This window comes from Rattus norvegicus, chromosome 9, assembly GCF_036323735.1.
Source record: "Rattus norvegicus strain BN/NHsdMcwi chromosome 9, GRCr8, whole genome shotgun sequence".
Lineage (NCBI taxonomy): Eukaryota > Metazoa > Chordata > Mammalia > Rodentia > Muridae > Rattus > Rattus norvegicus.
The window spans coordinates 44,162,698-44,233,129 of NC_086027.1; the positions used below are offsets into that span (position 1 = coordinate 44,162,698).

Consider the following 70,432-nt stretch of genomic DNA (forward strand, 5'->3'; position numbering starts at 1 on the left):
CCCAGTTGGTGGACTGCTTAGGAAGTGTTAGATGGCGTGACCTTGTTGGAGGAGATGTATCACTCGATGGGCTTTGAGGTCTCACAAGCCCATGCCAAGCCCAGTCTTACCTTCTCTAGTTGCTGCTTGAGGATACATAAGCTCTCGGCTGCTGCTCCAGCACTCTGCCCATCTGCCTGCTGCCAGACCCCATGCTATAATGGTAATAGACTCAGTCCCTGAAACGGTAAGCAACCCCTGAATTAAACGCTTTCCCATAGAAACCACCTCTGTTCTGGTGTCTCTTCCCAGCTACAGCAATAACTAAGACACAGCCCTACATCTCTGCCTGTGGCATCTGCAGCTTACACAGCTTGTCTAGTAAATTCAGGCTGGCTTCTCTGTTGCAGCCCTTGGTCCATGATGCTACGTAGCCTCCAACATCCTGGGGTCTCCACAGCAAGTAAGAAGGCCGTCCGCATGGACTCAGACCCTTTCCCATGGTGCCATGCGTCAGCTTCTCTCCACGACCCTCTCAATCCTCACGATTCCATGGAAAGCGAGATTTCACCTTTACCAGTTCACTGGCCTTTCTGCAGAGAGACTGCCACCCTACCACAGTGCCAAGTCTCAGCTGCTCTTCATGACCACTTCAGGCCTAAAAACAGGATTCCATATGGGAGGCTTTTACACATTACCAAATCCAGCTACCAGCTCGAAATGCAGCCTTGCCTCTGGCTCGGGCCACAGCTTCCTTATGCTGACACAGAGGAAAGAATTTCCAGTGATTCTAGCCTCTTACTAATTGCAGCTGCTATTTCAGCATCCGTTATCCCAGTAGAACAAACTTCCAGATTCTTAATTCTAATTTACCACACAAATGGAACTGAGAAAGTCACTCAACTGACCAGTCTCTATCACCTTACTTTCCAAGGTGCTACGGAACAGTTCATTAACACTCAAGGGCTTTTCTGATCCAAGGATCCCAAATTCTCCATGGTTTTTCTGCAGAATCAACACTGTCAGGTCCATCACAGCAAAACCCCATTCCTACCAATTTCTGATCTAGTTCGTTTTCCAATACTAGTTTTCAAACATCACAACCAGAAGTTGCTTGGGGGATGTATCAGCTAGTTTTCTATCAGCTTGACACAAACCAGAGTCATTTGGTAATCGAAAACCTCCATTGATAAAATTCTCCCACCAGATTTTTTTTTTTGACTGATGATTAATGTGGAAGAACCCAAGCTCACTGTGGGCGGGACCACCATGGGCTGGTGGTCCTGAGGGCTATATGAAAGCAGGTTGAGCACCCCAGTAAGCAGCAAGCACTCCATGGTCTCTGGCCCAGTTCCCGCCTTGAGTTCCTGGTGAGACTTCCTTTGATGATAGACTATGATTTTGGAAGTATATGTGAAATAAATCTTTTCCTCCCCAAGGTGCTTTTGGTCATGATGATCACAGCAGTAGGAACCATAACTAAAGAGAAGAAAGAGTTTATTTGGCTTTCCGGTCACAATTGGTCACTGAGAGAAGCCACCTAAGGAATTCAAGTCAGAACCTGGAGGCAGGGACTAAAGCAGAGCCCTCTGAGGAATGCTGCATTACTGCCTTGAGCACAGACAGCTTTCTTTGAGTGATATTTTTCCAGACAATCTTGCTTGTACAGACAGATCAGTGGTCCTAGAGAAATACAACCACCCCTTCCTTGCTGACTAAGGTTAATCTCAGACAACTGAAGACAGACCGTCTCCACCAAGTAAATTACCCCAGTGGAGAACCACCTCACCCTCCCCTCCCACTCAGTCTTCAGATGGACAGAGTTACTTATTACCCAAACTTAAGCCTGTGAGAAAAATCCCTTTAGTACGATTCCACCTTTTGGAGAAATAGACTCCCCTGGATCTGCAGCAGCTGGGTTTTCGTCCTTGGTTTAGACAGATCTCCAGCTACCAAAGTAGAGATGCCTCAGGCACTGGTCAGCTCCCTTGCCTCCTGCTTATTACCATAGCTGGTCCCTTGATCTCTCCAAGCTGCCACTGCTCCTGGGTACTGAAGGGGTCTCCAATGACTGCTGCCTGCCACTGCCATCTACTGATGCTCCATGAGGGCCTTTCACGATCCCTTGGTGACATCCCTTATCTGCTCTGGAGGCTCCTGGCTTAGAATGACTGCTATGAGTCGTCTCAAGAGATTCAGCTTCTGCGATTCCCGTTTTCACACAGTACACGGGCCTTCTGTGTACCACCTCCCTGAGTCACCAGCAGCCCGTCCCTGCCCCTCCACCAGCCATTTGCAATCCTCCTGGCATTTATTCAGGGCCACCTTCTGCTTCTTTGGAAACCAATACTCCAAGTTCCTGCAGCCACTCATGACTTCATTGTCCTTCACCCTGCTCCAGAGGACACCAACTCCCCAACTGTGGTTAGCAACGTTCACTGACCTCCAGTGAACCCAGCAATGACTGTCCATCCTGCTGACCCCCTTAGAACATGCAGGTGTGAACAGTGACTATCCAATAACTTATAATAGTTTAGATTTCCCCACTTTTGAAGGTCCGAAACAATTTATTTCTTCATATATATATATATATGTATATATATATATATATATACACACACACACCTAATGTATTTTGATGATATCCCTCTCATTCTCTAATCTCATTTCTCTTCCTGCAGATGCCCCTTCTTCACAAACCCCCTCTCCTACTTTCTTTTTTTGTTCTTTTTTTTGGAGCTGGGGACCGAACCCAGGGCCTTGCACTTCCTAGGCAAGCGCTGTACCACTGAGCTAAATCCCCAACCCCCCCTCTCCTACTTTCATGTCTTCTGTGTGTCTGCATTTAATTGGGGTTGCCTGAGTAGAAATGGGTACAGGGGGGTCGCTTATTTGTGTGAGGGAAACCTAGCAGTAGATGCATCACTGAGAAATATGACTCCCTTCTCTAACTATTAAGTGCCTGTAGCTTCTCAGGGAGGCATGAGTCCTCCCATGCCCTACTCACTCACCACGGAACTTGGGCGGGCCCAATGCTATGAGCCCATGCATGCAACTGCTATGTCACATCCAGGAGGCAATGTTTAATGGCACACCTACCCCTCTGCAACACTCCCTGAGCTTCGGAGAGTGGACACAGATGTCCCCTTTAGGGCTGAACACTTAGCAACCACTCATCCTCAGTGCTTGAACCAGTTTGATATTATTCCCAATGTTTAACGTAGGTCCAGCAAGCCACACATTTTAAAAGTTGCCACAAAGTCCAAGGATTGGTGTCAACGAGGTTTCTAAAACTTTTTAAAATTTTATTTGGCTGGGAGGTGGTGGCACTAGCCTTTAATACCAGCACCCCCAATGCAGAGGCAGGTGGATTTCTGTGCCTTCGGAGCCAGCCTTCAGAGCTAGTTCCAGGACAGCCGAGGCTACACATAGAAACCCTGTCTCAGAAAAAAAAAATATTTTTATGTATCTGAGTACTTTACTTTCCTGTACATCTGCACCATGTGCATGCCTGCTGCTTGTGGAGGCCAGAAGAGGGCATTGGGTCCCCCTGGAACTCAAGTTTCTGATGTTGCAAAGCTACCTACCATGTGAGTGCTGGGAATCAAAACCCAGTCATCTGGAAGAGCAGCCAGAGCTCTTAACTGATGAGCCATCACCCCAGTCCTTCTAACGGTTTTTATTACATTTATTTAAGTGTTTACGAACAAGGCTGTTCATAAGGAGGTCAGAGGACAACTTGGATTTTTTTTTTTTTTTTTTTTTTTTTTTTTTTTTTTTTTTTTGCTTTCTACCTTGTGTGTCAGCGGATGGAGCGAATCTTGATAGGTGTGGCAGCAAGGCTTTTACCTGCTGAGCCATCTTACTGCCATCTTCCCCCTTTCAGTGAAAAGTTTTTTTGGATACAACCCCTACCCTCATACTATCTAGCTGTTATGTTGCCCTGGGCGGTGACGTAAGTAGGACGGAGATCTAGTGATAAAGGCCAAACCAGGTCTTGTCTGACTTTTTTTTTTTAATATTTTATTTATTTATTATATATGAGTACATTGTAGCTGTCTTCAGACACACCAGAAGAGGGCATCAGATCTCATTACAGATGGTTGTGAGCCACCATGTGGTTGCTGGGATTTGAACTCAGGACCTCTGGAAGAGCAGTCAGTGCTCTTAACCGCTGAGCCACCTCTCCAGCCCCTTGTCTGACTTTTAAAGCTGCTATCCATTTCTTCATTTAAACACTGATGACCACTTGACAGCCTTTTACCAATGACCCCACTGGTCTTCCAATGACTTAAAGAACGTTCAATCCTTTTTAGCCCTACCTTTCCACACAACCCCAAATAGATTTCCTTTGAGCCCTCCCTCAACAGAGAGTTGTTAATCCTAGAAATTCTTTAGTTCCCCTGAGGGTGGTGCTACCCAATCTGCTGAAGCCTGTGTTTTGGAAGCCCCCCCTCCCCTTATTTTATTTTGTGTGTAGGGGGATACACCCTCACCATAGAACCTGTGTAGTTGTCAAAGGACAACTCTCTAGTGGATTTTCTCCTCTTTCTACTATGTGGGTCCTAGGTATCAAATTCAGGTCGTCATGCTTGGTAACAAGTGCATTTTTCCACTGAACCATTCCACCATCATTAAAACATCTTCCCTTTCTTTCTTTCCTTCTTTCTTCCTTCCTCTCTTTCTTTCTTTCTTTCTTTCTTTCTTTCTTTCTTCCTTCCTTCCTTCCTTCCTTCCTTCCTCCTCTTCCTTCCTTCTCTCTCTCTCTCTCTCTCTCTCTCTCTCTCTCTCTCTCTCTCTTTCTTTCTTTCTTTCTTTCTTTCTTTCTTTCATTGAGGCAGGGTTTCATATATCACAAGCTAACTTGGAATTCACAGTGTGAGCGAGGGTGACCTTCTGATTCTCTTGTCTCCACCTTCTGAATTCTGGGACAGACACTATAATACAGCTACAACCTTAGTGCAGCCTCTTCTCCAGTCTGGTCTCCAGGAGGACCCCAGGAGCTTGAGCATCAGATGTTCTGAAGGGGGCGCGGGACGGGTAGGGGGTGGCGTTGAGACCTATTTGCCTCATTCTCTTCCTCCCAGAGGGGTGTGGGTTAAGATCCTCAAGTTAGGACTGAATCCTGGTGTCCCCGCTTTTCCAGCAGGTCTCAGAAAGTAGGCCTTTTCCCAGAGCACAGTGGCAGGGTAGTATTTTCTTCGAAGCTTGCCTTTCACTCGACCTCGCTCATATTCCGCTGTCGCGGGGCTGTAGAATGTCGGAGCGGGCAGGCCGATCGGGAGTCCGGAGCAACCTTGGGAACCTGGCCTGCGAGATAGAGAGCGCGGCCATCCCCCTGGAAAGGCAAATGAGACCGAGCGCTCTGTGAGGACTTCACTAGTTGCACAGCAGCCGAAGTACTCGAGGCGGCAGCCGGGAATTGCTGGACCCGCAGCCACAGGAACGGACAGATCGGCTGCAGCAGCGGTCCGCGCCTGTAGGCGGGGCGCAAGGAGTGAACTCCTAATGCCATTGGCCGAGGGGCGCGCCATTACCGGCCTTCATTGGCTGCTAGGATAGAGGCCCCGCCCCGCAGCATCTAAACTCTCTGGGTCGGAGCGCTCCCTGCGGAGACCTCGCGAGCGGGTTGCAGTATGAGTCGCCAATCGGACCTAGTGAGGAGCTTCTTGGAGCAGCAGGAGGCCCGGGACCACCGGGAGGGGGCAATCCTCGCCCGTGAGTTCAGCGTGAGTGACACTCCAGCCATCAAGCTTCTCAGCCAGGCGCTCCCCACGGCTGTCCAACTGTGCAATGTGAAAGCCCTGCCTTTTCCTCTCAGCTCCCGGGGCGTCTTCTGCCACCAGCTCTCCGGTTTCCTCTCCCCGCACTTCTCTCACCCTGACTCTCTCCCAGCCTTTCGCACTCTGCCCGCAGGTGTCCAAAGGGTGAAGTCGGTCGCTGTCTGGGAGTAGCCAGACACTATAGGTGTCGTTGTCGAGCTCCCGGAGCAAACCTTATCCCAAGCGGGGCGGTGGTTTCCGCCGGGGAGGGAGGCAGCACACCTGCGCAGGACTCCAGTCCCCCACTCCTGGGTCACCTTGCAATCCCTGGGAGGAAGTGGCTTGGGGCAACAGAAAGAGGAACAAGGAAACTTGTCGCCTAGCCTTTGGGCTCCAAGTTTCCAGGCTAAACTAGGGCTTTTCAGCGCTGTGGCCCTGGGAGCTCTGACCTCAGTTTCACCTGTTTTGAATTGTGATTGTTAAAAGCCAAGCCGGTCTGAAAATGAGGTGATTTGGGTAGATGCACCTAGCACGTATTGGACATTCACTGGCTAGACAGGTACGTTTAACGGGGCTTACAGAAGTTGGTAAACGTTACATCAGACCAATCAAGTTTGTAAGAGGGAATTCCACTCAGCCACGGCACACAACGTGTATTGAAGTATTTTAAATATAGTTGACGTGATCCAAATACGTAATACTCTGTTATCAAACTCAGAAATATAAACTATAAAGATATAGAAATAGATGTGACGTTAAGTGATCATTTACAGCGTGGCATGATGGTATATGCCTGTAGTTCCAGCAGATGACAGCCTAAAACAGGAGGATAACAACGAGTTCAATTCCAACCTGAGTTAAATAATTTGTGACCACTCTGGAGATTGTCTCAAGAAAATGAAAAAGATAGTTTACACAAAGACCAATATGTAAACCAATAACAGTACAGCACTGTGGTGGTACAGGTCTTTAATCCTAGCACTTAGGGCAGGGGCAGAAGATCTCTGTAAATCTAAAGTCAGTCTGGTCTACACAGAGAACTCCAGGACATCCAGGGCTATGTAGGGAGACCTTGTCTCAAAAACAAACAAACAAACAAACAAACAAACAAAACCCAACTAACTAAGCAAGCAAAACAAACGACACAAAATAGCAACAAACCAACCACAATACCACAACAGATACAACAAACACTAATAAGTACCAAATTTATAGCAGGGTGAGGGTAGCACACAGATTTAATTTCAGCACTTGGCAAAGCAGAGGCAGGTGAATCTCCGAGTTCAAGTCCAGCATGGTCTGCAGAGTGAGTTCCAGGACTTCCAGGGCTACACGGGTCTGGGGGGGGGGGGAAGCAAAAAGAAAAGCAAAAAACAACAACAAAAGCCAAAAACCAAAACCAAAAAGCAAACAAAAAAAATCAAACCAAATTTATTAAGTCCATAAGTAAATACACAACAGGCATATGGGCAGATTAAATATGAATCCAAATAGTTTGCACATGCAGAATGCTGTAACATAAGAAATTTATCAGCATAAAATATAAACGTCGCAAGCAGGAAGCTGTGCCCACACATGCATGTGGTGTGTCTTTCGGGTTGAGGAGAGCAGTTCTGAGGGCTGCATGCAGAGTCTTGCACTCACTCACTCCAGAACTTTGACTTTCCTACCGCTGTGATTGAAACACCCACTGTAGGAAGAAGGTGTCTCTGGGGGCTGGAATAACCTGATTGGCATAAGTAAACCACTTTGGAATGGCGGCCCAGACACAACGGCAATCATCACAAATATGAACACCCAATAGGAGTGATACCTCTCGCTAGTTATTATAATGTACCAGCTATTAAGTACCTATAGCAATTTCTTACGTGTTATATATTATACCTCATATCTATTATACCTCATATCTATGGCATATCATGCTGCATCTTGTATAAGTATTTATTTTTAATTTTTTAAAAAAGTTCATTTTATGTATGTGAGTCCACTGTCACTGTCTTCAGACACACCAGAAGAGGTCATCGGATCCCATCATAGGTGGTTGGGAGCCACCATGTGGTTGCTGGGAATTGAACTCAGGACCTCTGGAAGAGCAGTCAGTGCTTTTAACCACTCAACCGTTTCTCCAGCCCACTATTATGTTTTTACGACAGGGTTTCATGTAGTTCAGGCAGGTCTTGAATTCAATATGCAGCCAAGGATGACTTTGAACTTTGGTTTTTGTTTTTTAATTATGTATGTGCGCACACTTATTTTTTTGGGGGGGAGACTGTGGACAACCGTGAGAGTTAATTTTACACTACTACCTTACCTTGTGGTGAAAGTCAGGTCATCAGGCTTAGTGGCAAGTACCTGCACCAACTGAGGCATCTCCCTTGCTCCAGTGTCCTTTGTTTGGGAGTGTGGGTTTTGTGTAGGCCACAGTACCTATGTACAGGTCAGAGGACAACTTTCTGGTGTGGCTTCTCTCTCCTTATGGTGTGGGATGTGGGGAATGAGTACAAAATCTTCAGACCTGTGCAGAAAGTGCTTATCGTATGCACTGAACAATCTTTTGGGTGCAAAGAATGCATATGTTATTATCGCTATTTATAGTACACTGTAACACGGTTGAGTGTACAGGTCTGAGAGGTGGAGTGTGCAGGTTCAACCCTTTTTGGGGTACCTCCTCGTGGGACCTTTGGCAAGTTACTCAACCACTTCCTACAACAACGTTCTTCTGCGCAATGAGGAGAGTGGATAGTTGCCACTTGGGATGCCGGAATCCCCTAGCACTGAGTCTGGCTTTCACCTGCTGTCCTAGATATTATCACACCCATCCGACTACGGATGGGTCTTGCTCTGTTCCTTCTGCTCACGGTGCCTCCCACTAGGACATTAAGGCCCGCTCAGTGGCCTGGAAGACTGAAGGTGTGTGCTCCACTAAAGCCGGCAGTCAGCAGGGAAACTCAAAGAAGAACCGCTACAAAGACGTGGTACCGTGTAAGTCAGATGGTGTCTTGAGGGAGTCAGTGCCACTTGCACAAATGCTGAGTGGCAGTGCCCATCTGGCTACACCCACCCACAGCCAACCCCTCCCACCCGTCCCATCCCTACCTCTTCCATAACCATCACCCAGGCTTGAGGTGGCTGCATTACTCCCTGAAGCCACAAGGGGGCAGAAACCCACTAGTGTGCTGTCACCCTGCTTGCTTTTGCCTGGGAGGGTGTCAGAGACTTGACACCAGACCCCTCCACATGTCTCACCCTCTGGCAGATGATGAGACGAGAGTCATCCTTTCCCTGCTCCAGGAGGAAGGACACGGAGATTACATTAATGCCAACTTCATCCGGGTCAGGCTAGTGATCAGGGAACAGGTGGCTTTGGGAGGGTTGGGACGGGCTTCAGAATCTCGTTAATGAGTGGGACTTTCCCAGGGCACAGATGGAAGCCAGGCCTACATTGCGACGCAAGGACCCCTGCCTCACACTCTGTTGGACTTCTGGCGCCTGGTTTGGGAGTTTGGAGTCAAGGTCAGCTTTTTGGGGCAGAGAGAGGGGCATGGCTCTGAGTCCCTGTCCTTCCGTTGTCTCCTTATTCAGTGGCCTCCCTCTTCCTTGCCGTTTGTCTAGGTGATCTTGATGGCCTGTCAGGAGACAGAAAATGGACGGGTATGTATCCTCGGGCTCCTAGAGTGCAAAGAAGAATGCAGGGAGGAGGGGAGGCTTGGGGGGGGGGGTCTCCTTCTTGTCCCTATAACCAGAAGTGCAGCCCTTGGCTGACTCCACTGCAGCTCTGCAAAAGCCACTGGTCCTCATTTTGCCTTGATCTTTTTCCTTTTGACTATGAGGTTGTCCCCTCAGTACCGGCTTCCTACCAGCTCACAACATGGCTAAGGACTGTACTGAAGAGTTTCCACCCTGGTCTTTCTATACCCTTTCCTGCCCCTTATACTCCCCTCTACCTTGGCTATTCTCAGATGAGCCAGAGAAGGATCTGCCTTGGTGCCGTCCTCAGCCGTGGACTTTGCCAGAGCCCATTATGTTACCTGGACCTCCACATGCCCCCCTCTAACTCCTTCCTGTGTTTTCCCATGTTCCTTCCTAGTTCTCATCTACCTCAGCACATGGGATAGTTCGAAATGTGAAATGCATGTCACCATAGGATGACAACCCTCCCACAAGCTATTATTTTTATCTTCGACTGCCTTCTTACTGGGATATGATTCGTCCGTTTAGCCAGGCCTGGCAGCTCCCTACCGTATGTTCTTCAGGTTCTTGGGAGGCCAAAGTGAGCGGATCAAAAGTTTGAGGCCAGCCTGGGTGACTCGGGGGAGACCATCGACACTTTCACCACTCCATCCACCTGTGTTTAGAGTCACAGGCAACGCCAGTAGATTTGCCGACTCTGTGTGTGTAACACGAAATAGAACTGTGTGGCAGGTGGCTTTGCGAATGGCTTCTTTCTCTTTGTGTTCTTGGCTCTTGCTAGTGTTCTTTGGATGGCTGAATAGCACCCCTCCCCCCATTGAATGGACCTATATTTCACTCCCCACTCTAAGCAGTTTGTAGATGCTGGATTGTTTCTCTGAATCACGCCGCCATGAATATTCATATGCAAGCCTTTGTGCGGACACGAACTTTCGTTTCTCGAACATACGTTGGGTGGAATTGCTGGTTCATAGAGGAACTCTAGTTTTAACTCTAGTTTAAGGAAGTGACAGGCTGTTTTCCATAGTAGCTGTATCAGGTTACATTTCCATCCACAGTGCACAAGTCCAGTTTCCTTATATCCTTGCCAACAGTTCTGGTTCCTTCTCATTTTGAAAACCTTTTACTTATTGTGTGCAGGGGTATGTGCATGTGTACACAAGCGTGTCGTGGAATATGGGGTGGAGGTCAGAGACAACTTTGGGAATTGGCTGTCTCTTTCAACCATGTGGGTCCCTGGGATTGTCTTGGCAACAAGTGTTTTTATCCAGTGAGCCATCTTGCCTGTTCCCTGCCCCACCCCTCTCTCTCTCATTATAGCCATTGTTGGAAATAGGAAGGAATCTCTAACTGGTTCTTTTAAACCATGTAGTAAAATATATGTAAACATAAATTGTCATTTAAGGGGCTGAAAGACGTCTGGAGGTTAAGAGCACTTGTTACTCTTGTAGAGGACCTGAAGTCCTAGGCCCCCATACCCACATCAAACAGCTTACAATTGCCTGTAAGTCCAGCCCCAAAGGGATCTGATGCCTACTTCTAGCCTCCTTGGGCACCCAAACACATTTAACTTTTCATTCAAACACACACACACACACACACACACACACACACACACACACACACACACAGACAACCACACAAAAAACCACACACACAAATAAAAAGCATAAACTCCTGCTCCCCTGGTCCTGGCCACCTGTCTTCTGTCTCCATTGAACTAACTGCCTGTCCTAGTTGGCACCATGTAAATAGGATTATAAAATAAGTGTCCCTCTCTGTTTCTGGTTTCTTTCCCTCGATAGTTTTAAGGTCTGTCCATGTCGTCATGGGTACCGTAATGTCATTCGTCTTACGACTGACTATGCCGTGGCTTTGTGTCAAGTCTTCTGTACCCATTCATCTGTTGATACACAGTCGGGCTGCTCTCCTTTCAGACCACTGTGGCTGATACTGTTGGCACACACTGGTAAACAGTTATGTGTTTGCTTCTGACTTTTGTTTTCATTTGTGTGAGTCAGTGTATGTACGGGTGTGGTTGTGGGTGTAGGCCTCTGTCTCAGACATCTCACTCTGTCCCCCTGGCTGGCCTGGAACTCACTATGTAGGCGAGGCTGGTCACGAACTCACAGAGACCCACCTGTCCCTGCACCCCCTGCTCCTGCTACATTGCTGGCTTTAAAGGCTTGAGAGACTCTGCTGGCTCTTTTGTTCCTCCTGGGGGTCCTCCCTGAACTCAGTGCTTGAATTTTCTCAGCTCAGCTGGAAGCCGGCAAGCCCCAGAGATCTTCTTCCTGCCTCTGCCCACCGCTGAGCTGGGGCACAAACATACAAAGGTGCCTGGCTTGTTATATGGGCGCTGGGGTCTGAGCTCCAGTGTTCATGGTCGTGCAGCCCCCCCCCTTTTTTTTTTTTTTTTTTCGTGCAGCCCTCTTAACTGCTGAGCTATCACTCTAGGACTCTCTGTTTTTTCAATTATTTGAGTATAAATCCGCAGTCGGATTGTTTAACTTTTTTTTTTCCACAGTGGCTATACCTTTTACTCTTCTACCAGATAGGGGTTTTAGCTTCTCTGCAGGTTCAGCAACACTTGGTGCTTTGCATGCATTCGTGTGTGTGTGTGTGTGTGTGTGTGTGTGTGTGTGTGTGTGTGTGTGTGTGATGTGTGAAATGCACACATTTAGAGGCCAAAAAAGGATGTCAGGTGTTCTGTTCTATCCACGTTCTGCCTTTCCCCCTGACACGGGTGTTTCACTTAGCCTGGAGCTAGGCTGGTAACAATGCTTCAGAGATCCTCCTGCCTCTGCCTCTGCCATGCTGGGGTTACAGGGGCATACGAGTCATTTCCTGTGGGTGCTGGGTATTTGAATTCAGAGCCTCATTCTTGTTCAGCAACTGTTATCCATGAGCCATCTCTCCAGTAGTTATTTACTTCCCACTCATGGGGATGGAGAGATGGCTCACTGGTTAAGAGTATATTCTACCATTGTCAAGAAACCACATTTGGTTCATAATATCAACATCAAGTGGCTTGTAAGGACTTGTAATTTCAGCTCCAGTCACCTGCATTCACAGTCATGTAACCTCCCCAATTAAAGAGAAGTCTTTGTTCGTTTGTAGACAGGGTTTCTCTGTGTAGCCCTGTCTGAATTCACTCTGTAGACCAAGCTGTCCTCACACTCAGAGATCTGCCTACCTGCACCTCTTCAGTGCTGGGATTCAAGGTGTGCCCCGCTACTGCCTGACAAAAATTAAATCTTAAAAAGAGAGAGAAAAAAAACCCACTCATTTTTTTGTTTTGTTTTTCATGTGTTTTTGTCTATTTGTGGGTTTTCTCTGGAGAGACATATATCCAGGTTCCATTTTAAAATTGGGTTATTGTCTTTGGTACTGAGTTGAAAGAGTTCTAGATAAAAGTACTTAGTTGGGCAGTGCCGGTGCATGCGTTTGATCTTAGCACTCGAGAGACAAGAGGATCTCTGTGAGTTCAAGGTCCCACCCTCTTCTATAGATGGAGTTCCAGGATAGCCAAGGCTACACTGAGAAATATGTCTCAAAAAACAGGAAAAGAAAAAGAAAGGAAGGAAGGAAAGAAGGAAAGGAGGAAGGAAGGAAGGACAAAAGAAAAAGGGAAAGAAAGAGAGAGAAAAGAAAAGAAAAAAGAATGAACTTGTCTGGCATGGTATGTGTGCCTTTGGTGGGCAGAGGCAGGTGCATCTCTGTAAGTTTTACACTAGCCTGGTCAACACAGCACGTTCCAGGTCAGCCAAGACTAAAATTTACAACTTTGAAAATTTATGTCATATATTTTATATTTTATGTCATATACTTTATATTTTAATTTAGGACACACCAAATAGCTTATACTCAGTAACGATGCAAAATCGACAGTCCTGCACTGATCTGTTCCAGCGACCTTACTGAGTTTATTAGCCCGGCGTGTGAAGTGTGCATTCTTTAGTAGCTTCCCCCAAAGATGGAGTCACGTCATATACAGATCAAAGCTTTGCTTCTTCCTTTCCCAGCATTCGTGCCGACTCCTCCCCCACGCTCCCTACGCTACGCCCTCTCCTCTGTCTCCTTCACGTCACTTCCTCTTCTCCTTCACGTCACTTCCTCTTCTCTGTCCCTCCCCATCCACCCTCAAGGCCCCCTTTCCCCTGTTGTGCTTCTGTAGGCTTGGATGAGGTTAGAACTGGTGTGCTCCTGACTCCATCCTGTGCTTCCTAGAATCATCACTGGCATCTCTTGTGGAGTTTTTGGGTGCTCTTGGCCTTGATGAAGAATTCCTTTCTACTCCCAATTCTTTTTACTTTTTTTTTTTTTTAATCTGTGAAGCTAGGTTGGTTCGTCAAGTGCCCCCCCATGGGTTCTTTGTTTGTTTTGTTTCAAGATCTATTTATTTTATGTGTATGAGTACATTGTAGTTGTCTTCAGACACACTACAAGAGGGCATCGGATCCATTACAGATGGCTGTGAGCCATGTGGTTGCTGGGATTTGAACTCAGGACCACTTGAAGAGCAGCCAGTGCTCTTAACTGCTGAGCCATCTCTCCAGTCCCTGATCTTGTGTTTTTGCTTTGTGGTCTATTAACATGATATCTGACGCCAGTGGGTTTTAGTTTTTAATTGTGCATAGATTTCCTCTCTCTCTCTCTCTCTCTCTCTCTCTCTCTCTCTCTCTCTCTCTCTGTGTGTGTGTGTGTGTGTGTGTGTGTGTGTGTGTGTGCCATAGCATGAGTGTGGAGGTCACAAGACAAGCTCTAGTGTTGGTCTTTACCCTCCTTGTTTGAAACAGGGTCTCTTGTTTTGCTGCTGAGGTACAAGATTCCAGGGATTCTGCCTCCTCTCTTGAAAGGATGCTAGAATGATAAATGCACGCAACTGTGTGCAAGCATTATGTAGGCTCTGGGGATGCAGCTCAGATACTCACACTTATACAGCACCTGATAAATTACCCAGCAAGGCTCTGACACGGATGCGTTTTCATTGTCAAAAGCCTTGCATTCCTAAAATTAAACCTACTCGGCTATGGTGCATAATACTTGGCTAGTAATTGAGCTCTAAGTTCATGAGATCCTGGTAGGTACTTTGCTTTCCTTGTGATGCCTGATTTCCATAGGAGGGCCCTACACAGCCTCCGTGTGCTGGGTCATGTTCATGATCCTTCAGGTTTTTTCAAGGGTGTGTGAAAGGTTGGTATTAATTCTGCTTCTTTAATAAATGTCACTAATTTGCTTTTTTTCTTACAGGAGGCAAAAGTGTGAGGAATGTTTCAATGTAACCGCGTGATCTGTGTCTTTTCTGTTTTCTATAGTTTCAAGTTTCCATCGGGTGTCCGTTCCATTTATATGAGGAGCTTCTTCTTATGTATTTGCTTGCAATGAATTTGCCTCCTTTTTGACTGATGAGGTTTCCATCGAGTTAGTTTATTTATGGGATGTTAGCATTCTAAGTTCCACCCACAGTTACCTGGCAACAGCCAGGCATGCTCCACCCCACAATTTCCTGGCAACAGCCTGGTATGCCTGACACTGTAAGAGGCTGCTTGCCCCTCCTCCCTCTTTTGCTCTCTTGCTCCCCTCTTGCTCTTGCCTTCCTGCCCCCACTCTCTCCCCATTCTCTTTCTCTCCACGTGCTCATGGCCAGTCCCCCCCCTTCCCCTCCTTCCCCCTCTCCCCTTTTTTCTGCCTCTCCTACACTCTTAACTCCCCTCTGCATGCCCTGAATAAACTCTATTCTATACTATACCATCGGGTGGCTGGTCCCTCAGGGGGAAGGGATGTCTCAGCATGGGCCCGCTGAGGCACCCCCTTTACCCCATAGGTCACCACACCTCCATCGAACACAACCCCTCCTCTCTTTATCCTTTTATAAACACATCATGGGGTGGGGGACAAGTGTGCTAAGGCACGTGTATGGAGGGCAGAGAACAACTAAGACTCACTTCTCTCCCTTGCATGTGGGACCTTGCACGTGGGACAATTTAGACTGTCAGGTTTGGAGGCAAATACCTTTACCCACTGAGCCAAATATCTAGCCCAAGGTTTCTTTTCAGTTCCAGCATGTTTAGGATATAAAGATATCCTAATTTATGAATGAAATTATCATCCTACATTTTTCTCTTTAGTATTGTTCTGGTTTTAGTCAGTTGGGTCCTGGGGTGCTTCAACATTGCTTCCTTTATGTGTTTTCCCCACTCAGTACAGATTACTGACTTTTTTAGTCTCAACAGTTTTGGGGGAATGTACTGTTTTTCTTTCCTTTTAAAAGAAACATTTTGTATTTATTTTATGTATGTGAATACTCTGTCGTCGTCTTCAGATGCACCAGGAGAGGGCATTGAATCCCTTTATAGATGGTTGTGAGCCACCTTACAGTTGCTGGGAATTGAACTCATAACCTCTAGTCAGTGCTCTTAACCACTGAGGCATCTCTCCAGCACCAGCTTCTCTCTCTCTCTCTCTCTCTCTCTCTCTCTCTCTCTTAGAGATTTATTTTATGTATATAAGCACAGTGTAGCTGTCCTCAGACAGACCAGAAGAGGGCATCAGATCTCATTACAGGTGGTTGTGAGCCGCCGTGTGTTTGCTGGGATTTGAACTCAGGACCTCTGGAAGAGCAGTCAGGGCTCTTAACCCTTGAGCCATCTCTCCAGCCCAGCTTTTATCTCTTAAAGTATAATTTCTGTTTTCTCTGGGACTGGAGAGATGGCTCAGGGGCTAAGAGCCCTGGCTGTTCTTCCAGAGGTTGCAAGTTCAATTCTCAGAACTCACATGGGGGCTCACAACCATTTACAACTCCAGGTCCAAGAGACTGAGTGCTCACTTCTGGCCTCAGGCACCAGCATACACATAGTACCCAGACATACATGTAGACAAAACACTCATGCACATACTGCAAATTAAACATTTTTTTCCTGTTCTTAGATCATCTCTCCAAGACTCTGGGGACGGTGGGTCCCACAAAGGACTGATTCTCTTGCTGATTTCAGGCTTCTCTTCTTTGTCTCTGTGCAGTCTTCCTCCGGGGCTTTACCCTGCTCTTAGTGAATTGTGCTTGGGACTTCCATCGATGGCTGATTCTTGCATTTAATTATATTCCTTGTTATGTTCCTTTTCCATTGCTATGTTAAGGTCTTCGCCTCTTTTTCCTCTTTCACTTCTGATCTTTTATATACTCTCTGATTAGCCGACATTTTGCTACATTTTTGGTTGTCAAGGACAGCGGATGCTGGATTTTAAGCGTAGCACAGTTCAGTGTTAGACTGCATCGACTCTGGTTAAAGAATGTCTCGAGTGTTTTACTTTTCTAGGAAGACAGGTTTTATCTTCTGGCGCTGCTTCCTGTTTCCCTGGCTTCTGTTTGCTTGGCTCTCTCTTCCCTGCAAATTCTTTGTCGCCGTCCTCTCTGAGCCGCGATCTGTGCTTCTGAGGCATGGTGGAATCCCAGAGCTCTTGGTTCCTACAGCTCAGTGAAGTCAAGGCGGTAGGCCAGGTAGTCGACTTAGTGAGCACCACCCTCGCTTAGTGACAGCCCGGTAGGAGGATATCCTGACCTGTCTTCCCGCTGCGAGATCAGAAGCTTGCTCCTATGCTGTGCGTTTATGTCATACTCAGCAGCTGCCCTCACAGCTGAAGCTGCTGGCCCTCCCACAAGCAGCTCTCAGGGCGTCCTGCCACTCTGAACGGGACCTGCCCATTCACTCCTTGCCTTCCCCGCCTTACTTTGCAGAGGAAGTGTGAACGCTACTGGGCCCAGGAGCGGGAGCCTCTACAGGCCGGGCCTTTCTGCATCACCCTGGTAAGCTGGCACAAGGGTGGGAACAGGTGGTTTCCGCAGGCCTTGGATAGAGTGAGAGATCTCATGGAAGTCATAGAGAGTGAGAAGCCTTGGGCTAGGCTTGGAAAGATGAACCATTTTCCTCACAGCTCCCTTACACTGAGAAAAACTCCGAATACACCACTCTAATTATGATCACAGGTACCTCTGTAACCAAAATGGACTTGCTCAGGTTTCTACAATTCTTGTTTTATAGTGTTCTTTACTGGAGGAAATCCCTCCACATACAGGTAGTTAGCCATTAACAAACGCAAGGAGACCATTGTATTGTAGAACAATAGGACTCTCTTATGCTCACTGTAAAAGGATTAGTTTGGTTTCTGTGCACATTCCTCTTTTGTCCCTGTTCTGACAAAAGTTTCCTTGAACACTTTGGGAGAAGTTTGGGCCGAAAGAAAAATTAAACATATCGTCAGCATAGAAATTTATTTGAGGGGCTGCAGAGATGGCTCAGTGGTTAAGAGCACTGAATGCTCTTCCAGAGGTCCTGAGTTCAAATCCCGGCAACCACATGGTAGCTCACAACCATCTGTAATGGGATCTGATGCCCTCTTCCGGTGTGTCTGAAGACAGCCATAAGTGTACTTATATGGAATGAATAAGTAAATAAATCTTAGAAATTTATTTGAATCCAAAATATATGACTATATTTACAATAACATAACACCCAAAGGGCATATCATCATTGGCTGTGAAACAATTTAAAAAATTTTTTTTTTTTTTTTGGAGCTGGGGACCGAACCCAGGGCCTTGCACTTGCTAGGCAAGCGCTCTACCACTGAGCTAAATCCCCAACCCAAAAATATTCTTTTGAAGCAAAAACAAAACAAAAACAAAAACAAAAAAAACCCCCATGTAATAAGAATGCAAAAGGAAGCAAAAAATATAAATCTCCCAAGGATTTGGAATTAGACACAATAAGTCAGCTAGTCTGCCAGAGTCGGAACTATAAGACAGGCCCATCAAGCTCTCTCTCAACCACCTGGCTAAGCCAGCAATCCCAGGCATGCAAAACAGCACTGCAGGCCTAAGAGTTTAAGAAATGTTTTTAGTATTTGATTTTCAATCAAGAATGCTTTACTTATATGAGGTGGTACACACTTGCCATCCTAGCACATGGTGGGTTGAGACAGAGGGATCTCTGGTTTGAGGCCAGTCTAGGCTCTACACAAGGCTTGTCTCAAATGTAAAAACAAACCCCAAACCTTGGCTCTCTAGAAATATGAAATGTGGGGCTGGGGATCCCTATTTCTCCTCTGTTTTCTCTGTCCTCTTCTCACGTGCTCAGACAAAGGAGACAGCACTGACTGCGGACATCACTCTCAGGACCCTCCAGGTTACATTCCAGAAGGTACCAAAAGGTCAAAAGGTGAAGGGGCTCAGGCATGGGATAAGCTATCTCCTCTCCTGTAAATGGACACTCATGATACCAATCTGTTTCCGACACCCCCAGTTAGTACATGGTGGACCTGTTTGTCTTTGTGACGCAGAGGGTGGAGCCCACGGCCTTGTGCAGGCTATGCAAATCTTAATCTTTTCCCACTGTACCTTATCTGGTGGATTTAAATGCAATGTGCTTAGAACTCTAGTAGGTGATCAATAAATATGTTTTTTTTTCTTTCCATTTTTTCCATTCTCTGTCCCCCTGCCTCAGGAATCCCGTCCTGTGCACCAGCTACAGTACATGTCTTGGCCGGACCACGGGGTTCCCAGCAGTTCCGATCACATTCTCACCATGGTGGAGGAGGCCCGTTGCCTCCAAGGACTTGGACCTGGACCCCTCTGTGTCCACTGCAGGTTTAGGAAATTAGCTTTATGAGGAGCTGGTGAGGCAGAAGGGAGAGGATGAGACAGCAAGGCAAGGGAGAGCGGTTGTGGCTTGAAGCTTTCAGTTGCATATCTTTTTTTTTTTTTTTTTAAGATTTATTTTATTGGGGTTGGGGATTTAGCTCAGTGGTAGAGCGCTTGCCTAGGAAGCGCAAGGCCCTGGGTTCAGTCCTCAGCTCCGGAAAAAAAAAGAACCACAAAAAAAAAAAAGATTTATTTTATTTATATGAGTAAGTACACTGTTGCTGTCTTCAGACACACCAGATCCCATTACAGATGGTTGTGAGCCACCATGTGGTTGCTGGAATTGAACTCAGGACCTTTGGAAGAGCAGTCAGTGCTCTCAACCACTGAGCCATCTCCCCAGCCCCTCAGCTGCATCTCTTGTGAGACTTCTGGATGTGTGTTCATGATGCAATGAGCTGAAATCGTTAGCCGGAATAGACTGCCCGCTGGAGAGTAAACATATAGCTGACCGTTCACACGTCTAAGTGAATAGAAAAAGTTTTCCGACGCTGAAGAAATACCTCAGTGGGCAAAGCACTTGCTGAGTTCAGGTCTTCATTTACCCAGTCAAAGCCAGGACGGGTGGCTTGGCCCCCTGTGTAACCCCAGTGCTGGGAGATGAGAGACAGGTGAATCCATTCAGGTGGTTGCTACTCAGGTGGTCAAGCAAATTTGTGAGCATCCTATTTAAATAAGAGACCCTGTCTCAAATTTAATATTGACCTTCTGTCTCCACACTGTCACCACACACACACATACACACACACACACACACACAAAATGGGTGCACACTAATGTACACATAAAATCAAAAGGTTTTATTTAAGATTATAGTCTAGGGACCCTGCAATTTACTAAGTACTGATCTCCCTCAGCTCATCTCAGAAGGGGTTGTGGTATCTGCAGGGTTAGGCAGTCCTGACATCCCAGCACTTAGGAACCTGAAGTCAGAGGCCAGCCTGGGTAACACAGCAAGATCTGTGGGAAAGGGAGGAGGGAGAGAATGGAAAAACGGGGAAAGGGGCATTGTGGGTAGGCTATGATGGTGTCTGTTCTGATTCTCGATTGTCAGTGCTGGCTGTGGACGAACAGGTGTCTTGTGTGCTGTTGATTACGTGAGGCAGTTGCTTCTGACTCAGGTATGACGACGACGACGACCTCTTCTCTGAGGGCAGTGCGTCCCATGCCTGCCTACCAGGGCCTATTCACACTTCCCCTCTGTATCGCAGACAATCCCGCCCAATTTCAGCCTCTTTGAAGTGGTCCTGGAGATGCGGAAACAGCGACCTGCAGCGGTGCAGACAGAGGTATATGTGCTTGCTCTGTCTTTTCCCAAGGACACAGGGAGGCTTCCCTATCTTCCCAATCCCCTCTTCTCAAATAACCACTCACCCCAACAGGAGCAGTACAGGTTCCTGTACCACACAGTGGCTCAGCTATTCTCCCGCACTCTCCAGAACAACAGTCCCCTCTACCAGAACCTCAAGGAGGTACAGGAGTGCCCAATTCCACTCTTTCTGCCTCTTGGGAACAGTAACGGCCTCACTGTGAAAGGCACCTTTATCTCCTCAGAACTCCCTCCTTCCTCAGGCTGTCCCCTCCTAGGCACCCACAGTGACCTGCGTCAGAGTCATGGCCTCATGACCCTCCCTGCCTTCCTGCTTCCCTGCAGAACCGCGCTCCAATCTGCAAGGACTCCTCGTCCCTCAGGACCTCCTCAGCCCTGCCTGCCACATCCCGCCCACTGGGTGGGGTTCTCAGGTACTGGCTCCGTCTGCTCACTGTTCACTCTGCCCCTGGAACACCAACCCCTGTATCCTGGGTTAGCCTGGGTTAACCTTTCTTGGTCTTCCAGAAGGCAATTAATTAAGTAGGTAAATGTATTTTTAGAATCTCTCTCTCTCTCTCTCTCTCTCTCTCTCTCTCTCTCTCTCTCTCTCGTGTGTGTGTGTGTGTGTGTGTGTGTGTGTGTGTGTGTGTGTGTGTGTGTATGTGCGCGCGCGCGTATACATTGCTGGACCGTTAGAGGCCAACCCTGGGTCCTCACCTTCCACGTGTTTTGAGACCATCTCACTATGTACATCAACAGTTTCTGGGCATTCACCTGTCTCTGTCTCATTGTAGGAGGGCTGGAGTCCCAGACACATGACCAAATACAGCTTTACAGGGGTCCTCCCTAGTCCCACTTGCCAATGTGGCCCTGTTCTTCCTGCTGTAGGGTTACTAGGGACACGGAACCCCTGCTTTCTACCCTCAGGTGGCCCGCCCCTTCCCTCCTTTCCTGCTCTGGGGACTGGGGCAGGCAGGAAGGAAGCTGGTTGCCTGGGCCGAGCTTGCTCCCTTCCCCCTCTCTCCCCGTGCTCAGCGCTTTCACTTCCTCTGCTTACGGTCCGCTACAGGAGCATCTCGGTGCCTGGGCCACCGACCCTTCCCATGGCTGACACTTACGCTGTGGTGCAGAAGCGTGGCGCTCCGGCAGGCACAGGGCCGGGGACGCGGGCGCCCAACAGCACGGACACCCCGATCTACAGCCAGGTGGCTCCACGTATCCAGCGGCCCGTGTCACACACCGAAAACGCGCAGGGGACAACGGCACTGGGCCGAGGTGAGTTGAGGCCCTACCGGGATGAGGAGCTGAGGGCGAGCACCTGTTCGTCCGTTCCCCGCTCTCATAAGGTTCGGGAACGTCTAAGCGCCACGCGGAGCTCAGGCCGGGACCCAGCATGGCCACGCCCCCAGGCTCCTAATTGTCGGGGTTCAAGCCCCCAAATGAGCTCCAGGTCAAGACTGAGTTGGGAGACTGGGTTGTCTAAGCCGGGCGGCAAAGTCGGACCTCGGTATTTGGCCCCGCCCATGGCCCCGCCTCCAATCCATACCTCGGGAGGGGAATCTGTAGCTGCGCTCTGTTAAGAGTCCCTGGTACTCTTAAAAGCAGCTTGAGCTGACTAGTAGGGGTTCTCCTACCCTCAGTTCCTGCGGATGAAAACCCTTCCGGGCCTGATGCCTATGAGGAAGTAACAGATGGAGCGCAGACTGGTGGGCTAGGTAAGTCAGAGCATAGGATGCAGCTTTGGAGAGCCCCAGGATTTGGGGAGTTCGAGGGCACCGGATTCAGGTTTCTCCTTCACATACCTTCATCTGGAGCGGGGCGGGTTTGGAGGAGGTTACCCGTTGACACCTCAGCCTCCGCATGGAACCCTTCCTCCGCATGGAACCCTTCTCCCCTTAGGCTTCAACTTGCGCATTGGAAGACCTAAAGGGCCACGGGATCCTCCAGCAGAGTGGACACGGGTGTAATGAGTGCTGTACCAGTTCCAGCCTATCACTCAGTGGTGGCTGGGCGACTGCAACCCCCATGCTGCTGTGTGCTGTCTTATGTATGAGTGGGACTCATGGGCCTGAATCAAAATAAAAGTTTCTCAGGGTAGAAAAAAACAAATAGGGACTTTGGCCAGTGGTTATAGCAGTCAAAGCCAGGGGCTAGGAGGGGTAAGTGGGGGAGGTGGTGGATCTACTCTGAGAAAGTTTAGGAAAGCACATCAAGAGTGAGCATCGCCACTCTTCTCCCCATACACCTACTGGAAAGTGCACCCCAGACAGAGTCCTAACTTGACAGTGCACCTCAGACAGGTGCCTACCTGGATGGACATGCTGGCCCTACAGCTAGAGACATGTCTAATTAGATCCTCATGTAAACTTGCAATGAGCTAGAAAGATCTCCGTCTGGTCAGGGAAATGGATCACCTAGTCAGGTAAATAGTGTGCCATCCAGAAGACAGAACTGCAAGATACCGTCTTTCTCAAAATGGAAGAAAATAGATCCTCAAGAATAAATGTATGTACAATGCTCTACGCCCTGATCCTGCCCTGCCTCACTGCCATAATGTCACAAACAAGTCAGGGTCTATATGACAGTTGTTCATCTAGTCAGTCCTGACTGTGGCCTCTGCAGGCTCAGATAGTGCCTTCTGCAGACTCTTGGAATGCCCGTCTTGAACTTGATGAAAGCTTCTACCGGGAACTTGCAAACATCATTAAAATTATTAATGTAGAATTCAATAAAGAGTGGGTCAAAAACTCAGCTCAAGAGCCTTATACTGCTTCGTGAGTGTTAGACCACAGGTGGCTGCAGGCTCCCAGGTTCATGGTGGTCCTGGGAGGTCTTTTGCCTTTTGAGTGTTGGGGGCAGAAGGGGCTGGTGTATGAAACTTGCCTTATTTGGCCACAGTATCTACTCTCATTGTCAAGTTCTAGAAAATCTGGGCCATGAACAGCTCAGCCAACAGGAATGGCGGATGACAGGGAAACCTTGGGAATCTCCTGCACCTCAGTGAATCCAAACTAAACTCCAAGACGAAAGTTGGGGGAGGGGGGCTGATCAGACCGAGAGGCAGCTGGGAGCAGAGAAGGGTCAGGATGCTGTTATATTCAGAGCCTGGGCTAAGGCTGACCATCCTGGAGTAACGAAAGGAAGGGAAGAGGAGGGATAGGGTGACATTTGGCACATAGGTTAATCTCAAAGCCAGAACCATTGAATTCCTTGCAGCCAGGAAAGCAGTAAGTTCCTGGAAATGGGGAGCTGTTGCAGAAAAGGAAGAATCCTTCATCCTGAAGGAAGAGAAACCAACCAATGTTAACCATGGCTATGTTGATGGGATTTAATTCTGAGCTCAGCACTATTCGGGTCTTAGCTGCCCTGTCTGAATACAGGGAGGAGCTGTGTTGAAGCCTAAGGGAGCCAGTCTCTGGGATCAACAGACAGAAGACTCCGAGGCTATCTGTAGCTGTAGGCAGGTCCTGTCAGTTTCTGCCTGTCAGAGGGCTACTCACTTCCGAGTAGTTTTCCCAACCTTCCTCCTTTTCCCCTTCTGCTCAGAGCAACCGCCAGCCTGTTACTTTTATTGTTAACACTGAATGGCAACTTGACAGAATCTAGAACTAGGTAGGAGGCAAACATCTTTGTGAGAGGGTCTGTGGAATGTTCAGAGAAGTGAGAGGACTCACTGTCAGGATGGACAGCACCCCTGGGGGTGGGGGTGGGGGCTGGGGTCCTGGGCTGAATAATAAGAAAGCGGGTTGGGCACTGGATTCCCTGGCTGCAGATTTAATGTGACCAGCCGCCTCCTGCTCCTGCAGTGACTTCTTCGCCATGGTGGACTGTACCCCGGACCTGTGGCCTCTAATAAAACCTTCCTCCCTTAAGTTGTATGTGTCAGTCATTTTGTCCCTATAATAGCAAAGTAACTAATACAGGAAGTACATGTTTGGTTGAGGGAAAGTCGTAGGCAGTCATTGATCTCCTTCCAAAGAAATGAGACTTTGTTATGTTGCTTTGGTGTTTGCTTGTTATACTTAAGACTAAACCTCGGGCCTCCTGCATGGCAGCCTGGAGCTTTACTTCCCAGCTAGAGCCCCAGCCTTCTTGTAGCTATTTATCTTTAAAGTTTAAAACCAACTATTTCCATGGGTGTTGTGCCTGCTTGCATGTCTGTACACCGTATGCAGAAGCCAGAGAAGCCATCGGATGCCCTAGAACTGGAGTTACAAGTGATTGTTAGCCACCAGCTGGGTGCTGGGATTCAAACCCAGGCTCTGGAGAAAGGCATCAGGCGCTTTTACCAACTAAGCCACCTTTCCAGCCCCCGTTTACTCACCTAGCTAGTTAGTTGTTTTGAAACAGGGTTTTGAGTCGGGTAGCTTCGATTGACCTTGAAACCACGCTATGAACCAAGGCTGGCCTTCGACTCCTAATTCTCCTGCCTCCACCTCCCAAATTCTGAGATTACTTGCTGTAGTCATGTCTGATTTACCAAGATACTTTTTATTTTTATTCGAGACGTGGTCTCTGTGGATTTTTTTCAAGACAGCCTTGAACTCACTCTTTAGCTCGAGGGATTTTGTCTGGTTGGTTGGTTGGTTGGTTGAGTGGTTGACTTACAAGATGGGGTTTCTCTGTGTAGTCCTGGTTGTCCCAGAATTCTCTTTGAACTCAGAGACCCACCTGCCTCTGCCTCCTGGATTCTGGGATTAAAGGCTTTGCCACCACACCTGGCTATCTTCAGTTTATAATCCTTCTGCCTCAACCTCCCAAGGAGTTAATAGTAAGACTGCTACCCAACCCAGCTGCTGTTTCTTCTTCTTTTTCTCCTCCTCCTTCCCCTCCTCCTCCCCTCCTCCCCCTCCCCCTTCCTAATAAATAAATCTTAAAAAAAAAAAAAAGAAAGTAATATAGGGATACTGGGGAAGAAAAGGAAACAGCATTTGGATAAAATTCGTGGCACACATGAGCTGTAGCCCTCCAGTGTGTCCATGCATCCAGAGATGCAGCACTAAGGACGCAGAGGCTGGCATTTCCTTCCTTGCCTCATTCCCGTACCCTGGTGAGGTGACAAGCCTGAGTGACATTTATTACAAGAGACTGATGCTAAGAGCTTTTCTCTGATCATCCTCACTGACCTGAGATCCCTGGCTGGAAGCCTTCTAAAGGAACAGCCATGTGAGTGGACACTGCTGAAGTGGACCCAGCCATCAAGCCATTACCCTGAGGCTGATCCTGATGCTGCAGTGAGCAGTTCCTGCTCTGCTGCCATCCAGGGGCCCACAGCAAGGATCCTATGTTCAGAGTGATGGCTTCTTATGGGTCCTGATCCTCTTGGAACGTGACCATCCTATCCTGGGCCTCAGTTTCTCATTCATCACCACATGTGTATGTGAGTGTTTGGTTTTGAGACAGGGTCTTACTAGGTAATCCTGGCTGGCCAGGAACCCACTTTGTAGAACAGCCTGACCTTGACCTACACACCTGTGCCTCCCCAGTGAGAGTTTAAGGGCATGTGTCACCGCCCCTGGCACACTTACCAGTTTTTAAAACTTGAAAAACACCATGTTTTGTAGATACCGAGAACAGGAAGAGGAAGCAATAACTGGTCACTGAAGAGTTCAAGTGCAGAGGCATCAGTGCAAAAGGGTACAAAGAAAACAGGGCTGGCTTAGGACTGACCAGATGAAGGCGAGACATAGTAGTGGGGTTTATACTGAAATGGAGCATTACTCAAGAATGCCTGCTCCTCCGGGCCACAGAACCAGAGCTGATGGTGTTAGACCCGAGGGATAAAACATTCCCACAACTGTCTGAGTTAGCAAGCTTTATTTAGATTGGCCAGACATCTCCCTAAGTCAGGATTTCAGAGAGCAGTCCCTCACTGGCTGCTCTATGGGAAAGGGTTACGGGCGACAGAGAACAGCTGTCGAGAAAATTGGCTGTTAGCACCTGGACAGAAAGATCAGGAGGTCGGAGGACTTAAGGCTGTTTGTGGGGTAGACAAGAATGCGTCATGTGGAAGGGTAGACAAGAATGTATCACAGGTGTTCAGGAGCTTGGCAGGGCAAAGGGGTGGATATCCATCATGGGGTTATGAATTCAGCATAGGCTGAAAACGGTTTGCAGGATACGTTAGGTTTAGGAGAATAGAAACTTAGTCTTGTGGTTCCTTAACAATCTGGCTCCTGTTTTGTGTCAGTGGGTCTAGGCAGATGGGCTAGCAGATCTTTCTGGTTGTGATGGTCAATTTGCTGTCGAGGAGCAATTTAAGGGAATAAGGGTATTGGGCTCATGTGTTCAGGGCCCATAGTCTGCCCTGGTGGGAAAGGCATGTTCGCAGGAGCTCAGAGGCAGCTGGTCTCACTATGTCCATAGTCAAGAAACCGGGAGAGACAAACACTGGTACTCAGCTCGCTTTCTTTTTCCTTTAAGTCTAGGACTCCAGCTCATGAGGTTGGCTGCCCACTTTCAGTATGAATCTTTCCTCCTCTCGTATGCATGCACACACCACATAAACATACAAGAGGCATATATCCACAGGGCATGGGGGTGCACAATTATAATTGAACCCTCAGGATGCTGAGGCAGGAGGATCTAGATTGAAGCCCATCTGTCCAGGATACATAGAAACATTTCTGAGTCCAGAAACAAAGAAGTGTAACTTTTCCCCCCCACTAAGGTTTCTCTGTGTAGTCCTGGCGGTCTTGGAACTGTAAACCAGGGCTGGCATTGAACTCAGAGATCTGTCTACCTCTGTCTTTGAATTAAAGGCATGCACCACCACCCGGCTGCATGCAACTTCTTTTAAAGTAGGGACTTAACTCAGGGTCTCCCACATGATACACGAATGCTCTACCAACTAACAATGTTCTCCAAACACATGACAAGCAAGCACTGTTTATGTCTTCAGTTTCTAAGTTACCTTCTTCTAACTCTCAAAATCCCACTTCAAAGAGTATGGGAGGGGGCTATTTCTCCACCCTTGACTTACTGTAAGGCATGTGGCCAAACTTGGGATCCTTGACTTTAAGATTGGTTCTTTATGTGCTGGGATCTCCAAGTCTCTAATTCTAAGTGAAGTTGAACAGGTTTTAGTGTTTACGGTGACATTCAGATCCCTTGTTAATTTTTCCACTGTTTTTTTTTTTTATCGTTTTCTTTGCATATTAAGAACAAAGGTTACCACCATCTTTATGGGTAGGGAGTGTCTTAGATATGGTGGGAGATGGGCAGATGGCAAGGTGAACATCTGTAGGCTTTGATCCATTTAGGCCACTAGCAAGAGTTTACTCTCTGAAAAAAGCTAACCTTCAGCAGAAGGGGAGAGCTATATACCCAGTAATATTTGTTGTGTTTTAAAAGGATAAGGAGAGGGGAGACTATGTTCTATGGAGGTTCGGGAAACAGCGGGCCCATGCTGAGACATCCTTTCCCCCTGAGAGACCAGCCATAGCATGGTATAGTATAGAATAGAGTTTATTCAGGGCATGGGGAGGGGAGTTACGAGGGTAGTAGGGAAGAGAAAGAGAGAAGTAGAGAAGAGTAGAGAAGAGGAGGAGAGGAGGAAAGCTCGGCCATGAACACATGGAGAGAAGGGGGGAGGGGAATGGGGAGAGAAGGGACAAAGGGGGAAGAAAGAACAAGAAGGAGTAAGGAAGCAAGAGAAAGAGAGTGAGGAGGGGGCAAGCAGCCCCTTTTATAGTGTCAGGCATACCTAGCTGTTGCCTGGTAACTGTGAGGTGGAGCATAGCTGGCTGTTGCCAGGTAACTGTGGGGGTGGAGCTTAGGCAGAATGCTAACAATATTCTTTTTTTTTTTTCCTTCAAAATGGAGAAATCAGCGTTGAAAGTGGAACTGTCTTGACACTGTGCAACATGGAGTGCTTCTGAGTGCAGGAAGCCACAGGCAAAGCAGAACCATAATAACAATGGCTGAAGAGGAATATGCCAATGGCCTCATGAACAGGACCCATTCCTGGAAGGGAATGTGGAAAATTGAAAACAGAAAAGGGGGAGAGGTCCGACCATCAGCAGAAGGTGAGAGGCCAAATCTTTTCAGTTCGCACTCCATTTAAGAGGACCTGACCTAAGTTTGAACTCAAGTAAACTAACCAGCTGGTACCTAGCATTAGTTTCCAAATTGTCCCCCCTCCCCCCAATAACACCCAAGCCTTGCTACAGTCTCTAGGCTAATCCCCAACAAGACCAGGGTCTCCAGGTTATTCCCCTCAACAAACCTGCACCCCAGTTTACAAGCCCATCCCTCTGCCTAAGGACCACCAATGCAGAGGGGGGCAGAATTGAAGTTTATGATTCCCAGCATCAGCCAATTATGTTAAAGGCCACAGTAGATGGCCAATTAGATGCTTGCACACCTACCCCCGTCCCCATTGTTGCTTACTATAAAGCCTTGCCCTGATAGATATTCCGGGGTGCTCACCACCAAAACTGTCCTATGTGACGGGCGAGGGGGCGGGGAGGAACTATCTCAAATAAAGTTACTGCTGTGATGCTGTGAATTGCATCAGATCGGCTCCTGTCTTTTTTGGGGGTCAGTGGGTTTCAACCCTCTGCTGGCACTACAAGGGCATCTGATTCCATTGCTGATGGTTGTGAGCCACCATGTGGTTGCTGGGAACTGAACTCAGGACCTCTGGAAGAGCAGTCAGTGCTCTTAACCGCTGAGCCATCTCTGCCCCCAAGAAACATTTCTAATGGTAAACAATAAACCAGTCAGGAGATGGAGAGGTGTGCAGGCAAGAGAAGAAAACTATGGGTGACTGGGTGTGGCTAAAACTATGCTGTCCTGGGCAACGCATCAAGCAGCAAAAGTTTCCTCACACCCGCAGCTTTCCGGTCTCAGCCACAGTAGAGCAGCTTCCTGCTATTTGTCCCGATTCTCCTCTGTTTTCTGTTACCATCCCTGAATGCCATTAGACTAAATAAACCTGGGAAACCCGTGTCAGACTCCCTCCTATGTGGAAACTTTGTATCTCCTTCCGCCTCGCTGCCATTACCTAACCCAGTTGCCCACTATCACCTGCATTATGATAGCCTGGGGCAAGGCAGTGTTTAACGGAGAAAACAGGCTGGTCTGGGCAAACGACTCCCGGAAGGAGAAAGTGCTGGCTCTCAGTCCCTGCAGCTGAGTTTAACTCCCCATTCCCCCCACCCCAAAACCTCTTCTACTAACCCCTACACTCCCTTCCTCTTTGGCAGGTACCGCTTTCCTCCGGTGTCTGCCTTCCACTTTTTGAAACAAACAGCTCTGTCTGCTGAGGTCAGATTGGTCTCTTTTCTGCTTCTTTAAGCAGCCTCAGAAATCTAATAAATTCCGCAGCTGGTAGTTTATAGAGAATAAAGGTTTATTTGGGTTGCTAAGTTTTTGGAGGTAGAAAAGGTCAAGCTCCATGGGGTGCGTTTGGTAATGCCTTTTTCTGCAGAGCCTTAAAGTGGAGCAAGCCGTGGCCCTGGTGAAAGGGACACAAACAAGAAACCAGGGCCAAACTGTTTCCTTCAAGAACCATTAACCCACCAATCAATGAATGAGTAATCTCCTGAGTTACCCTGAGGGTCTGGGAGAGGGCTCAACTGTTAGGAGCTCTTGCTGTTCTCACAGAGGACATTGGTTTCCAGCACCAGCATGGTGATTCACAAAAATCTATAGCTCCAGTTCCAGGGGACCTGACATCTTCTTCTGACCTCCAAAGGCACCAGGCACTCATGTGGTGTACAGTCAAAACACTTATCCACATAAAACAAGCAATAAATAGAAACGATTCTTTTAAAAGTCCCGCCTGGTCCCACCCCTTACTACCTCATCACCACACCAGTATTGTATTTCTTTTCTTTTTTTTTTTAAAGATTTATTCATTTATTATATATAAGTACACTGTAGCTGTCTTCAGATACATCAGAAGAGGGCATCAGATCTCTTTACAGATGGTTATGAGCCACCATGTGGTTGCTGGGAATTGAACTCAGGACCTCTGGAAGAGTAGTCGGGTGCTCTTAACCACTGAGCCATCTCTCCAGCCCCAGTATTGTATTTCAATGGGAATTTTATTGTCAGGGAACATAAAATCATAATACTCCCAATACTTTGATTCAGCTAGAGGTCAATTTGTGAGTGCGTGCGCTCATGTGTGTGTGTGTGTGTGTGTGTGTGTGTGTGTGTGTTTTCATGAGCATGGCTCATGTGTATATATGCCAGAGGGTCTTGTGACAGGAGCTGTTCACTTTGTGTTTTGAAACAGAGAGTCTCTCTCACTGGGATCTGGTGTTCACCGAGTCATCTAGGCTGGCTGACCAGTGAAGCCCAGGAATCTGCCGGTCTCTTTCTTTCTTTCTTTTTTAAAAAAAGATTTATTTATTATATATAAGTACACTGTAGCTGTCTTCAGACACACCAGAAAAGGGCATCAGATCTTATCACAGATGGTTGTGAGCTACCATGTGGTTGTTGGGATCAGGACTTCTAGAAGAACAGTCAGTGCTCTAAACCACTGAGCCATCTCTCCAGCCCTGTCTCTTCCTTTCTAATTCAATAATATAAGAAAATGTCAGGGTTGGGGATTTAGCTCAGCGGTAGAACGCTTGCCTAGCAAGCACAAGGCCCTGGGTTCGGTCCCCAGCTCCAAAAAAAAAAAAAGAAAATGTCACCATGGTCAAACTTTTGTGTGGGAGCTGGGGGCAAACTCAAGTCCTCACATTTGTGCAACACTTTACTGACTGAGCCATCTCCAGATAAGCATAACCGGTGGTTTTGCTCTGGTTTTTGTTTTTTGTTTTTTGTTTGTTTGTTTTTTGTTGTTGTTGTTGTTTTTTCTTTTTTGTTTTTTTTGTTGTTGTTTTTTTTTTGGTTTGAGTGCTGAAGACCAACCTCATACAGCCTTGACAAGTTCCCTATCTTAGAGTTCTATATCCTTACCTCCTACTTTTCATATTGTTTGCCTTTGAGCTGGTTTTACATCTGATAATTCTTTTTATATGGTATTAATTTAAATAACAGTAAGATAACTTTATAATAATTATAAAAAAATAAAAGTTTCCACTAGCATCCTCTGGAATTGCCCCATCATCCTGAGGGAGCCCAGTCTGTGTATGGGTGTTATGCTTTTGTTGCATGTCCTGAGGTGGGTTTATTTGGGACCAGAGTCAACAGGGGAACTTCCGGTTTGTTTGTTGCTTTGTCCTGGGCTCTGGTCCAGGTCAGCAAATGACTGCAGTCTTGGGCTAGTGACTAGTGAGGCCCTTATAAGCTCAGGCTCAGGAATCCAGGTGGTGAGGCTAATTTGCAAAAATGCAAAAGGGATGATGGACAGTTTGTTTTCTTAAAAAGTCCCTTACAGGCTGGAGAGGAAGCTCCTCAGGTAAAAGCAGGCCTGTTCCTCCAGAGGACCTGAGTTCTCTTTTTCTTTGTATGTGGTTTTTTGTTATTTGAATACACGGTCTCTCTGAGTTACCCTGGCTGACCTTGAAATCACTATATAGACTAGGCTGTCCTTGAGTTCACAATTATCCTCCTGCCTCTAAGACCAGAGTGCTGTTGCAAACGCTCACCTGTCAGGCAGATAATAGCTCTCCTTTAGGGGCAAGCACATACTGACACAAACATACATAAATAATAATAAAAAAATCTTTTTTTTCCTAAAAATAAGGACAGATGAGTATTGTGATACACATCTTTAATAGTACTCGAGAGGAAGAAGCAGGTGAATCTCTGTGAGTTCAAGGCCAGCCTGGTCTACATAGTGAATTCCAGGACCACCAGGGCTATACAGAAAGACTCTGCTTCAAACAAACAGACAAACAACACATGTGTCAGGGTGTGACTCAATGGTAAAGTGCTTGTCTTTCATATTTGAAGCTCTGGGTCCTTAGGCAGCACTGGAGTGTGGAGGTCGAGAGGAGGTCCTGTGACTGAAATTAAAGTATCGAGTGTGTGGTGCTTAATGCTGTCAACTTTGTGAGGACGACCTAAGGTCAGCTAGGAGATAAACCTCTGGGCAAGCCTGTGGGGGACATTTGGTCTGTCACAGTTGTTAATTGATTGGCATTGCAAGACAAGGAGAGGGAGGAGGAGAAGGAGGAGAAAGCAGAAGAGGAGGAGAGGAGGAGGAGGGGGAGGAAGAGGAAGATGAGGGGGAGGAGGAGGGGGAGGAAGAGGAAGATGAGGGGGAGGAGGGGGAGGAGGGGGGGGAGGCGGCTGTGGTGGCAGCGGTGGCAATGGTACTTCCGTTTAAAAAAAACACAAAAAGTGCTAATAGATTTTTTTCAAAAAGAGGGGTGTGTATTATTCCTCTTTACCCAAGGTGATATGAAGAGAGCCCCTGTCCAAGGAGCTGCTCTCATGGGAGGAACAGTGTGAGGAACACTGACACCCCAGGGTGGTCGGAGAGCTCAGTGAATGAGACTTTTTTGATCAGTTTGTTGTAGCGGTCCTGAATGTGAGAAGGAGAAATGTAGCCCAGGATGGTGTTTTCTTGACTCAAAAACAATTTTCAATTACTTTGCTTAGATTTGTTTCTTTAATAGACACATGCAAACATAAAATTCTATGTATTGATGCTGTGTTTCAATACCTGTGTGTATCGTATGATGTTAAATCAGGTTAAGTGTATTAATTTTCTCAGTTATTATTTCTAGATGGTGAGATTTTTCGAAATCTACGTTTTTGCATTTCTAGCTCATTATTGTCATCCAGTCATGCTACCCTGCAATTGCTCACCAGAATTTCTACCTAACTGACCTTAGTTCATAGACCACCTTACCAAAAATGGATTTAGAAATATATGAGAACCAATTAGCAGAGTGCTATCATTCTGGGAGCAGGGTTTATACCGGGCTGCTAAGGGGCTTCCTCGTTGTCAAACAGTCGAATGAAGACATTCTGAGCCTCCTAAACTTATTAGTGAAAGCTGCAAGCTCGACACATTTGGAACAACTGTAGGGTCTGCAGGAAAAATCTGACCCGCGGCTAGCTCCAAAGGAGAAAGTCTACTTTATCTGCCTGGAAGGCTCATCCCTGATAGAGACCTGCCAAGCCGCATGCCTGGGAAGATTTCACAACTGCTGTCTCCAGGTTGGGTGACCGAAATGGTAAACTGGGAGGTGATGGGACTAGAAAAAATGTCAACTAACACTTGGGGCAAGAAGATGGGCCTGCGGGATGGGCGGGTCCGCGGCTTACGGGAGGGGCGTGGCCCGTTCCCTCAAATCATTCAGTCAATCTTGTCTTGGCCTCTGCCCTACCCCGCCTGCTCCGCGCTGGTGTTACCTTCAGGCGCTCTCTGGGAAACCCTGAAGCCTTGTGCTTGCCCTCCACTTACTTGGGGTCCTTTATCAGTCTGTAAATTGCTCCTCTCACAGTCCCATAAAATAATTTATTTTGTATCAGTTCCGGGATGTTGCTAGATCTCAGCCCCCAAGAAGTCAATTCCTCGTCCAGTTGGAAGATGTATTTCCTTCTCTCTTCCATTCCAACCGTTTATTTCATCGCCCCGAGGCTGTTTTCATCTCCGCAAAACGCGTGCTCCCTTGACTTACCGTTTGGGGGCAGCACTGAGTTGTCCTGCTCTAGCTCAGTGCAGGTGGCGCCCGGCAGCCGGCCAAGTTCAGTACCCGCCTCTGTTCCAGGAGCCTTCCACGGTGATAGCTGTGAACACGAATGATTCTTGAAGCGAGTTCGTAGTGTGGATTCGTCCTCCAGTTTGCAGGTTAGGAAACTCAATCTTACTAAGCACATTACTCAGGATCACGCAGTTAGTGGCTCAGTCAACTGTAAAGAGGAATGGTGCACTTGGAGGCTGGGGACCACGGGTCACAGTGCATCCACAGTGCACAGCGTACTTTCCTCTCCAGCTATTGGGATGGTGTCCTAGCTTGGATTTATAGATCGATCGATCTATACTTGACACAGGTTAGAGATATCTGGCAAAAGGCAATTCAATTGGAAAAAAATGCCCCATCAGTTTGTCTGTATGCAACTCTGTACCGTGTTTTCTTGAGTGTGTGTGTGTGTGTGTGTGTGTGTGTGTGTGTGTGTGTGTGTGTGTGTGTGTGTGTGGTGTGTGTGTAGTGGAGCAGCCTACTGGGGTGGGTACCAACCCTGGGCAACTGGAAGTTGAGGGGATCTTTGTATAAACAAAAGTTCATTCAAGTTCAAGTGTGTGTGGGGGTGGGGTGGGGGCTAAAAACATTTGCATAGATGTTTTGCAAAGCAAGGCAGATAGCACAATGTTTACTCTAGGACAATGGCTTAGTTGTTAAGTTCTTGCCAAACAAGCTTGAGAGTCTTTGAGTTCTGATTCCCAACACCCACTAAGAAGCCAAAAGTGGGTGACACACACTTGTAATCTGCTAGAGTGGGGAGTGGAGCCAGGAGGTAACTCTGGAGCTCGCCGGCTAACAGTCACCAGGCAAAGTGAGAATCCCTTTGCAGGTTCTGAGACTTGTCCACCAAATAATTTAGAAAGCTCAAGAATGAATTTATTACAGTTTAAGAAAAAAACAGTACAGGGTATAGTATAGGAGAGGTGAAAATCCAAGCAGTCACCTAGAGCAGGTGAGAAACATGTCAAGCCTTTTCAGTTTGTTACAAAATAGAAATAGATTAAGAAAGAGAAGTCCAGGGCTGGAGAGATGGCTTAGTGGTTAAGAGCACTGTCTGCTCTTCTAGAGGTCCTGAGTTCAATCCCCAGCACCCACACAGGGGCTCATAACTATCTATAGTGTGATTTGATGCCCTTTTCTGGTGTGTAGGCGTACATGCGGGGCACTCATACGTGAATATATAAATCTTAAAGAAAGGAAAAGAAGCGCAAGCTAGGCATAGTGGTGCATGCCTGGCAGAGGCAGATGGATCTGAGTGAGTTCAAGGCCAGCCTGGTCTACAGAGCAAGTTCTAGGACAGCCAGAGCAGAACAAAGAAACCTTGTCTTAGGAAAAAAAAAGGAGAAGAAGCATTCTGAAAGTGGAAGTGGGCTACTGAGCCATGGTCAGAGCCCATAAAGCACCTGGCCATGCTGTGTGTATGGCCCTTTAAGTCCCTCTCATGATCTCACACTTGCTCTGTGTTAGATAATATCAAATCAAGGGTTCCAGGCTTCCTGTGTGACCTGGTTCTTTCCTGTGTTAATCTTCATTCTGCTTCTTAAGTTCCTGCTCTTCTATCACACCCTCATCAAATTAGTGATGACCAGGTTCAGTGAGGGACCATACCACAGAGACACAGAAACACACACACACACACACACACACACACACACACACACACACACACACACTACACCATTCTAGTATAGTTCACAGTTTAAAGATTTTTAAAGATTTTCCCTTCTGAGATATAAAACTGCAATTTTCTAGGATGTCATCAAAAATTCCATTTCCGGGGCTGGGGATTTAGCTCAGTGGTAGAGCGCTTACCTAGGAAGCGCAAGGCCCTGGGTTCGGTCCCCAGCTCCGAAAAAAAGAACCAAAAAAAAAAATTCCATTTCCAGGGAAAAGACATGTACTAACCCCCCATGCGTCACCCTACTGGTTTCTGATTTCATTTTGTCAGGTTATAATCCTATCCAAGGCACTTTTGAGCTGTCCAATAATCTCACTTATCAAAAGAGAAAGAAAGGGAATGAAAGAGATTCTTACATCATTTTCATTTTTCTAATTTTTATTTTTTAATCTTTTTTATTGGATATTTTATGTATTTACATTTCAAATGTTATCATCTTTCCCCCCTCCTTCTCCCTCCCCCTGTTTCTATGAAGATGCTCCCACTCCCACCCACCCACTGCCACCCAAATGCCCTGGCATTCCCCTACACCGAGCCTTCATGGGACCAAGGGCTTCTTCATCTATTGATGCCCGACAAGGGCCATCCTCTGCTACATATGCAGCTGGAGCCATGAGTCCATCCATGTACTCATTGGTTGGTGTTTAAGTCCCTGGGAGCTCTGGGGGGTTTGGTTGGTTAATATTGTTTTTCTTCTTATGGGGTTGCAAACCCCTTCAGCTACTTCAGTCCTTTCTCTAACTCTTCCATTTGGGACCCATGCTCAGTTTAATGATTAGCTGAAACCATCCTCATCTGTATAAGTAGGGCTCTGGCAGAGCCTCTCAGGAGACATCCATATCAGGCTCCTTGGCACTTCTTGGCATCAGCAATAGTGACTGGCTTTGGTGGCTGCATATGGGATGGATGCCCCAGGTGGGGCAGCCTCTAGATGACCTATTTTAATTTCCTGCTCCACTCTTTGTCTCTGTATTTCCTTCCATGAGTATTTTGTTCTCTCTTCTAAGAAGGACAGAAGCATCCACATTTTGGCCTTCCTTCTTCTTGAGCTTCATATGGTCTGTGAATTGTTTCTTGGGTATTTCGAACTTTTGGGCTAATATCCACTTATTATTGGGGACTAGACAAGGCTGTCTACTCTCTCCCTACCTATTCAGTATAGTACTTAAAGACCTAGCCAGAGCAATTAGACAATAAAAAGAGGTCAAAGGGATACAAATTGGAAAGGAAGAAGTCAAAATATCATATCATATCACTATTTGCAGGTGATATGATAGTATACTTAAGTGACCCCAAAAATTTCGCCAGAGAATTCCTAACCCTGATAAACAACTTTTGCAAAGTGGCTGGATATAAAATTAACTCAAATAAATCAGTAACCTTTCTCTATGCAAAGGATAAATAGGCTGAGCAAGAAATTAGGGAAATGACACCTTTCACAATAGTCACAAATAATATAAAATACCTCGGTGTGACTCTAACCAAGTAAGTGAAAGATCTGTATGGCAAGAACTTCAAGTCTCTGAAAAAAGAACTCGAAGAAGATCTCAGAAGATGGAAAGGCCTCCCGTGCTCATGGATTGGCAGGATTAATATAGTAAAAATGGCCATTTTGCCAAAAGCAATCTACAGATTCAATGTAATTGACATCAAAATTCCAACCCAATTCTTCCTAAAGTTAGAAAGAGCAATTTACAAATTCATTTGGAATAACAAAAAACCCAGGATAGTGAAAACTATTCTCAACAATAAAAGAACTTCTGGGAGAATCACCATCCCTAACCTCAAGCTGTATTAGAGCAATAGTGATAAAAACTGTATGGTATTGGTACAGAGACAGGCAGGTAGATCAGTGGAATAGAATTGAAGACCCAAAAATGAGCCCACACACCTATGGTCACTTGATCTTTGACAAAGGAGCTAAAACCATCCAATGGAAAAAAGGCAGTATTTTCAATGAATGGTGCTGGTTCAACTGCAGGTCAGCATGTAGAAGAATGCAAATCGATCCATTCTCACAGTCTTTTAAAATGCAATTCCAGAGTCATCCAGATGGCTTATAAGGCTGATTATACATATGGCTTAATTAGTTGTAGGTCTTCCTCCAGAAGCTCAGACCCACACCTGAGAGTATGCCTTACTTCCTTTCTCTGAGGATCTCCTCTTAGCCTAATCTTCGTGCTTAAAGTCTGTGTTAAAATATTGGTAATGAAATATCCAACTGTATCCTGGGCAGTGGTGGCTCACGCCTTTAATCCCATCACTTGGGAGGCAGAGGCAGGCAATTCTCTGTGAGTTCCAGGTGACCTGGTCTATACAGTGAGTACCAGGACAGCCAAGAGTACCAGAGAAAACCTGTCTATAAATAAATAAATAAATAAATAAATAAATAAATAAATAAATAATCCAACTTGTGTTGAAGCCATGATTCTGACTTGGCCTGACTTGAGGTTCTAAAAGATTAGAGGACTTCTTCAGGTTGCCAAGGATGACACAGAGAGCTGTGCCTCTGTCCCCTCACTGCTGACAATACAAATCAGGACCCACGCAGACAAAGCGAAGGCAGAGAGAGATGTCAGGCTTTACTCTGATGTTAGCCACACCTGTGTGGAAGATTCTTCAGACTAGGACTTTGGGGGATCTTGGGGGATACTCAGCCCCCCCCCTCTTTTAAAGGTTTATTTTATTTATAGGAGTAAACCGTAGCTGTCTTCTGACACACCAGAAGAGGGCATCCCATTACAGATGGTTGTGAGCCACCATGTGGTTGCTGGGAATTGAACTCAGAACCTCTGGAAGAGCAGTCAATGCTCTTAACCGCTGAGCCATCTCTCCAACCCTAAAAGCCTACTTTAAATAAAAGTCAAGCATAGAGAAATCGCATGAGGAGATGGCTCCCTGCTTGCTTGCTTCGAGACAACCTAGGGTCTTTACCAGTCACAGCAGACTGAGACCCGGAGGCAGACTTTCTCAGGCCGAGAATCCTGGCGTTCTGCCAGGTAAGCTGCAAACCTGAGGAAGCCGCCTTCACACCTCTTCTCAAGAGAAAGTAACTTTGTTTTTAATTATAAGAAGCAACACATCTGGGTTTGGTGGCTGTATGTATATGGGCTGGATCCCCAGTTGGGGCAGGCTCTGAATGGCCATTCCTTCAGTCTCTGCTCCAAACTTTATCTCCATATCTCATCCTATAAGTATTCTTGTTCCCCCTTCTAAGAAGGACTGAAGCAGCCTCACTTTGGTCATCCTTCTTCTTGAGCTTCATGTGGTCTGTGAATTGTATCCTGGGTAATTTGAGCTTTTGGCCTAATATCCACTTGCCAGTGAGTGGAAGTTCTTATCGGTCAGACAATATAGTAGTTTGGTACTCTGTTGCTGGGATTAAAATCACCATCAAAAAAACAACCTGGAGAGGAGAGGGTGTATTTGCCTTCTGGGTCCTGATCGCAATCCAGCACCGGAAGAAAATCTGGACAGGAAGTGAAGCCAGAGCACAGGTGGGAACCAGGGAGGAATGCTGTTTGCTGGCTTGCTTCCAGGATCTCCCAGGACAACCTGCCCAGGGCTGGCACTGCTGTCAGAGGGCTGAGTCCTGCCACATCTATCAACCATCGAGAAAATGCCATGCAAACACTCGTACAGGCCAATCTGATAGAGGCATGTTGTCTTTTTTCCTCAAATGAGTTTCTCTCTTCCCATCTGATTCTACTGGGCAAAACCCAGCCCAGTCACCCTTAGAGACTCAACACCCACGACATAGCTTTTGCTTGGAACTTCAGCTTACAATGCCTCCCCACTATCCTTCCCATTATATGTAGTAAATGCACTGGCTTAGTAGTTTTAGTTTTGTGACAGTGGAGTTCACGCGACCTCTTCTACCATGGGGCATGCCATTTAGGGAAACCCGAAGCCAGGTTCATGGGTCATATTAATTAATGTTTGCTCCTGAAGAAACTCCTCATCCTGTGTGGCAAGAGCTAAGTTACTGTGGGGACCTATAAAATGCTTTCGGGTAAAAATGCAATTTCTCAGCGTCTATTCTAGAAACCCTTCAAGAGGGTGAGCGCTTCTCACAGGCAGGTCTCCAACAGAGCCAAGGGCACGGGGCACGCTCAGGGCATTGTCTTCCCTTGGCCAAAGCAGAGGAGGAAATATTTTATATATGGATGCTGCAAAGCCGGATGAAACACAATGACCAGGAAGTGCTCAACGCATCTGAGGCTACGAAAACTACATAGAAAGAACACACCCTGTTCCAATTTGCCTCGTTTCTCCTGGCAGGGAACTTACAGAAGTACCCACATGCAAATCTGTGCAACTTCCTGCTTAAAGTGGGGGTTGGGGAGTTGGGGGGGGGAGATAAAAAAGAAGACTGGCTAAGAATCTCAAGGCAGGTTGGGGATTTAGCTCAGTGGTTAGAGCGCTTGCCTAGGAAGCGCAAGGCCCCGGGTTCGGTCCCCAGCTCCGGAAAAAAAAAAAAAAAAAAAAAAAAAAAAAAAAAAAAAAAAAAAAAAAAAAAAGAATCTCAAGGCAGAGCTGTAAATCTCAGAGAATGCTTTCCCCGGGCCTTGAACGCTAGTGAGTTTGCCCTATAAGACATAAAACCGATTCTAGTCCAGTACCTTTCGTGTATATTATATTCTTCATTGTCCAATCTACCTTTTGCCCATGAACGTAAATTATCCAGATCCAGTCCCAGCGGGAATTCTGGGAACGTTCAGTCTCTAGAACTGTGCTCTTGGGCAGTGTTTGCTGGTTATTGGTGGGGACTCTCACCCACAGCCCTTCAAAGGAGGCAGTTAACGACTCTGTGGACTTTGGGCTAAGGAGGTGGTGATACACGGGCCTGGGCGATGTGGCTGGAAATGGAGAAACCCTGGGATGTGGTGAATGCTTTTGCCCCCAAGGAGGTGCGTATGTCCATGGAGGCCAGAGAGAGGAGCCTAAGGAGAAGCTGGTTCCAGTGTGGACTGCCTCCCACGGACCTAGGTTTTTAAGCACCCTTGCTCAGCTCGCGCGAGATCAGGGTGGGCCAGAGGGGTTCCCTAGAGGCAGTTTGCCAGCGTCAGCGGTTGTCTTCACGTGCTTTCGGTCCTGTCTAGGATTCAGACGCAGGGCAGCCAGATGCGATGTGGGGCTCTAGGGCCCAGCAATCAGGTCCGGATAGGGGCAGGACCTGCCTGCTGGCTGTTCTCTTACTCTCTTTCAGCCTCTTCCAGCTACATGCGCAGGACTACAAGCCCTCACAAACACCTCCACCCACATCGGACGCCTTGCTCAAACCAATGGGCCGTGTCCAGAAGGAAAGTAAGTGCTCTGAAGAGAAGGAAGGTTTCTGTGGACATGTCCCCTCCCTGTCTCTTGGAACATAGGCCGTTGGGAGGGTGTGCATGCCTTTACAATGAAGGTGAGGCTTTGGAAGCGGGAGTCGGGGGGCTTATACAGGATACTCATATCTTCTGCTGTCTCTTTCCCTTCGATCCCTAGACCCTCCACTTGGGATCAAGGTTGTGCACTGAGGGCTGAACCATGCTCTTTATTGGGTTGAGATGGGAGGGCACGCCCAGGCAAAAGACCATGGCCTGGAACAATACTGTTCTCTGTCAGCCTTGGCTTCAACATCTTCAGAGCTGTGCTCCCTAAGTTAACAAGGTCTGAGGAGAGCTTAGCACAATCCTCCTCCTTGCCCCACCTCTGTTCTGTGAGCCTTGCTGAGAGGGAGCCTTGGTCTGATCCAACCCCCACCCCCACCCCATCATTCGGGGTGCTCATTGTCACATGACTCCTGACCTTGGGTACACAAACCTGACGACAGAGAGGGGAGGCCACTGTGTCCCCTGGGTCCTGCTGATGCTGACAGTTAGAGCATCAAGCGCATGCATCCTGAATGCAGGTGCCTTGTGGCTGGGATTGTCTCCACAGTCTGTGGCAAGACCAAATTCCAAGGGAAGATCTATGGCGGTTCTATTGCAAAGGCTGAGCGGTGGCCATGGCAGGCCAGTCTGATCTTTCGTGGTAGACACATCTGTGGAGCGGTTCTCATCGACAAAAACTGGGTAGCCAGTGCTGCCCACTGCTTCAAAAGGTGCGTGTTCCCTCCCTGGCCCCTTCTGCTGGGAGACAGTCCCTAGGACAGAAGGAGAGGCCTGAAGGATAGACAGCAGCCATGCCGGTGTAGGCTGCTGCCCCGACCTTGAGTATCCTCCGTCACCTGGCTTGTTAAGCTTCAAACATCAAACAGAGGGACAAGAGGAGAGACCCAGAGGTGGGAGACCTAATTTTCCTTTTAGGTCTTCCTAGAAGTTCTGACAAACTATTCTTACGCAGCCCTGAGGGGGATCTGGTCAGGGCTGGCAGTGAGCAACCTTTCTGTCTCCAAGGTGATGAAGCAGTGCATTTGGATGTACTTCTGATTAAAAAAAAAAAAATCAGGAAGAAAATCCTCAGCTCCTTGGATACTAGGGCTGCAGAAGTGATTGGAAGCCTTCAAAGGCCCAGATCCTCAGGCTGTTGGAGGTCAGCCTGCACTTGTAGAGAAGGAGCGCCCTAGTATCAGGAGGGGAGGACTGTGTTGGTCTGTGTGCCTGTAGGGTGGGCAGGCAATCAGGGTGACAGTGCCAACTCCGACTTAGGGGTGCCGCCCCTCGATAGGTCTCTCAAACCATCTGACTACCGGATCCTGCTGGGGTACAACGAGCTGAGTAATCCTTCCAACTACAGCCGGCAGATGACACTGAGTAAGGTCATCGTGCACGAGGACTACAACAAGCTCCACAGTCAGGAGAAAGACATTGTCCTGATTCAGCTGCACCTGCCCGTGCGCTACAGTTCCCACATTTTCCCAGTCTGTGTCCCCGACCAAACCACCAAGGAGCCTTCTGATGAGTCCTGCTGGATAAGTGGCTGGGGAATGGTGACAGATGACAGTGAGTACGCAGGAGGGGGAGGGGTACCCAGGACAGGGCAGGAGCAAGAGCCTTGGAGACCTTTCCAGTGGTTGAGGAACCCTAGTTTCTCATTCAAAAGCAACCCCCCCACCCCATTTCTTTTTCTTTTCTTTTCTTTTTTTAAAGATTTATTTATTATTTTATGTATATGAGTACACTGTAGTTCTCTTCAGACACACCAGAAGAGGGCATCAGATCCCATTACAGATGGTTGTGAGCCACCATGTGGTTGCTGGGAATTGAACTCAGGACCTCTGGAAGAGCAGTCAGTGCTCTTATCCGATGAGCCATCTCGCCAGCCCCTCTTTTCTTTTTTTAAAGATTTTATTTATTATTATGTATAAGTACACTGTAGCTGTCTTTAGACACACCAGAGGAGGGCATCAGATCTCATTACAAATGGTTGTGAACCACCATGTGGTTGCTGGGACTTGAACTCAGGACCTCTGGAAGAGCATTTGGTGCTCTCAACCACTGAGCCATCTCTCCAGCCCCGGTTTCTTTTTCTTTTAAGATTTATTTATATATATGAGCACACTGCAGCTGTCTTCAGACTCACCAGAAGAGGGCATCGGATCTCATTACATATGGTTGTGAGCCACCATGTGGTTGCTGGGAATTGAACTTAGGTCCTCTGGAAGAGCAGTCAGTGCTCTTAACCGCTGAGCCATCTCTCCAGCCCCCCAACCTCCCTCTTTCAGATTAGAAATGTAGGCTGTCTGACTCCAAAGCTCTAGGTGCAGTTGACCTCTGACCACTACAAGGCTCTCCCCTGGTCAGGAAAGACACTGCCAGGTATGAGAGTGACCTTCTCTCCCTGGCATGGGGACAGGTTGGGGTGTTCAACTGGGGAACATTCACCCCTCTGAACATCACAGGCAAGGATGTTCAGCTGGTTCTACCAGCTCTTACAAGTGGTCCTGAATACACACGGTTCTGAATCTATGGATCCCGGTCACCTGGGTGCCAAAAACCTTAGTGTTGGGGAGTGACACTCCCCTTGTTCTTATTCTCTGAGCAATACAGGATTGTGACCATCTCTGTCACACTTGCTTCATGTCAGATATTCTGTCATCCAGACACAATGTCAAGTGTACAGGAAGATACGCACAGGTTCTCCGCGCACACCATGCAGAGGGAATCCAGTGTCTGTGGACTTTGGTACCGTGGGTCACAGGAAGAGACTGCTGACAGCAAGGGACAAGCCTACACATTTAGATTGACAGCACAGAATTCCCGGGCAAGGATTTCCACAGGAGGCTAAATGCTTTCCATCTAAGACAAAATAAGGGCAAGCTAAATTAAAGAGAATGTAAATTTGAACATGGAACTTAGGGCCACACACAGTCTGGCCAAGCAACAAGGAGACTTGGAGGTGGGAGATTCTCTGAGGTTGGGGCTAGGGCCCCCCTCTCTCTCCCTAGCCTCTGGGTGTCATCCTCACAGGCTAGTCACTAGAACAGTGGGTCAGAGCAGACAGGGTCTCCAGGTCAGGCCAGGGGATGAGAATAGAATCACAGGGAAGGCATGGCCTGGGGCAGCTCTCACAGCAGAGAAGCTGGCCTCCCTAAGACTCTGAACCTTGAGCCACCCTCTCTCATGACCTCTCCTGACCACAGTTGCTGTGCTTGGGGACAGGCATGGGTTTGCTACCTACAGGCTACCAAGCCCTAGGTACCCTTGAGGGATGCGTGCCATGGCCCCTGAGTGCAGTGAGCCATGCTGCTGTCCCTCTGCTCCTGTGGCACAACCCCAGGCCAGATCTGTGAGAGCAGCTGGAAACAGAACCCCTGTCTCCATCCCCAGCTGCTCCTTCAGATAGACTGGTCCTCTTGCCATTCTCCTGAGCGTTTCTGGCCTGTGTCCTAGGCCACTGCTACACTCAGGCTCCAGTGTCCCTGCCTCCAGCTGGGGACCCCCCCCCCAGACCAACCAGAGCAGTTTGAAAGTGGAGCCCCTTCCTTCCTTGGCTTGTGTGTCCTCAGGGTGTATGTAGTCTGGGTCCCCTTGCCTGGTGAGGAGGCTCTGCCTGGGACCCCACTGTGGTTGTCCCTAGTGTTCCTCAGCCTGCACCCCGGGACCTTTGCAGTTGTGGTGACTTTCTGCCTGGTCCCGCCTTCCACAGAGCCTCATGCTTGCACTTGCAGCCATATCCCCTGGTCACTGAGTGCCTGCTGTGAGTCCCTCCCTGCTGCTGTGGCCTAGAGTGGCTGCCTCCCCTCCCCACTGGTGATCACCCCGGAAGGGGAGGTGGGGGGGTCTTCCCTCAGCTCTGTCTCACAAGCGAACCCCCTCCCACAGAGTTTCTGCAAGCACCTTTCCCTCTGCTCGACTCGGAGGTCTTCCTTATGAATGACCAGGAATGCGAGGCCTTTTTCCAGACACCGCAAATCAGCATCACTGAGTATGATGCTATAAAAGATGACATGATATGTGCCGGGGACATCACCAATCAGAAATCCACCTGCCGAGTACGTGAGAACGGCTCAGACACACCTCAGTGTTCTCTCTAGTTAGTCCTGGCCAGCAGGCTGCCCGTGTGTCCTCAGAGCCCTCCCCTCCCATGGGGACAGATAGCAGATATTCAGTTCCACATGTTACCTTCTACGTGCTAAAACTCCATGACCTTCCCAGGTAGGCACTGTCCAAGATCCCTTTGCAGGATCCGTTTTATTATAGCTCTATGATTCTGTCCTGAAGAAGCTGACCTGAGGGACTGTCTATGTTTTTATTTTATTTCACTTTTTAAAAAACAGCCTAGGCTTGAGGAGTGGTGATGGAGAGATGGCTTAGTGGTTAAGAGCACTGAGTGTTCTCCCAGAGGTCCTGAGTTCAATTCCCAGCAACCACATGGTGGCTCACAACCATCTGTAATGGGATCTGATGCCCTTTACATCAAGGTGTGCTTGAAGACAGCTACAGTGTACTCACATAATAATAAAAAAAGCTAGATGGACCCAAAGGGACTAGTCAATATAGCTGTAGAGATCCCTGGTCCCCAGTGAGCCCTGTCTAACCGGGCAATGTGTGCTCCTTTCTTCCTGGACCTATTAGCTGTCTTCTCTCTCTTCAGGGAGACTCTGGGGGTCCCCTCGTCTGCTTACTGGATAGCTACTGGTACTTGGTAGGGCTGGCCAGCTGGAGTGGAGCATGTCTAGAACCGATACACAGCCCCAGCATCTTCACCAGGGTCTCTCACTTTTCTGACTGGATCGAGAAGAAAAAGGCAGACACGCCTGACGTTGACCCCTCCCTCGCACCCCTTGAGGAAACGGCACCATCCCTGATAGGCTGGAGGAATTACAGTGCAGGCACTACCCTCGAACCCAGGATCTGCACAACCCTGCTGTCTTCTCAGGTCCTCCTCCTGCAATCCATTTGGCTCAGGATTCTGTGATTTGCCCGCAGAGCCTTGCTGGCCATCATGTCTGCCAGCCATCATGTCTGCTGGCCCAGTAACCGAGAGTCACTTTGTATGAGTGAGTCCATCTTGTGGGCTCACCTGTCCCGTCTGAGGCCACGTGGGTTCCAGGCCTGACAGAATAAAGCAACTAAAGACACTTGTGGAGTTCTTCTCTTTTGTCCCCATCAGTACACCCCAAGTCCCGCGTCCCATCATGCTTCTGTTCTTCAGGATCAGAAAGCCACTTCCTCCTTGGGCAGGGACTGTGGAGGGAGCTGGTCTACCAATGTAGGAGCCAACTCTCTCTGAGCTGGCTTCCAAAGTCTACGAATCACTTCTGCCCCCTAAGGCTGTGTGTCCTTTCAGGAGAATGAGCCACTGTATGGGTCAAGCCCCATGTAGCTGCAGCAGCCTGTGCTCCCAGAGCAAGCCCCAGCTTTGGCGTGAGGGGCAGCTGTCAAGCCCAAGGTCATAGTTAAGCTTCTAGGGAGTTTGAGAGTGAAGTGTGAGGGTCCCTGAAGTCTGACATCTCAGTAGCAATCACCAAAGCTCTTTTGCAGGGGTCAGCTGTCACCCTACTGTTATTACCTCTTTATATGCCAAAGCTTACCACTTGTCTGATAAGCCCACAGTCCTTGTGGACTTGCTTCAGCCTGCATTGGCTGGGGCTTGGCAGACCTGGGAATGACTGGCTTAGCACTGGGCTGCCCTGCAAGCTTATCTGCGTCACTACACCAGATTCTGTCTGTGTGGGAGCTCACTAGGGATCCACATCAGTCTCCACTCTTCAACGTTAACTGTAGATACAGAGAGCACTGGACTCTTGGCAGAGCCATGGTGCCCTGAGAGAAATCCAGGTGCTTCGGGCAATCCTTTCCAACCTTATTTGAACATCCCAGGCTACCTGTTATAGTAACTTAGATCTTTAATAAGCAATTCATTTAAAGTTGGTTAAGAAAAAGTTGGGATGGAGAGAGGGCTCAGCAATTAAGAGCCCTGCCTGCTCCTCCAGAGGACCCGGTTCAATTCCCACATGGCAGCTCACAACTGTCTGCAATTGAAGCTCTGACACTTTCACCTAGTCATACACGCAGTCAAAACATCAGCGCATGTAAAATAAAATTAAAAAAAGAAAACATGGGCTGGAGAGATGATGGCTCAGTGGTTAAGAGCACTGTCTGCTCTTCTAGAGGTCCAGAGTTCAATTCTCAGCAACTACATGGTGGCACACAACCATCTGTAATGGGATCCGATGCCCTCTTCTGGTGTGTCTGAAGACAGCTACAGTGTACTCATATAAGTAAAAGTTAAAAAAATTAAAAAATTATAATGAAACAATTGTTAGATATCTAATATACTATATTTTTCCACAATGTAGATGCAGCTTCCTGGTGGTTTATTAAAAATTATATCACTAAATTTTTTCTAAATTTTGTAATAATAATGTTAACATTAAAGTATGTTTTTAAATGAGAGTCAAAAGGAAGAAAGCTGCTCAAGGAGAACTATCAGACATAGAGAAGACAAGGAAGGAAGGTCAAAGAAAGAAGTGAGCTATTTTAAAATTTTCTTCAGTTTCAATATAGTTCTGAGAGAATTTTTGATTTTAACATCTAATCTAACCCACATGTATTTCTGAAGAACTTATTTTTTTTCTTTTTTAAGATTTATTCATTTTTATATATAAGTACACTGTAGCTGTCTCCAGATACACCAGAAGAGGGCATCGGATCTCTTTACAGATGGTTGTGAGCCACCATGTGGTTGCTGGGAATTGAACTCAGGACCTTTAGAAGAGCAGTCGGTGCTCTTAACCACTAGCCATCTCTCCAGCCCCCGAAGAACTCATTTTTTATTATGAATGATCTATTTATAATTTTTTTGTTTTTATTTTTTAAAGTTTAGGTTATTTACTTTTTTAAAAATTGAATAAACCTTACTGATTCTTTGTGGATTTCACATCATGCACCCCTGTCCCACTCATCTCCCCATGCCCTCATATCTGTGCTCTGCTCCTGCAACCTCCTCCTCCCAAAGAAAACAAAATCTCGGGCTCGAGAGATGGCTCAGCGGTTAAGAGCCCCAACTGCTCTTCCAGAGGTCCTGAGTTCAAATCCCAGCAACCACATGGTGGCTCACAACCATCTGAAATGAGATCTGATGCCCTCTTCTGGGGTGTCTGAAAACAGCTACAGTGTACTTATATAGAATCATTAAATCTTTAAAAAAGAAAGAAAGAAAGAAAGTAAGTAAGAAAGGAAGCAAAATCTCACTGTGGAAGCTGCAGTGTGTCACGGCCTGTCACACAGTAAACCCTTTTAGGTACAGCTTGATTTACAAATCCTCATTGCAATGAATCAATGGTCTGGTTTGAAGCCTGCAGTTTCTTTCACACTATCAGTACTAGATTTTCCCGGGCTTCCTCTCTGACATCCTGTTGCCCTGTGCCATGGAGATCTCACAGCTTTGGGTCTGCAGGACCGGCTTCTTCACAGGTGCCTGCAGTTCACAGATGGGGCAGATGTTGGGGTGGGTCAATTCAGAACCCCTGTGGAAGCTGAGTTGGTCAGCATGCCAGTTTTTCTGAGCCGGCACCACCAGGACCAACCCTCCTGCTTTTGCCCAGGTCAGGGGCCAGGCCAGCTCTACCACTCTGATGCCCTCCGTGCTGGCTCACCCTTGCTCCTGCCACCAGGGCCAGCCTGTACTGTGCTGTCCAGGTTCTGCTCTCAGGAGTACTGCAGCCAGCGAGGGGAGGAGCCAGTTCTTCTGAGTGTGGTGGCCTGGAGAGGGGCAGGACCAGCTAGCTCATCACAGTGCTTAGACATCAATGCGGCCTCAGGCAGAAGTCCAGACCATGATCTTGGGTGGTAACACAGACCTCAAACATCGACGCAGATCCTGGTTGTGACAGGATCAAAAACCCGGACACAGCCCTCAATTGTATCATAGGCAAGGATGTCACCATGGTCTCAGATGGCAGTCCAGGCCACTGACATCCATATGGCCTTTGGTGGTAACTTGGGCCACAGACATCATCACAGATCCTAGCTGCAGCAGGACCACGGACCCAGTCATGGTCCTCAGCAGTGGCAGACCAGGCTGGGACTTCACCATGGCCTCTAGCGGCAGGACAGTCCCCTGTAGCAGCATCCTGAGACATCCACAAGCTCTCGGGTGGCAGCTCAGAAGTCACTGTGGCCCCAGCTGGGCAGGTGGCTCATATCCTCACATCTCTGTTCCTCCTCTCTCCCCAGTGCACGCATCTCTTGGCTCCACATTCTCTTCCAGCTCTCCTTACTCCTCTCTCCCTCAAGCATTCCCCCGTCGTAGCAACGCTGGGCGCTTGAGTGTCTCTCCTCCTCCTGTACTTATCTTTTTTTTTTTTTTAAACAGATTTTATGTTTTAGTTGGAATGAACTTCCTGTTTGTGACTTAAATTTTTTTCCTTGCCTGTTGAGTTTACCAAGTGTACAAGATAAACCAGTTTTGAGGTAGTCAATGTTTCTACCCCTTGCAAGTTAGTGATTATCACACACGAAAAACACCAGATGGTGACTTATCTCCAAAATTTCCTTTTCAGAAACTTGTTCCTCATGTAAAAATATTTACATTTATATGTATATACACACAGAGAGACACAGACACAGAGACACACATACACACAGACACAGACACATACATACACAGACACACAGATACACACGCAGATAGACACACAGACATATACACAGACACACATACATACACAGAGACACACATACACACAGACACAGACACATACATACACAGACACACACAGATACACACGCAGAGAGACACATAGACATATACACAGACACACATACATACACAGACACACACAGACACACACGCAGAGAGACACACAGACATATACACATACACAGACACATACACACAGAAACACATACAAATACACACAGACACATACACACACAGACACATACACACATACAGACACATATACATACATACATACACACACACACACACACACACACAGAGTTCTCTTTTCTCCCGAAAGTTTGTCTGTCTATGCTAGCTGGGGAATGTGTGTTTTGGATTGGTTTTATGTGTTGCTTTGGGGACTGACTTGCTTTATCCCTGAGATAGTCTCCTCCCATTGGATCTTGGGAGTTATTCTTCATGTTTACACAAGGGTGATAGTGGCCAACACACTGGGTGACCAGTCCCTCAGACATGTCTTCTTGCATGAGCTCAGGAAGTTCCTTCTGATCCAGGGAGGAGTGTGCTTGTTGGGTGTCCCTATGAGGCCACTGTATGCCATGGGGTACTCCCCTGACACCTGCACATTTTTGGGTGGGAGGCAAGGAGTGCCTCTTGCCTTTGGGTCTTTCTCATTAGGTGCTCATTAAATTCCTAAGCTAGGGCTGGAGAGATGGCTCAGCGGTTAAGAGCACTGAATGCTCTTCCAGAGGTCCTGAGTTCAATTCCCAGAAACCACATGGTGGCTCACAACCATGTGTAATGGGATCCGATGCCCTCTTCTGGTGTGTCTGAAGACAGCGACAGTGTACTCATATATATGAAATAAATTATAAAATAAAAAAATTCCTAAGCTAAAGAAAAGCACAGGATTTTGCATTTGAGGGGGAATGTCAGGTGATAAAAGCCAAATCATTTCAAAACCAAAGAACCAAGGCAAACAAAACAGTGTCCCTTTCCAAACGCACACATATACATGCGTCTTAGTTTGGATTTTATCGATTAAAGAGACACTACGACCTCTTAAAGAGGAAAACATTTAATTGCATCTGGCTTATAATTTCAGAGGTTCAGTCCATTATCATCGTGGCAGGAAGCATGGCAGTGTGCAGGCAGCCATGGTGCTGGAGAAGCAGTGAGTTCTACATCTGGATCACATAGGTAGCAGAAGAAGGCTGTCTTCCATAGGCAGCCAGCCAGCAGGAGGAGTTTGGGTGGAACTCCCTGGGTGAAACTTGAGCAAAAGACCTCAAAGCCCACACCCACAGTGACACACTCCCTCCAACAAGGCCACACCTCCTGAGAGTGTCACTCTCCATGAGCAAAGCATTCAAACACACAAGTTTATGGAGGCCAAACCTATTCAAACTACCAGGACACACATACACACAAGCATACATACATATACACACAAACATGCATGTATACACACCTACATAAACATATAAGAGACCCAGTTGATCCTTTAAGGAGAGAAATCTACTCAGAATCTGTCAATTTACAAATTAGTTTCATCTAAAAACAATCTTAAAACATACCCACGACGTTTAACAAATGTTAGACCACCCAATCATCCAGGTTACAGAATTAACCACCTCAGGAGTTTTGTGGAAAACATGTTCAGCAGTGACTCTGGGACCCCTTTCCTCCCCGCTGAGAGCCCTGGCCTCGGGTCATAGCAGTGTGATAAACTTTCTTCTCTGCCTTTTGGGAGGCTCCAAGTCTGAAGGAAGGCAGGCCTGACACAGAGAGGAAGAGGAGACACACTTCAGTCAGTTGGCCAGGGGTCAGCCAAGTAGCCTTGAACAGTGAATGTGGCCTCATAGGACTCCCAGACAGGGACAAAACACATACAGAGCTCCCTAGCGATGGTGCATGGATCTTTGCTGTGGGCGAATCCGAAGCCACAATTAGCTTTTGCGAGAGGCACAAGCAGCGTGTGCTAAGTGTAAGCACCACAAATGGAAAGAAAATCCCTAAAAGAAGAGCCGGGAGAAAGCTGTTGGCACAGGCTCGCAATCCCAGCACTGTGGAGATTAAGGTAAGAGGACTGGAGTTTGAGGTCAGCCTGGTCTATAGGGAAAGACCCTGGTCTTAAACAAAAATGGTGATGGTATAGGTCAGTTGATGGAGTGCTTGCCTAGCATGCAAGATGCTCCGGGTCTGCTCCCCAGTACTTGATAAACCAGGCATAATGTGATCCTCTAACTCAGATACAAGAGGATCAGAAGTTGAAGTCTTTCTCTCAGCCCGGCCTAGTAAGAGTACAAATCCAATCCCATCTACGTCAGATCCTGGTTACAAACAAACAAACCCCGAACAAGTAGCCAGACTTGGAGGCTCACTCATAATGCCAGAATTTAGTAGGACAACAATTCGCCAGGCATTCGAAGCAATCCAGGGGAATGCAATGACTTTCCAGGCCAAGCTTCGCTTCGCTGTAAGACACTGTCTCAAGAGAGAACAGCCTCCTCCCGTGGTGGTTTGAATGAGAGTGGCCACCATAGTCTCATACATTCCAATGCTTAGTAAACAGTTGGTGGGCTGTTTGGGAAGGATTAGAGGGGCTAGCCTTGTTGGAGTAAGTGTGTCATGGGGAGTGGGTTTTGAGGTTTCAAAAGCCCACACCAGGCTCCATCTCCCCCCCTCTCCCCCCCTCTCTCCCTCTCCCTCTCCTTCTCTCTCTGCATGATGCCTATGGATCAGATAGGGCTCTCCATCCAGTGCCAGGCCTGTCTGCTTCCTACCATGATGATAACGGGATACTTCTCTGAACCGTGAGCAAGCCCTTAGTTAAATATTTCCTTTCGTAATCTTCTTTAAATTATTTCCATAACCAAGGGTTTACCTTGTTCATGGTGTCTCTTCAGAGCGATAGCACCGTAACTAATGCACCTCCCAAGAAAACAAATAAGAACACCGAACCAAACCAAATTCCAATCCAAACCAAACCAAAACTGTCAGTCACGTGATGCATGCTTCCCAGTCCTAGTCCTAGGGAGGTAGAGCGAGGGCGATCAGGACTTCGAGGTCATTCTCAGTTACACAGCAAGTTGAAGGCCATTCCAGGGCATAAGAGACTCTGTCTCAAAACAAACACCAGGAGGAATAAAGGAAAACAGAAACGGAAGTAATTCAGGCTTTTCAAATGACAAGAATAAAAAAAAACAAAAACAGGGCTGGAGAGATGGCTCAGTGGTTAAGAGCACTGACTGTATTTCCAGAGGTCCTGAGTTCAATTCCCAGCAACCCTTTGGTGGCTCACAACCATCTGATGCCCTCTTCTGGTGTGTCTGAAGACAGCTACAACGTACTTATAATAAATAAATAAATAAATCTTTAAAACCCATTCTTTTAAAAAAAAAGATTTATTATTAATTTATTTATTTATTTATTTATTTATTTATTTATTATCTATTAGTACACTGTAGCTGTCCTCAGACACACCAGAAGAGGGCGTCAGATTTACAGATGGTAGTGAGCCACCATGTGGTTGCTGGGAACTGAACTCAGGACCCTTGGAAGAGCAGTCAATGCTCTTAACCAGTGAGCCGTGTCTCCAGCCCCCTCATTCTTCACTCAGGGCGTTTCTTAATTAATAAGTGAGCACAAAGCTATTGGTGGTGAGTGTCTCTTTCAGCCCAGTGCTCTGCACCCACTGCCAGAGACATGAAAACACTACTTTAAATTCAAATGAAAGATTCCAAAATGTCTCGGAGGGCACACACAAGTGAAGAATATTTTGGAAAATCTTTTATTGGGCTGGTTTTAGGGGCGTGGTTAGAATGGGTTGGTTTTAGTGAGCTGGTTTTAGTGGGTTGGTTATAGTGGATTGCTGATATAACTCCTGCTTAGTGCTCATTAGGACCTGAGTTTACTCCCCGGCACACCAGAAAATAGACACGGAGGGAGGATGAACTTCACACTTCTGAACTGTGGAATCGAAACCTTTTATACTCCCCTCCCAAACCCCCCTCCCCCCTCCCCAGCTCCTGTGGCAGTGGTTAGTCCCGAACGCCTGTGTTGTAGAGTGTGAACCGGTCCTTCCTCGTCCTCTGCCTCCACTCTCACTGATCTTTTCTCAGCATGCCTCTCTCCACCTGTCCTGCTGCTACCGTGTGATACCAGAGGAAACCTTTACTTACTTGTTCACCAGATCTACCTACCGGGAACCTCGAACTCAAATCGACTTCCGTTCCCTATAAACGACCCTGCCGCATTTCCGGTGCTACAGTCACGTGGCAAGCTGGCAGTTGTTGATGTAGCTTAGGAGTTCTGAATGCACATTGATTTGAGTTCTGTTTTGGTTTTGCCCTAAGGAGGGGAATAAGAGGTGGTGAAGGGGAGGAAGTGGGAAGGAGCGGGGGAGGGGAGAGAAGGAGGGAGATGGGGGAGTTGGGGGGTCGATGAACAGAGTGTGTAGAGCTCACGATGAAGTTCTGGCCTTACTTGACCGGGTCAAACAGTAGGCGCTTTCACCCTGTGGGGCCCCATGGACGAACAGGGTGCATAGATAACCCTCAGCCACTGGAGTGCGCTGTTGATCGGCTCTTTCGCAGCCTCAGGCAGTGGGGGCTCGAACCTCAGTCATCACCTGACTTATTCTAACCCCAGCCACCTCTAGAGGGGTATATGGACCCTTTGTCACCAGGTAAAGTAAGGCATATTGTAGGAAAAGCAGCGAGATTCTGTGTGGACTATTAATTCACCTGGAGTTAATGAAATCAGGGAAAATGAAGGTCTGGCTGTATTAAAAATAGCTCAACCAGTGATATTGTTATGGGGTTTGTGTCCCCTGGGAAAAGTCCATAGACTCAATCCAATTATAATTAAAAGGTTTATTGATTAGCTGCTAACAGGACAGTCTCTGAGCCAAATTTGAGATTGCCACAACAGACGGGTATGAGGAAAGACTTTTAAAGGGGAAAGTCACACGAAGACCTTCAATATCTACCCAAGCAAGCTTTAACTGCTCTGTTCTGCCAAATTAAGTGGTTGAGACATTTCAAAACAATTTTTGGGCATCTGCGACTTGCAAGGCCAAAAAAAAAAAAAAAAAGCAGTTAGTCATATGATAACTAGTCATGGCTGTATATTTTTGGGTGGGGGTCACTGAGTCGGGGTTACTGGGAACTTACCTTCCAGGGACTGGGGGTCGAGACAAACAGCTACTGAGAACCAAGATGGATGTCTAGCATCAAATGGAGTTTCTTTAGCCATCACGACACTCCCCGATGTTACGTGAAAACGTGGCCATGGCTTAGCTCCATGAAGACAGAGTTTTGGGGTCCTCAGTTCTCGCTTACCGGATACAAAGAATAATGGAGAATTACCCAGAAACGAAGCTGTACTTAAACGGTACAGTGTTTCTTGGATTTCTCTACCCCAGGGCTAATGTGTTGGTAATTGTGGAATGACATCCCCTCCTCGACACCCCCACCTTCTTCAGTCAGCTACTGCTGTACTGTATGTAGGAGAGGAGAGAACAGCCTCCCTGCCCTGGGCTTCCCAGGGTCCTCTGAGGGAAAGACGTCCTATTTGAGACTCAGTGGCAGGTCAGTAGGCTGTGAAGTGCAGGGCTCTAGGACAAACAGAAAATTCCTTTCTCTGCAGTCAACACGTCCGATTTTTGTGGACAGCTAAGAGCTGAAGGAGAATGGTTGCGTTGTTTTAGAGTCTGATACAGGAAAGCGCTTCAGTGACTCTCATTTAGCTGTGAGTATTGTGTGTGACTCACTCAGGGCAAAGAAGTGACTTAAAGGAGAACAATAAGACACCTTTCCCTCAGATTAGTCCTTATTCTATTTGTGTGTGTGTGTGTGTGTGTGTGTGTGTGTGTGCATCTGTGTGTCTATAGGTATTGCACATATGTATATAGGTACATCTGTGTATAGGAATGTGTGTATGTGTGTATGTGTGAATACATATATATATATATTTGTGTTGTTTCTATGTATGAGCAGGTGTGTGTATATGTACATGCATATGCATATATGTATGTATGTGTATGTATGCATGCCTATGTACATATGTACATATGTGTGTATGTATATGTGCATACAAGTATATGTGTGTGAGCTTGTGCACATGTGTGTGTATACGTGTATATATGTGCATGTTTGTGTGTCCACATGTATGTGTGTGTACATAAGTGTATATGTGTGTATGTTTATGTGTGTATATTTGTGTAAATGTGTGTGTACTTTGTGTGTGTTTGTGTGCATGTGTGCATGTGTACATGCATATGCATGTTTCTGTATATATGTGTATATTGTTTCTATGTAAGGACAAATGCATATATGTGTATATGTGTTTGTGTGTTTGTGTGTGTGTGTGTGTGTGTGTGTGTGTGTATTTGCTAGCCCTCAGACTCTGTTGACACTGGTTTTTGATAAGTGTTCAGATTAGACGAGGCTGGTAGGCCAGAGAGATGCTGTAGGTTGATGTCATTATGCAGGTGAGGGCAGACAAGATAAAACGAGGCCTGTCATTGGGCAAGAAGGAAGGGAGGCAGGAACAGAGGTTTTAGAAGGGAGGGAGAAGCAGGGAGAGGAAGCGAAGAAGAAAAGCGGGGAGAACATGGTGGCAGGTGTTAAGATTCTTCTCTGTGCATAGTTACAGGTTGTTGTGACTATTTTTAAGGGATGGGCATGTACAGGATTTTGTGTTGTCTGGATGGCAAATTATATCTTATCAATTGGATCAGAGGATATTGTGTGATGTGTTCTTTCATGTGGCGACTTAATTGAGTTCAAGAGTGTGTGTGGTGGCTGGGTGCATGGGCCGCCATGGAATTGGGATGTGTATGCCTGGTGTGGTGGCAACCTGACAAGGGGACTGTGAGTGAGGATGGGGTGGTGTGGCAGGGTACCACCTTGGAACGGCTCTCGTACCATCAGAGGGAGCCCGGGAGAGAAAGTGCAGAGCGGTACACGTGGGAACCGGACTCCACGTGTGTGCCTTTTTTATTTTTACCACAACAAGATGCTGGCAGGCTGAGTCCCTGCCTTCCAGGCCTGGGTTCAGTTGGGATGGAGAGCGATACTTGAGAGAAGTTAGAGGTTGAAGGGGGAATGATATAGATGAATAACTCATATACAAAATTATAAAAAAGTTAAAAACACTTCCTTCCCACTAATTACCCAGTAACCAAATCTACCATGGTCTCCTTTCTCTGTGGGTTCTGAGGACTCACATTTGTGTGGTAAACCCTTTCCCACTGACTGAGCCTTCTCCCCAGTTCTCCTGAGTTCTTTTTTTTAAATTTTTTTTTTATTAATTTTTATGTTTATGAGTACACTGTAGCTGTCTTCAGACACACCAGAAGAGGGCATCAGATCTCATTACAGATGGTTGTGAGCTACCATGTGGTTGCTGGGAATTGAACTCAGGACCTCTGGAAGAGCAGTCAGTGCTCTTAACCACTGAGCCATCTCTCCAGCCCCCTCCTGAGTTCTTTGACTCAGATTAGGCCCAGGAGAGAGCAGCCATTACTGCAGTCACAATCATTCCTTGAGCATTTGGGGGGTGGGGCGCGCAGAATCTGATGCTTGTGATGAGACCTGATGATGTCTATCCTCATCCACAGAGGTCTCCAAAAACCCAAATCTATTCAACGAGTAAAGTCATACTTTGTGTGTGTCCCCTATGTCTTGAGGGAGACGGTTGAGCATGTCCAAACTGCACCCCGCTTTCTCTCCCGTTTTCATGATGCACCACACCGACAGATTTGATAAAGATCTCTGATATGTCTCAAGTCTAGAAAGATCATTTGATCGATTTCCCAGGTCACTGTCAGTAGAAGAGTGCCCTTTCAAAATTAAACCATTGGCCCGAAGCTTCGAACTCACTGCTACCTGTTGTCACCATCGTGATTGGGTTGCAGGAACCTGTCTCTTCTTGTTTTCTTCCCTACCCTATGTGACCCCTCAACTGCCGGCCTTATTCATTTGCGTCCTAGATCCCGAAGGCTAGCTATGCGCGCATCCGGAACCCTAGCCCAGGAAGACCTTGGCTAACGTCCCCAGTGATGACGTATGTGAAAAAGCAAACCCTATGGGCACGTTGCCCGTCCACCCAGAGTCTCTTCACATCAGCTGCACAGCTGCTTATCCATTTGTGGAGCGGGCAGTTGAGGTGGGGTTTTACCGTAGGGAACTTCTACTGGCTTCTTCCGGTGGCCAGGATCACTGAGGACAGGCTACCTGCTTCTACCCAGGCCTGACTGCTACCTGCTGTGAGTGCAGAGCAGTGTAGACTAGCTGGTGAGAATGAGGCTACAGTTTGTCAGGGATGCTCCCCTCCTGCTCACAGGGAGACTGCAGGGGATGGGATTGGCTCAGAGGCACTCCAGGCCTGAGTGCTGCCTCCCTATTGGCTCCCTCGGGAAAGTGATATGTTCTAGCCTGACGGGAGCCCAATAGGGTCTTTAACACCTGGACTTAGGTTGGTTCTGGAGAAGTTGATAGGTGCTTAGTTAAGACAGCATTCAGCCAACCCTGGTGTGTAATGACAGCTCAGAGATTAAAAGCACTTGCCGGGTTGGAGAGATGGCTCAGTGGTTAAGAGCACTGACTGCTCTTCCTGAGTTCAATATCCAGCAACCACATGGTGGCTTACAACCATCTGTAATGAGATCTGGTGTGTCTGAAGACAGCGACAGTGTGCTTATATATAATACATAAATAAATCTTTAAAACAAAACACTTGTTATGTAAACAAGAGGAATGGAGTTTGTATTCTCATACACATGATAGCAGATTGGCCTGTTGCCCAATGCACCTATAAATTCTTGCTCAGAAGGTAGAAATAGGATCCCAGAGCAAGCTGGCTCATGAGATTGGCTGTATTGTAGAGCTCTGGGTTTGATTAACAGTCCCTGTCCTAGAGAATAAGGAAGAGAATGGACTGGAGTGATACCTCAACAGCTAGGGGCACTGGCTGTCCTCCCAGAGGACCAGGGTTTGAGGCTCAGCACCCACTTGGGGGCTCACAATGGTCTCTGATTGGCCCACTATTTGGCGTGTGACCTTGTTGAAGTAGGTGTGTCACTGTGGGCGTGGGCTTTAACAGCCTTGTCTGACTTAGCCAGCTCAGTCAGCCAACAGGGTCTCAAGAGAGGGAGTGAGGATTGAAAAAGAAAAACATTTAGACAGAATTATAACATGACTCCAGCCAGTGCTGAGGCTGAAGCCGCTTTATTTCTCTCCAGGCTGCTTTTATATCATTCCAGGTACAGCCAAAAAACATGGTCAGTTCTTAGATCAAAGACAAAGTAATCAAATGAAGAGGTAAACGAAGAGATCACACAAGATAGTAATCAAGTAAAGCAGTAAACAAAGCCCCGTTCACTGTTTCTGATATTCTTTTTTTTTTTTTTTTTTGGTTCTATTTTTCGGAGCTGGGAACCGAACCCAGGGCCTTGCGCTTCCTAGGCAAGCGCTCTACCACTGAGCTAAATCCCCAACCCCCTGATATTCTTATACTACTACTTCCTTGTCTGAGTCCAGTGACAAATGCCAGATGCCTAGAAGCAGCACCAAAAGCTCTCAACACTATCCTAGCTGCCTAGAAGCCAGTCTTCTGCTAGCAGCCTTCAGATGAAGATATAGAACCCTCATTTCCTCCTGCACCATGCCAACCTGGATGTTGCCATGCTCCCACCTTGATGATAATGGACTGAACCTCTGAACCTGTAAGCCAGCCCCAAATAAATGTTGTCCTTTATAAGAGTTGCCTTGGTCACAGTGCCTGTTCACAGCGGTAAAACCCTAAGACACCAGGCTCTCTCTTCTGATCTCCACAGGGACCAGGCACACCTGTGGCACACAAACATTCATGCAAGCAAGCTGCCCACACATGTTTTCCTTTAATTTTAAAAATTAAAGGGTAGAAGAATGGTTGAGGAAGATTCCTAAGGGCCAGAATTTTGGACACACCAGAGACCTGTGCCATAGCTGTTACGTTCGGCGTATGTGTAAAAGAAAGAAACAAACAAAAGCGAGTTTGTCTGCTTGCTACCTGTCTCTCTTGCTGGACTCAAATTATTAATGTTGTTGTTGTTTTTATTATTACTCATTAATACATTTATTATTAATTCTGAATACTGCTTCTTTCTCCTCCTCTTCTCCTCCTCCTCCTCCTCCCCCTCCCCTTCCTCCTCCTCCTCTGCCACTGAAGCTGCTGAGGGATTTGAAGGGCATTGTGGATAGGGGCAACATTGTGGAATATGGGAACCAAGCAGACAAATCTATCTCAGAAAATATCAGGTGACTGGGACTTCCTGATAAGCTTGAGGCCGGGGAGTTTCACAAGAATTTGCTGAGTAAACACCCTATTCAGGAAGTGTCCCAACCACAGTAAGAGTGGGACCCTCCCCACCAAGGGCCTCCAATGAATTCAAAGGACAATAGGCAGCCACCAATGAATTTAAAAGATAATAGGCCCCACCAATGAGAAATAACCAACTCATGCTGTAACCTAAAGCCTATACCCTGAAAAAGTAAAAGAGTGTGGGCCTTTGTTCTTCATGGTCACCTCTGCCCCGATTGCAGAATGACCCCAGTGCACTGGATCAATAAACCTCTTGCTTATTGCATTGATCTCCATCTCTGTGTCTCTGTGAGTGGGACGTCCCGAATGTAGGGCTCAGAGGGCTTTTCTCGAGTCTTACAACATCACCTTTTAATGTAAAGGACAGATTCAGTGCTTCTGAAATCTCTAATCTGCAACCTCTGCGAGAAGCCTCCCAAACCACCGAGGGAGTTAGGTAGCCCCCTTCTGCACAGACACCACAAGAGCAATGCCCACCAAAAGGACACACACACCCCACCCCCAACCCCCACACAAAGCATGCCTGGGATGGTTGAACACAACCCTGGGTATATAGCACAAGCAGAGAGAACTGCTTGGAAGCAGGTACCCCTAGGGGCAGGGGCTGGTCTACCCACAGTTATTTATTCGTTTATTCAATGGTTAGTTTGGTTTTTATTGTTGCCAGATGTGCTGATTAAAGGGAAAACTGAGTCCTAGGAGGTGGCTCAGGGGTTCAGAGTGCTGCCACTCTAGCAGAGAACCAGAGTTCTGTTCCCAGCATGCATGTCTTCTGGCTAACAACTGCCTGTAGCTCCCTCTTCTGGACTTCTTGCCCATCTGCACATAAATGGCATGCACACACAGACACACATGTGCACATAAATAAAAAAATATGTAAAGAGAAAACTGAAATTGTAGCAGCTCAGCCTGGCCCCATCTTGTGTTCAGATTTCCACACGAGCACATGTTTTTTGTTTTGTTTGTTAGACGCCCCCCCCCATGTTTGTCTAGAACATTCTAAATTCATATGCTGTCACCATGCTGCACACCAGCACTGCAATGGTTAATTGGATTTTTCCTTGTTCTTTTGGAGATGGGACTCAGGAACTGGCATTTGCTAAGCAAGGACTCTGGTGGTGGCTCTCACCTCCAGCCCTTGGTTAGCTGTTGGCACTCATGAACCATTATTCTTCCTTCTTGAGGACAAGTACTGGCTAGTCCTAGTACTGCTGGTGCCTGAACCAGGGAGAGGCAGGCTGCCTGCCTGGCTTCCCAGTGCTAATTACAGTGACAAAGACAGCGGGGTGGTTTCTTCTAAAAACACAGAAATGGGAATGTATTTTGTTTTAGCGGCTTGTCTGTGGCAGCTGCCTGTGATTTGTTTAGTGCTCTAGCAGGGATGTGACTTTGCCAGCTGCAGATCGTTTCATGAGTGTTTGACGTCTGGAACTCTGGGAACTCTTCAGAGGGTATGTGAATGCTAGCAAGCCAAAGGCTGCTGGTTGTCGGTTGCTGTCGCTCACAGTTGGTTAAGTAGCAGTGCACAAAGAAGAGAGAAGAAATGGAATATCCTGATGGTGAATATCAAACTGGTCCCAAAGAACTCAGTGCCTCAATCTGCAGGACGTGGACTAAGGATAACTGTTGGTATCAGGAATTGCCCTTACCTCCAACAGCAACACCATTTGGTCACTGTTGCCAGGGTAATGGCCAGACATTCCCAGAAAACCTTTCGGCTCAATTGGCACCTCCACCTGGGAGTAGTTACATCACATTCCAAATAAAAGGCAGACATATTCTGCTCTCTCTCTCTCTCTCTCTCTCTCTCTCTCTCTCTCTTCTCTTTTCTCTTTTCTCTTCTTTCTCTCTCCCCTTCCCCTTGTTTCATTCTCCTATTAAATCTGTCCACATGGAACCATGTTGGTGTTGGTTTGGTGTGCTTTATCTGGACCGGCTGATATTTAACAACAACAATAACACACCTCCTTTTCCCTTTTATCATATTCTCTTCTTCTGTCTAGAGTTAAGGAGTTGAAAGGTGGAAGAAAAAAAAAAAAAGAACCTACAAAGTAGCAAAGGACCAGCTACAGGTCAGGTGGTCAATCCCTGAAGTAAACCATTAGGGACTAAGACAACCACCCTAGAAAACAAGAAATTGAAAAGGTTGAAATCTCAGCAGGAACCAAAATCTCTTTCTTGCTTTGGCAAGAGATAGGAGTGGAGATTCCCTACTGTATAGTTCTTGGGCTGGGAGGTAGAAAGGGTTCGGCTGGAGAGCGGTCTGGTCGATGGGACACAGCAGCTGAGGACTGCTTCTAAATGTCCTGCATGCTGACCGGGAAGGCAAGGGGGAGACCCTGCAGGCTCTGTGTCCTGGGGCGCTTCTCTGCTCCCACACATGGTGTTTCTGCCCTCTGCTGTGCACAGCACTCTCTGGGGAGACATGTGCTTCCCTGATGTCACAGGTGAGGAAGCTGAACCTTGAGTGGGTAAGCCCTTTGGCAAGTAGATCATTGAGAAAAAGATTATGCAGACTGTATGCTGAGCCCGCAGCTCATCTGTGCACAGTCCCTTTTGCCTGAGCTGAGATGCTGCAGCCTGAATCACTGGAGTGGGTGCCCTGGGGCTTCTGCTCCTCAGATATTCTATCTGCTGAGATAGGACCGAGCCCTATCATTATCATAAAGGAGGACACTTGGCAACAGGTGTGGTAAGATCTTCTGTGACTTTATGTAGAAACTCAGTTCTAAAAAATCTTGTTTCCTCTGAAGTTGAAATAATGTTTGGCACTAACTTGATTTATTTCTCATTTGAATGTAAGCTTCACCAAAGAGGCTGTTAAACCAAGAAGGAAATGGTGAGTTTCCCCAGTCTGTGGCCTCCCAGTGAAGGGTTCTATGAGCTTCCAGGACCAGACAGGCAAACACCAGTGGACAAAAACCACAGAGAAGATTGGGGGGGATGTCTCAGGATTTCACAGAGACACAAAAAGGCATTTTTTTTTGGTTCTTTTTTTCGGAGCTGGGGACCGAACCCAGGGCCTTGCGCTTCCTAGGTAAGCACTCTACCACTGAGCTAAATCCCCAGCCCCACAAAAAGGCATTTTTAAAGGTAATATTTATTGTTGGTAAAGAACACAGTTCAATTGCATATACAAAGCAAGAACATTTAATTGTTTCAAATACATACAGGCTTCCACATGAGCAGAATGGTGCATTTAAAAAAGATCATCTATGTGCTAAGAAAGTAATTGTATTTCTTTGCGAGAAATGCAAAGGAAAATTTTAATATTTTTTTACTATTATTTTATTTGTTCATCTACACATGGGTGCTGTGTTGTATATACACCTGTAGGCCAGAAGAGGGCAGAAGATCCCTTTATAGATCACCGTGAGACACCATGTGGAGAGCAGTCAATGCTTTTAACCGCTGAGCCATCTCACCAGCCCCAAGGGGTGGGGGTGGGGGGGATTTTTTTTTAAAGTTCACTGTGCTGAGTTCTGAATCCCAGCACTTGGGAGGCAGAGGCAGGCAGATCTCTGAGTTCAAGGTCAACCTGGTCTACAGAGTGTGTAGCCAGGGCTATACAGAGAAACAAGAAACAAACAAGAAAATTGATGGCCAGGGAATAACACTCGAAATGTATATAAGAAATACTCAAGTTAATAAAAAAAAAAAAAGAAAAAGAAAATTGATGGCCATTGTACAGAATGCTATGGGAACTTCCTGATACTATCAAATTTAAAAAAAACTGTATCAAATATTGTCCGTTCTTCACATGATTTTTTTTTTTCTTTATTTTTTTTCGGAGCTGGGGACTGAACCCAGGGCCTTGTGCTTGCTAAGCAAGCGCTCTACCACTGAGCTAAATCCCCAACCCCTTCACATGATTTTTTAACTAAAAATTTCATACTGTTCATTTGAAAGCATACACAAGAGCTGAGATATTTATCCAGTAAATTCAGACTTATTATGTAAGGACGAACCCAGCCAATTCCAGTTCCCCCTGGGCTGAATTGTCAAGGAGTCACGAAAAGCAGTTCCCAGACACCTTGGCCCCCACAGGTCTGATTTGCTGTGGTTCACCTGTGGCCTGTTTGCTTGCTAGGCAGGAGCTAAACCTCCTGAGACACATGGCCACTGCCTGATGAGGTTTGGGAATTCTACACTTTATGGTTGGAAACTGCACATGAAGGGAAAGAAAGGGCTTGCCTGCCAGACAGGAGAGAGACAAGCAGCAGCAGGGGATGCCCCACCTCTGGTGTTTGCTTAAAGTCCAGGCGCCTGAGGAGCCTCAAAGAGAGGCCCTGGGTGTCAGAACTGTTGTTGATAAACCTTCTCACCTCACTGTTACTTGCTCTGCAGCAGGCCTTTGTGGTCCAGGCTGAGCCATTTACTCCCCATCAAAGGAAGAGCTTGGTATGTCACCCCAGACAGAGCTGCTGCATATCTGCCACCAAGGAGACCCAGCAGGAAGGGCTTGCCTGGCAGAGGCTGAGTGGGGCAGGGGGAGAGGATTCTCTCTTGTTATCTCTGTAAGAGATAAGACTGGAGTCACTGATCCTGCCTCCTGGGGGTCATTCCTAACTCACAGTGTGTGGGAACCAGGACCTCCCTGGCCCAGGACAGGACTGCATGCTGTCTGTCCCCTGTCCTCCTCTGGGACAAGCTATCACAGAGGAAATGACCTGATACAGATAGGTGTGGGGATTCTCTGAGCAAGGCTGAGAGCTCCCTGGGGTCAGAGGGGAGGCAGATGTGGCTTATCCCAACTCCTGGGTGCTTGGCTGAGGCACTTTCTGTCTGTCTGGTCTTTTCTCTCCTGGGTACATCATGGAGTGAAGCCATACTGTGCTTGTCCTCTGGGCCCTGGTAGCACAGGCACAAGACCAACAAGGGGCTAATGAGACCTCATGAAACTAGAAAGATTCTGAGAGGTTATTTCTCTGCCACGGGTGAAATGAGCCCATGTAAACCAGGTTAGATTAGATTAAAGATAGGTTTATTGGGCAGCTGCTCTCAGGGTGAGTTTACTAACCCCAAGGACTGAGACTAGTCAGGTGAGGCCAGTGGAGTGGTCATAGGGTGGGGTGGGGAAAAGAAGAAAGAAAGAAAATGCTCACTCACTCTCAGAGGGAGAAGAGAAGAGAGCAAGAGAATAAAATGTCTGGATTATAGGGAAGAACCTCTGAGGGAAGGGCAGCCCAGCCCCTGATCTGGAAATTTCAGGGTTGGGGTCAGGGTGTGCCAGAGAGGGAGTGAGGGATGCTGGGAGAACCTGGAGCCTGGGTCTGCTTTGTTATATAAAATATGCACCTCAGTCCCTTGTCCTGGTCTGGAAATCAAACTGCTTATAGCAAAGAACATCACCAGTACAGCCATTGGTTCCCTATGCAGGACAACAGGCATGCATGCATGCATGCAGGAGTGTGTGTGTGTGTGTGTGTGTGTGTGTGTGTGTGTGTATGTGTCTATGTAGAGGTCAGAGGACCACTTTTGGGAGTTAGTTCTCTCCTTCCACTGTGTAGATTTTAGGCATTGAACTCATGCTGTCAGACTTGGTGAAAGGAGCCTTTACTGACCCAGCCATCTCTTTGGTCCATTACTTTTTATTACAAGCATTGAGTCTCTTGAGTTCAATAAAAAGTAGAGATTCTAAATTTAACTTTGCCTGTTTTGTGAATGTTGCTTGTTTTATCTTGACAGCTTTATAATGTGTATGCACACTTATTTAGTTACTATAGTATCTTGATAATGAGAAGAAATGGGTGTGTGTTTAAATCAACACAGGAATAAAATGAATTTACTAACAAGCACTAATTTAGGAACAATCAGGGGACCAGGAACGAGGACAGAGTCAGGAATGCCCTCTGCTCTCAGGCAACAAAACTGAAGTTGCACTGCTGACTTCCTTACTTGCCCCTCCCTCTTTTTCTGGAAAAAAAGAACATAGATAGCAAATTTCTAAAGATAAAACTGTTTAACGAGAAACTTACAATCTCAGTTTTGGTAACATTTATTCAGTTCTACAAAAAATCTCCATGGGGTGGGCATTAAAAGACCACTCTAGTCCTGTAGGCAAGGTTGTGACAGCACTGCTTGCCCTGTGTAAGCTAAGGTATGTGCAGTGGAGCCTCCATAGCAGGAGCCAGAGGCTTCAGTAGGACCAGTGATAGAGTTCGTCCCTTTATCTCTGCCGACTATTGAATTTCTCCCAGGGGGAGAGGGAGCTCCAGTAACAATCTCACAACATTATTTGTAACAATTGGAATCTGTTACATTGTTACATTAGATTAGTTGTTAATGCTGGGTAGCACCTTTATCTTTCCGAGATCAAAAACAGCCGGGCTCAACACTGACAAAATGTTTCAGATGGAGCGAAACATGTAAAAGCGTTTCTATATATAGGCTGCTTCTTGAGTTGTTTTTATCATTCAAATTTTAAATTCATTGGGCCTTCTTATTTGTTTGTTTGTTTGCCTTAGAATCCACCTTTATTTGAGAGACCAGATGGGTTACCCTAGGACCTGGCTGCCATCCTTGAAGCCATGCAACCCTCAGACCAGCAATCTGTCCTGCCAGTGCCCTGAAATACAGCTTAAGTGCCAGATCCTTCTTGTAGTTACTGAAGGTACAGGTGGGAGGGAGCCCTGAAGGAGTGTTTGCTATTACACCTTCATTAAAAAAGAAAAAGACAGCAACACTCCATGTCCCTAGTGCTGGGTAGGCTTGAGAGGGCTGTGAGACCTACAGCAGCATGGGATGTGTACAATCAATCCATCCATTCTGAGGGGCAGAGAGTGGCACATGGATGCCAAAACTTGGCTTTGTAAAAGTTGCATGATAGAATGGGCTCTAGGACTCAGGCCACTATGAAGGTTTGCATATGCTTGGCCCAGGGAGTGGCACTATTAGGAGATGTGGCCTTCTTGGAGTGGGTATGGCCTTCTTGGAGTGGGTGTGTCAGTGTGAGTGTGGTCCTTAAGACCCTCATCCTAGCTCCCTGGAAGCCAGTCTTCTGTTTGTCTTCTAAATAAGATGTAGAACTCTCATCTCCTCCTCACCAAGCCTGCCTGAACACTGCCATGCTCCCACTTTGAAGAAAATGGATTGAACCTCTGAACCTGTAGTACAACCCTAATTAAATGTTGTCCTCATAAGAGTTTCTGTGGTTACTGTGTCTGTTCACAGCAGTAAAATCCTAACTTAGACACCGTTTGTATTTCGTCTTCCTGTCAGCAGGCTTGGGAGTCTCAGAGGTACACAGGAGTCTCTTGTCCGTTCTCACCTTGATGCCAGAAAACTCACAACAGTGATGGAAAAGAGAAAATGTCAGTGGCTGCCATCTGGCAAGGAACACATAGCCACCTTCCACCATCTGACATGCATGGCAACCGGGCTCCAAGTCAGGTTTATGCAGGAACTCGGCCACCGTCTCAGCCCCAGAAGACACTCCACTTGACAGTCACTCTTTAAAACCTGCACATCCTTGACAGAGTCAGACCAAGGCTGCTGTCTTAGGGTTTTACTGTTGCAATGAAACACTGTGACTAAAAAGCAAGTTGAGGGTGAAAGGGTTTATTCAACTCATGTTTCCCCATCCCTGTTCATCATTAAAGGAAGTCAGGACAGGAACTCAAACAGGGCAGAAACCTGGAGGCAGGAGCTGATGCACAGGCCAGAAAGGGATGCTGCTTACTGGCTTATTCCCCATGGCTTGCTCAGCTTGCTTGCTTATAGAACCCAGGATCATCAGCCCAGGGATGGCACCAAACACAATGGGCTGGGCCCTTCCACATTGATCACTAATTAAGAAAATGCTTTTACAGTTGAGTCTCAGGGAGGCATCTCCTTAACTAAGGTTCCTGCCTCTCAAATGGCTCTAGTTTGTGTCAAGCTGACACACAAACCCTTCCAGTAGAGCTGATCACGCAGTGGGACCTGGTCAGGCACATCTGTGGGTCACATCCTGTGCTAAATCTGCTCGATGGATTTAAGGCCAGGGAGAAACCTCCTTGGCACAAAGCCTTCTCCTCTTCAGGGGCCACAGTAGGGCAGGAAGTAGGTAGAGATTTTTCACAGCTTGACTTTATAGCGTCACTTACATTCACTGTCAAATCTGTAGATATGATTGATGCCGGTATAATCTCCATGCTTCTTATGAAGGTACTTATTCTCGGGTGGTATTTGTTCTTAGAGGTTAACAGCAGGCAGATGGTCTCCACATAGCCCACTACCACTGCCAGGGTCCAGCCTCGGCCCAGGACTGGAGTTCTCAACTGGAAGCAGGGCATAATAAATATACACAGACTACTCTTTGGGTACAAACTGACAGGCAATTTCAAGGCTTAAAGTTACTCTCTTTCCTCTCTCTCTCTCTCTCTCTCTCTCTCTCTCTCTCTCTCTCACACACACACACACACACACACACACAATCTCATGCACACCCCCCCTCTCCACCTGACCTCTACATGCTTGCACATGTTCACACATGTTCTCTCATTTGCTCTCACACTTGCTCTCTTACTCGCTCTCTAGCCTTTCTCTTGCCCCTGTCTTTTATTGACACTCCAAAAGCAGGTTGAAAAAAGACATTGTATAACCACTGCCAAATCAAATTCAAGAGAATAACCACATCCCACAAAGAATTAAGAATTACAATTGTTCTCAGTGGTAGAGCGCTTACCTAGGAAGCGCAAGGCCCTGGGTTCGGTCCCCAGCTCCGAAAAAAAGAACCAAACAAAAAAAAAAAAAAAGAATTACAATTGTTTCCCAAAGTTTCAAGCTTCCCCTATTACCAGGCCTATGGCCAAAATAATAATAATTGCAAACTTATCATTATTTAAACTTTAACTTTTGACTTATTATACTTCAGAGCTCAGAGCCCCGAGGTCAGCTACTTGCACTTTCCTGTGAAGCTCTAATGATAAATGACATGGGCAAAGCTGCCAGGCAGTGGCCAGAAAGAATCAAGTTAACCCTTAACTAGGAGGTTCCGCTAGCTTTCTGTCCCTTGCACACAATGACTCTCATAAGAGTCCCAGTATTTTGACTTAGTTTTACTAGTATATAATTTTATATATTCTATACTTCCTTATCCAGGAACCATTCTCAAATGTTATGTAAAACGTTATTTCCTGACTTCAATAACTTTTTCCTTTCTTGGGGTCCCAATGTTGGCTCAAATTCATTTTCTAATAATTTCTTCAAAGTTTCTTTGCAAGTCAGGTATTAATCTGGAACTACCATTGTGTAGTTATGACATTGTTTCCAAAATGAGAACACACAGCATGCACCTGGGCCATTAGGGCTGTGCTGTGCCTCTATGCCTCAATTTCCAATTGTTTAAGAATCATTACATCAAGGAACATCTAGTTTCATAGAATTCACTAGAGCAGAAGGAGAAAGAAGTAGGAAAGTCAGATATAATAGAATAATTATGCACACCGAGGCCAAATGAAAGGCAGTCACGCACAAATGAAATCTATACAGCCGTTGACCAGGGCTAAGGGTAGGAGAAATGGGAACAACCAAAGAGCTGCTGCGGGCTACTGAGATGTCTCCATCCCGGCCTACTGCAGGCAGCCTCTTATTTCAGATGGTGGGTCCCCTGGAGGGATGTGTCTCCTGCTTCTCAGGTCCCAGACGCCACCCTTTTTTACAAGGAGCTGCCTCGGACTTCTGAGATGTCTCCATCCCAGCCTACTGCCGGCAGTCCCTGCCATCATATTCTGTCCCCACACACCACCACCACCACCACTGCCACAAAAGAATAGTTGCTCTCCGGAAGGAAATCACCATACCAAACAGCCACAGAAGGCAGTAGAGCTGACATTGGAAGTCACTGCAGTTTCTAAGGGGGGAGGGTTGTGTCCAGCCAGCAGCATATCCTGGTTTAGGAAACTCTTTCCTAGGATTTGACCGTGGACTTTGCCCTGAATGAGCTATATAGTCTTCGCAGGGCAGGAGGCAGATCTAAACACTTCAGAAGGTGAGAGTCCAGATCGAGTCTTACTGCCAGCTTTTGTAGTGTGGCCACAGTGGGCGCTCAGCCCAACCTCATGAATGCATTTTAAAATTACTTTGCAAAGGGGTTGGGGATTTGGCTCAGTGGCAGAGCGCTTGCCTAGGAAGCGCAAGGCCCTGGGTTCGGTCCCCAGCTCCGAAAAAAAAAAAGAACCAAAAAAAAAATTACTTTGCAAAAAAGCTGCTTATACATTTTTTGGAGCATTTTAAAATCATATTAAATTCAAGGTGTTAGTTGTGTCTCTAAGAATTGATGGTATAGCTCTGCCACTTTAC

The 70,432-nt window shown here is 47.0% G+C and overlaps 2 protein-coding genes and 1 long non-coding RNA gene across 35 annotated transcripts; 2 read left to right on the top strand and 1 right to left on the bottom strand.

The window, feature by feature from the left end:
* Positions 1-3,873: 3,873 nt before the first annotated feature.
* Positions 3,874-23,188, top strand: Ptpn18 (protein tyrosine phosphatase, non-receptor type 18). Of its 20 annotated transcripts, none has more exons than XM_039083208.2 (15): positions 5,552-5,708; positions 8,615-8,723; positions 8,998-9,074; positions 9,159-9,254; positions 9,354-9,392; positions 17,167-17,235; positions 18,563-18,643; positions 18,929-19,071; positions 20,180-20,246; positions 20,337-20,414; positions 20,508-20,597; positions 20,780-20,868; positions 21,507-21,712; positions 22,078-22,152; positions 22,337-23,188. In XM_039083208.2, the coding sequence occupies exons 1-15, from the start codon at positions 5,616-5,618 to the stop codon at positions 22,402-22,404; spliced, it is 1,380 nt and encodes a 459-aa protein (XP_038939136.1). In that variant the 5' UTR covers positions 5,552-5,615; the 3' UTR covers positions 22,405-23,188. The 20 variants fall into 20 exon arrangements, 19 of the variants coding, with proteins under 19 accessions (XP_063122956.1, XP_063122948.1, XP_063122949.1 ...); NM_001013111.2 differs by having other exon boundaries at positions 5,600-5,708; positions 18,563-18,625; XM_063266878.1 differs by having other exon boundaries at positions 5,551-5,708; positions 22,078-23,188.
* Positions 19,300-21,694, bottom strand: LOC134480354 (uncharacterized). 2 transcript variants are annotated; one of them, XR_010054747.1, is made up of 2 exons: positions 21,556-21,694; positions 19,300-19,718 (listed from the first exon to the last, which is right to left on the bottom strand). It is a non-coding gene; the product is annotated as an uncharacterized LOC134480354 (long non-coding RNA). The 2 variants fall into 2 exon arrangements; XR_010054746.1 differs by having other exon boundaries at positions 19,300-19,790; positions 21,556-21,692.
* A 5,073-nt stretch (positions 23,189-28,261) lies between the features above and the next one.
* Prss39 (protease, serine, 39) lies at positions 28,262-46,226 on the top strand. Of its 13 annotated transcripts, none has more exons than XM_039083834.1 (7): positions 28,262-28,464; positions 33,305-34,145; positions 40,929-41,026; positions 41,642-41,804; positions 42,371-42,645; positions 44,968-45,137; positions 45,740-46,226. In XM_039083834.1, exons 3-7 carry the CDS (start codon positions 41,005-41,007, stop codon positions 46,061-46,063), a joined length of 954 nt encoding a protein of 317 aa, XP_038939762.1. In that variant the 5' UTR covers positions 28,262-28,464; positions 33,305-34,145; positions 40,929-41,004; the 3' UTR covers positions 46,064-46,226.
* The last annotated feature ends 24,206 nt before the right edge of the window (positions 46,227-70,432 follow it).

What these genes read in the sequence shown, in the direction of transcription:
- Ptpn18 (XM_063266878.1), top strand. Translation starts at nt 5,616, where the DNA reads ATGAGTCGCCAATCGGACCTAGTGAGGAGCTTCTTGGAGCAGCAGGAG. An exon ending in AGGAGACAGAAAATGGACGG is followed by an intron (nt 9,393 to 17,166) that starts GTATGTATCCTC and finishes CTTACTTTGCAG; the next exon opens with AGGAAGTGTGAACGCTACTG. An exon ending in CCACTGGGTGGGGTTCTCAG is followed by an intron (nt 20,869 to 21,506) that starts GTACTGGCTCCG and finishes GGTCCGCTACAG; the next exon opens with GAGCATCTCGGTGCCTGGGC.
- Prss39 (XM_006244717.5), top strand. Translation starts at nt 40,573, where the DNA reads ATGTGGCTGGAAATGGAGAAACCCTGGGATGTGGTGAATGCTTTTGCC. An exon ending in ATGCTTTTGCCCCCAAGGAG is followed by an intron (nt 40,630 to 40,928) that starts GTGCGTATGTCC and finishes ACTCTCTTTCAG; the next exon opens with CCTCTTCCAGCTACATGCGC. An exon ending in GGGAATGGTGACAGATGACA is followed by an intron (nt 42,646 to 44,967) that starts GTGAGTACGCAG and finishes CCCCTCCCACAG; the next exon opens with AGTTTCTGCAAGCACCTTTC.